Consider the following 71677-nt stretch of genomic DNA (forward strand, 5'->3'; position numbering starts at 1 on the left):
TTGATCGAACTAATTAAAATGAGTTGTTAGTGAGCTTTAGTTTACTCATAAAAGTATTTAGAATTTTTAGACTACTTTTATACTTTCAAATAAAATCAAGAGTTTAAACAAAAATCACAACACTAGCACGGACGCATGCGGACTGGATGGCTCGCTGCAGATTTTGGCTGGATCGACTTATCTAGGATTTGAGATAATATTTTCTCAATTCATCCAACAAACTAAATAAAAAAAAACTAAATGACCATCTCTTGAACGTGTTCATTCATCGAACCAAATACATCTTTAATCCTCGGTCCAGTAAAAATGGGAAGATTTCTGTTCTTTCCCATTGCCTGCCCTATGGTAGTAATAGCACGAGCATCGTGTAGCTGGACGGGTAGTTGAAATGATTAAATAGGGCACGCTTCCTAATCTTCAGGGCCTCAAATCAGGAACACAATTTTCAGGCAAAGAGAACCGAAGAAGTCGATGAGGTTTAGCTGCGGGAGTTCGATTTCTGATGGGATTCTTATTCGGTAGGTTTAGAGGGAGGCTGGTCTGGTAGACGCGGGATGAAGTGGCGAGGCGACAGAGAGGTCATAGGGGTGAGTAGAGATGGCTCGATAGAGCTGAATTAGCGCAACATCAAGTAGGCGGCGAGAGTGCTGCTGGAGATAGATGGAAGCGGGTAGGAGGCGAGGACGAGCACACGAGATGTCAAAGTGGTTGGTTCCACGGGCTGGAGGTGACTTCGACGCGAGACGCGAGTTAGAGGTTGAAGATTCATGGGAACTGTTGGATCTCCATCCGACGAGTAACATGTGTTGACTGAAAATGAGAGAAAAAACAGGTATATGAGCATCACCCCTTAAATAGGAGTACCACGACGTGATCAAGCGTCGGTTTGGCCGTACGCCCATGCGTGTACCAGTGAAAGCTGTCTATGCACGTTGCACAGAGCAGGGCTTCTCAGTTCTCTCCATGGCTGCTTCCATGCGGACATGTCGTAGCGGTACTCGTAGCAAGCTCGGACGCTGCGGCAGAGCGGGCCCAATCGCGCAGAGGCCCTTCAATTCTGGACGACCAACTTGGTCCAGACGTTCAGTCGGTCCGATTTTCCGGAGATGAAAATAAGGCAAGAGTAGCAATGCTCTGCTTGTGTTCTGCAGACTGGACAACTGATCAAAGCTTCACTTGCGCATCATCTGTAGCACTCGAGTGAACACATTTATGCTACTTCTCGTGAATTGATCAGGGTGATACCGCTTCTCGTCTAGGGAAAGAGGTTGCCACGACCACTGCAGGACATGTTGAATCAGATCGCTCTCGCCACTGTTTGTCGTGTACTCGTGTATGTGATTGTTCTTTAACCATGACCCTGACGTTAGGAGAAGCTATTACAGCAAGACAGTTCCTCACAAGGAACCGGACGGCGTACAAGTAGCAGATGCAAGGCATGACACCATTAGCAGCCGGTTCAGTTTGGCTGCCTACTCTTGTCATGTTGCTATGGAGATCTCTCCAGCACACCCTTGGGATCTGAAACGCGCGCGCACAAGAACCGCGAGACCACGCAAGAGCTGACATGCGCACGCATGGCTTTTCGCAACCAACGGGAAACTGCTTGGGAGTCAGTCGAGGCCATCATCTGAGCCGCCGACGGGTTTTCCAGTTCCGTATATCTGATGAAGAGGTAGGTGGTTTGTAGTGTCATTTAGGTAGACTAAACCAGTACCTGCAGCAGCAACCGGACAGATTTTGTTGGCGTGACCATCAATGAAGTTCAGTACACTTACTGGCAGTAGTGGCAGTGTTGCGTAACCCCGGTAAAAGAAAAAAAAAAGCATTTTTCTGCACCTGCAAGGAAAGGGTTCAAGGGTAAAAGCACTGGAGAGCAGATGTGTTGCCGTACACAACGAACTGCAACGATTGGATGATATTAATCACCTTGACTTTAAGAGGATGGAACAATATTAGACAGCATCTATCCGTTTGGGGACCTTGATAGTGCAAAACAGGGGTATCCAAAGTCGAGCGCATCTTCTATATTTAAACGCGATCGTATTTGAGCTTAGCTTTGCTATTCACGTCAGCCAGTTGCTTAGCCACCGTCCGATCTGAGCAGCAGCGATCGAAGACCGTCCGATATGAAACAGTTGTCTGCTTGGTCGCTCGCTTTCAGAAATGTTGTCCGCTTGGTTGCTCACGCATGTCATAAAAAATCATTTCTCGCTCGCAGTTCGCCGATAAATCCTTTGTTGCCTATGGACTCCACTTGCACGATTCCTGAGTTTCCGAGATCAGGTCCTTCCGATCCCAAATCCTCACCGTCGCCATCCAAATCATTCTCGCAATCCTCGCAATCACGGGATACTCACCATTCACCAGATCGTCACAGAGTCCAATTCGACAGGCTGTTGCATGGCTCCGGGAGAGCAAAGTGGTCGGAATCGATCCCCACGGTGAGCGCGCTGCTACTCCAGTTGTTGGCCTTCTATTTTGTGCACTCTTCATTTCGGCTTGAGCACTCTTCTCTGGTACCGAGCACTACCACCCTCCTCTGCCCCCATCTCAACCGAGGCTGCCGTACCCAAGCGCACCACCCAAACAGGCCACCACCGAGGGCCGAACTCGCCGCCACTGGCAAGCTCGTCTTCCTCCTCTCCATCTCCTTCCCCTTCTTCCCTCACCCAAGAACTCGAAATCCCTAACCATATCCAAGCCATACCTTAGCCATTCCTTGAATTACCTCCACGATACTATAGAATCGGCCTTCACCGCCTCATTTTGCCGGTCGTCAGAGCTCCTTCTGCCTCGGCTCGCCGCTGGCCCCTGCCACCCCCATCGTCTCTCTTCCTTCCTCTCCCTTCTCGATCTGTTCTGACCCACAAAACAACCATCTCCGTACCTTATCCCTACTCCCCCTCTTCCTGCTCTCTCTCTCTCTCTCTCTCTCTCTCTCTCTTCACCCTCTCTTATTCCTCCTCTCACCTGCCTAGTCCCTAAAGAAAGACAGAAAAGTTCTAGTGGACTCTCCAGAATTTGAGTAGTCCTTCAAAAATTGAACCGATTAGATGTCAATAATCCTCTCTTTCTATCTCTAAAAATTTCTACGTGACGCAGAAATGGTTTCTTAGCATGTGATTAGCAATTATGTTTTTCCCTCTCTTTTCTATCTCTTCATGTGTATGTAGATCTGGAATATCCGTTGGCTTACTTTTCTGTTAGAATGATAAATCTATGATCTGAAACATGTACGTGTGACTTTTTAGATGATTTGGTATCTTTTTTTGCCTCCCTAATTCTATTTTTGTACCCTTTCTTTCCAGTGTTTTAATATATTATCTTCTATATTTAAATGCGGTCGCATTTGAGCTCAGTTGTGCTATCCATGTCAACAGTTGCTTTGCCACCACCGGATACTCACCATTCACCAGATCGTCGTAGAGCCCAGTCCAATGGGCTGTTGCGTGGCTCCGGGAGAGCAAAGTGGTCGAAATCGATCCCCAAGGTGAGCGCGCCACTACTCTAGTTGTTAGCCTTCTATTTTGTGCGCTCTTCGTTTCGGCTTGAGCACTCTTCTCTGGTACCGAGCACTACCACCCTCCTCTGCCCCCATCTCAACTGAGGCTGCCATACCTAAGCGCGCCACCCAAATGGGCCACCACCGAGGGACGAACCCGCCGCCACCGGCAAGCTCGTCTTCCTCCTCCCCATCTCCTTCCCCTTCTTCCCTCACCCAAGAACTCCAAATTCCTAACCATATCCAAGCCATACCTTAGCCATTCCTTGAATTACCTCCATGATGGTGTAGAATCGACCTTCACCACCTCATTTTGCCAGTCGTCAGAGCTCCTTCTGCCTCGGCTCGCCGCCAACCGCTGCCACCACCATCGTCTCTCTCCCTTCTTGATATGTTCTGAGCCACAAAACAACCATCTCCGTACCTTATCCCTGCTCTCTCTCTCTCTCTCTCTCTCTCTCTCTCTCTCTCTCTCTCTCTCTCTCTCTCTCCACCCTCTCTTATTCCTCCTCTCACCTGCCTAGTCCCTAAAGCAAGACAGAAAAGTTCTGGCGGACGCTCCAAAATTTGAGTAGTCCTTCAAAAATTGAACCGATTAGATGTCAATAATCTTCTCTTTCCATCTCTAAAAATTTCTATGCAACGCAAAAATTGTTTCTTAGCATGTGATTAGCAATTATGTTTTTCCCTCTCTTTTCTATCTCTTCATGTGTATGTAGATCTGGAATATCTGTTGGATTACTTTTCCGTTAGAATGATAAATCTATGATCTGAAACATGTACGTGTGACTTTTTAGATGATTTGGTATCTTTTTTTCCTCCCTAATTCTATTTTTGTACCCTTTCTTTCCAGTGTTTTAATATATTATCTTCTATATTTAAACGCGGTCGCATTTGAGCTCAGTTGTGCTATCCATGTCAGCCAGTTGCTTAGTCACTGTCCGATCTGAGCAGCAGCGATTGAAGACCGTCCGATGTGAAACAGTCATCTGCTTGGTCGCTTGCTTCCAGAAATGTCGTCCGCTTGGTTTCTCGCGCATACCATAAAAAATCATTTCTCGCTCGCAGCTCGGCGATAAATCCTTCGTCGCCTATGGACTCCACTTGCGCGATTCCTGAGTTTCCGAGACCAGGTCCTTCCGATCCCAAATCCTCACCGCTGCCATCCAAATCATTCTCGCAATCCTCGCAATCACCAGATACTCACCATTCACTAGATCATCGTAGAGCCCAGTCCGACGGGCTGTTGCGTGGCTCCGGGAGAGCAAAGTGGTCGGAATCGATCCCCAAGGTGAGCGCACCGCTACCCCAGTTGTTGGCCTTCTATTTTGTGCACTCTTCGTTTCGGCTTGAGCACTCTTCTCTGGTACCGAGCACTACCACCCTCCTCTGCCCCCATCTCAATCGAGGCTGCCGTACCCAAGCGCACCACCCGAACGGTACCAAACAATCCGCACACATTTCATAAGCTTTGATGTATGCCTAGACATGTCAACATGGCTTCCAAGAAATCCCATTCAACTCAGTCATAGGCTTTGCTCATATCGAGCTTCAGAGCCAAATAACCATCATTCCCAGCCCTCTTATTCTGCAGAAAATGTGTCATCTCATATGCCGTGAGTACATTGTCCGTAATCAACCGTCCTGGGACAAAAGCACTCCAATTTGATGATATTATATTATTCAGAAAAACTTTGATCTGATTAGCTAACACCTTAGAGATGATCTTGTATAAAACATTGTGTAGACTAATGGGGCGCAGATCTTTTAGACGTTGAGGATCTTTTACCTTAGGAATAAGAATCACCGTTGTTTCATTCCATCCCTCTAGCATATCACCCCCCTCAGCACCATGAGCACCTCCACCTTCACTTTTACACCAATAGTGTCCAAAACGTCTTGAAAAAGACAGTCGGCATTCCATTCGGCCCGAGAGCTTTTAGATCACCAATTCCATTAAGGGCTTCAACAATTTCCTCCTCTGTAAATGCTGATGACAACGATTTGTTCATTGCCGGAGTAACACGAATTTGAACTTTGTCCATCACCTCATGTACACGTGACACACCTTGAGAAGTGAACAAATCACTATATTGTGTAGCAATATAGTCACACAGGCCACTCTCTTCTATCCAAGTCCCATCCTCATGTCGTAGGTGCTTAATTCTATTTATTTTCTTCCTATGGGAGGTGCATGCATGAAAGAAGCTTGTATTTCGATCACCTTATCGCAACCACTCGGCATGAGCCCTCTGTTTCCAATACAAGTCCCGTTGGTCCTCAAGCCACTCAAGCTTATACTAAATAACTTGCTCCTTGTGCACACTATCCTGAGAGATTGGCGCTCGTACACAATCTACAAGTTCTTTCTTCACCTTTTTTATTCTTTTCTCTAGATCACCAAGAATATTTTTGTTCCAATCTGATAGAACTCGAGATACATCCTTCAGTCCTGCCTTTACAGAATTAGAACCCAGTTGAAAAGATTTCATCCACGCTTACCGCACCAACTCCACACAGGCATCCTCCATGAGCCATCGAGCTTCAAATTTGAAACACATCGGGGTCAGCTCATTAGTAGCTCTGTTATCCATGCCGTCTAGATGGATAATAATGGGATGGTGGTCAGAGTGTCTGGACTCATCGTTTACAACTTCATGGAGAGGAAAGCGACTTCGCCAATCAAGATTCGCCACTGCCCTGTCCAACCTCTCCCGGATGTATCGATCTATCGTATGAATGTGATTACGTCAGGTAAAACCATCACCGTTGTACCCCAGATCATCCAAAACACAATCCTCCAATGCCTCCCAAAACCTGTCCATGCAAGCTTGGGGTTGAGCTGCCCCACCCTGCTTCTCATGACCGAACAAGATCTTGTTGAAGTCTCCCACACACATCCATGGACCCAAAACATGATGGTTTTTCAAAGTCCGAAGTGCCCTCCATGTGAGGTCCTTCTTATCCCACTGTGGCTCGCCATAGATGCACGTAAACTGCCAAGTACCACCATGCTGATCTCCCACGTCCACATCAATGTACAATCTCAAAATCTCTTTGAGACTTACATCAATGGCCAATCGCCAAAATGGCACCAAACCTCCACTTCTACCCACACATGGTTTCACACCATATTGGTAAGCCCTAACATCCATCTAAACTTCTCGATTCCCCGCTTGTCCATCTTAGTTTCAGGCAAGAAGAGAATATCTGGATCCACCCACTTCTAGAGATCCAAAAGCCCTCAAACTATCAAATGGTTGCCCAGACCCTGGTAGTTCCAAGCCACTATCTTCATTGGGACTTATAGTACTGTTCCGACAGCCTCGCAGGTGGCGTGAACTCTGATTCGATCCGGGTATTCAATACCGCCACTGAGATGCTCAGTTGACTCAACCTTGATACGAAGATGGCTTATTCCAAAATTCGTGCACAAGGGTAAGGAACATAGCCCGCCCGCTTCCATAGAACAATATCGCGGCAACATGGACCTAAGTGGGTTTATTTGATCCTGGGGAACCATCACAAGTACGGCAGGCCTATAGAACAAGAATGTCGTGTCATCCACTCAGTCTCTTTGACTAAATGGTTAAAGGACTTAACCGCTGACAGGACTTCTAGAACCAAGGCAAAGAACCTTCGTACTGTTGGACCTAAGCAAGTCAATAGGAAGAATCCTGAGGGACAGTTGAGCAACTCAAGCGAACCGCCCTACCTGACTTTGGATAAAGATAGACGGGAGAAGGCTGTGAAGGTGGCCTCGTTATCCACACATCTGGTCGGAGGACCGATCTGGGTTTTCAAGAGCGTAGAATTCCACTCTTTACCCTACCCTTGTCTTAATGAAAGAATGTTTACACCTTTGGCAGCAACAACATCCTCGCCACATCCGTCCGCCATCACAATATTCACACCCACCGAAACCCCATCCTTCACTACTTCCGCCACACCCCTACCTTTCTTCACAACTCTACCATCTGGAACCTCCTCTACAGAACCAGTATGTTTACGACTAGCCTCCTGCACAACCTTTGTACCATTAGTTACCACTCTCCTAGCCCGCTTCTTATATATGCCTCCAAACTTCTTCATCTCTGCTTTCTTTATGCCACTAGTACATGCTAGCTTCTCCATTCTCGACCCATCTCCAGTCACAGGAATAGTACCATGAAGGGACCCAACAACTTCATCCATGGTACCCTTCTCACTCGCATCTAGTACCCTCCCTCCTTGCAACCTCCCGACAACACTCCCACCGACCTCACCCTTCTTACTCCCATCATCAATACCCCAAAAACTGGATCCTTTTGACACCTGAGCTTCGCCCTTCCCGACCCTAGGAATGGTGTTTAGTCTTTCTTCTTTGCCTCTCCACCAATCCCACTACTACTCGAGTGTCATTTATCGCTCGAGTGACCCCTGGCATCACCCTCCCTCGTATACCTTTCGAGAAGCGTCATTTTGCTGGGAGGACACGAAGCCACTTGCCATATTGGCGATCAGATGAGCTCTTGTACCCAGTAGTACAATTCCTGTCAATATGACCAATGATGCCACACAAAAAACAGAATTCTGGAAAGAACTCGTACTCAAAAGGGCACCACCTCTTCTCTCTCCTCCTCAACCTCCTTCTCGGTCTCGAGGGTAACACATCGCAGAATCGGAAAACAAATATCTATGCGCACCTTTATCCTGAGATAGCACCCTGCAACAGACCCATTCTCTTCCACATCCACGTCTAGGAACCGCCCCACCTTGTTAGCAATGATCTCTGCCATCATCATCAAGCTATGGTTAGGGCATGTAGACCATGGCCCATCCTCCAAAGCCCTTCTGATCTCACAAGATTGATTGAAAGAGAAGAGGACAATATTATCTCCCCATCTCCTTGATCACCATCCCCTTGTCCGGACACCAAATCTTGCCAAGGGTTTGATGCAAAACATCAACAAAGACTGGTTTCTCCGCAAGAGCTTTGCCCACAGCATGCCAGTCCTCTCCTCTCCTCGATCCTCCTAAAGATTTCCCCAACTTGATCCCACTGCTCTTCGCCTCTGAAAGTTGCAACTTCTTCATCATGCCCTCCAACCCTCCTTCCTGCCCTCCCATCTCCTCGAGCACTTCACGATGCACTACACTTTCACACCCGAAAAAGGATTTGGGAAAGAACAGCATGTACGATCAGCAGGCACAGATCGTAACCTAGGAAGCAAACGTGGTGAAATTTGGTGGAAGAAAGCACTGAAAACCCTAGATCGGAACCAAAACCCTATTTCGAGTCGCTCAGGGAGCCCAGGCGCCGAAACAGCCGTTTTCCATTTTTTTTTTTTTAGTGTAATCAGTTTGTTGTAGTGAGCCTGTTTTGACTGCTCTTTGGGTCGACCAAGTCTTCCCTGAATTCGGTCTACCGTGAACAGACCGGTCCACGGGCACTAACATAGCCCACACTCCATAGTGGGCCGTTTGTGCTCTCCTTGTACAAATTCCTCGAACAGGGACGCCATCGCATGACTAGCCACGAGCCAACGAGTACACTGTCTACATAAGCTACCCACATCCACATTATCGGCATCAAACATTCTCAAAAACCTCGCCCAAGAAGCCATACCTACCAAAAGTTACTAGCTAAGCAGAACCATCCAAGCCACCATGAAGCTGCTCTCCTCTGCGTTCTTCCTCCTGCTCATCGTGCCTACGTGCAAGTCTTCCACACTGGAAGACACGTGCAGGTCCTTCGCCGCCAGACATCCATCCATCGGCTACGACTACTGCATCAGGACCTTCCAGGCCGACAAGGCGACCGCCGCGGCCACCGACGTGCGGAGCCTCGCCGTCATCGCGGCCAGGATCGCCGAGGCGAGGGCCAACGCCACGGCCGCGCGCATCGCCGCCCTGAGCGCGCTTGAGAAGGACGGCAGGAGGCGGGACCGGCTTAGCGTGTGCGCGGAGGTGTACTCGGACGCCGTGGACCAGCTCGGCCAGGCGGCGGACGACATCGCTCACGGTGCGGAGGGCGCCGATCAGGCCGCCCAGGACCCGGTCACGAAGCTCAGCGCGGCGCTGGACGCGCCCGGGACGTGCGAGGACGCGTTCGGCGAGGCCGACGACACGTCGCCGCTGGCCGCGGAGGACGCCGAGTTCAAGAAGCTGGCCAGCATCGCTCTCGCCGTCGCGGCGTCACTGACGCCGCCGCCATCCACGCAGAAGCCGAGGATTACTGATTAATTAGCACGCCTGTATTGTACGTGTTTAGCATGGACATGAAGGTACAATAAGTTTTTCCGACGGGTATAATTGCTAGCGATGTATTTTTAACTTTCTTGGGGGTTACGATGGAGTTTGATTGTTTAGTGCCTTGCATGCTTCGCGTGCATGCGATGTGGTGTAGTGGGTGAGTTGCTTGGAATATATCTCGCGCCCTTTTTGATCTTTTGAACGTGGGTTGTTAGCTGTGTGGGACGCTGGCCTTGAGTGGAAGAAAGGCATGCTGCGGGCAGTGGACAGTGGACAGATATTGCTCCAAATTCATGATCCGGATGGGGAAAACAATATATTATATTATTATTGTTTGAGAGGAATAAGGAGTCATGACGTTTGCTCTCGAAGTCACAAAATTACCATATTAATCGGAAAAAAATAATCTAGACCCCTCATTGTTATAAATATTTAACAATCTAGATTAAACTAAAGAGTCCATATCAAATACGATTAATAAATATCTAAATTCGGAAACCAAATAGTCCATATCAAATGCGATAAATAAATACCTAAATTTAAAATTAAAAATTATGAAAAATTAGCAATTCGATTTCCATACGGTTTAGGATGCAAAATTTCTAACTAAAGAGTCCAAATAAAATAAAATAAATAATAATTAAAATTGGGGTTAGAATAGAAAAAATAAGGATTCATATCAAATATAGTATTATAATAAAATAAAATTATTATAAAAATAAAATGCCTAAATAAAGAGTCTATATAAAATACAAATAATTAAGAGCTAAAATTCATAATAAAAAATAATAATAATTTATAATTCTTATCAAGATAATAAATTAAGAAGCATTGTATAGCTCAAGGTTGTCACATCAAGCAGCCAGTAGGTAAGTCACAACATGCAGGCAAAAGAAACCTATTTTGATTTTGGTTGTATTACCTACACTACTCATTATTATAAACATCTAATGGTCTAGATTAAAGCAAAGAGTCTATATCAAATACGATTAATAAATAGCTAAGTTCGGAATTAAAAAATATAGAAAATTAGCAGTTTAATTTCTATACAGATTGAAAAAAATACCTGAACAAAACGTCCATGTTCGTACTCTATCTATTTGGTTTAATATACGCTACCAACAAAGAGTTCAACAAGAGCTGAACCAACTCGATAACAAACACGCTTGCCGTCGGATCTGTCCATGAGAACATGCGCTAGCCCCCGGGGCCATCGTGTCTACTTCCGTGGTTGGTACGTTCACATCCAAGGACGTCGAGTTAGCGTCGTCAGGCTGTGGAGCCGCCGTGCTTGCTGCATTGGCAATCGAAGAGGACACGCTCGTCGCCGAGGTGGTCATGTCTACCACCAGGACCGTTGAGTCCGCCGCCGGGCTTCCGTGGTCGTCGAGTCTACTGCCATGAACGTGGCCGGAAAACCCAAGGAAGGCGGCGTCGTTGCAACGGTCGGAGATGGCGTCAACGACAACTCCCCGTCGTTGGCAGCAGCCAATGTCAGTATGGCCATCGGCGCGGAAACGGACGTCGCCATCGAGATGGTGGACTATGTGCTGGTCCAGAACAACCAACATCATCGCCATCCACGTGGCCACCGGTGTGTTGTTCCAAAAGGACATCAGTTGCAAAGGAAATTTTGTTTCACGTGTCACAAAGAAATCAAATCAAGAATATCAACAAACGCTGTATTTCAAGAGCTGACCTCCTGAACAGCATGAATTTGTTTAGCAACATCTTCTAGAAACGGGTAACAGTTTGCATTGAAAGCATCGCATATCTTTAGAACTTTGGCTTTGGCTCTCTCCCTAGAGTAGAATATAACAAATGCATTTGTTGTAACCTGCATTATCAAACAAAAGGTGACAGCTAAGTGCATGCACAACACAAATATATCGTTAAAATCAAGTATAATTTCTCTTCACCTCTGCCAGATTAATTTTGTTGCCGGAATCTCTGAATCGCACCTCCGCCAAAGTTCCTTGTCGGGATCACCCACAACGCTGCTAAAGTTTCGGATTGCCAAATCGTACCGCCAACACAATTTTTCATCTTCTTCACGTCAGGTTCAATATTGTTCCATGCCACCTCTTCTTCATGTACTTCATATAATAATCATGTAGTGTTAGTTTAGGGGCTAAAAAAGTATTCCTACAAGCATCGACACACTGTTTGTAAACGACGGGGTAGAGTATTGAAGAAATAGATTTCCACACCATTGCTTCCGGAATTTGTACATATATCTTTTTTTTACCTACATTGTTTTGACACCAGAACATGAAAACCTTTGTTGTTATGCTGATTGAAGTGAAGCAATAAATGAATGGTTAAGCATATATCTCATTATTGTTCTGTTATGCTCGGATCAGAGTCACTATCAATAGCTTATTCATGTACTATACATATGAGAACAACTATGCTGCAGAAAAAAATCAGAATAACTTAGAAATCCACAATAATTGCACCTTCCATTCAACACACTAATCAATACGAGCTAACTTAGAAATCCAAGAATAGTTTGTCAGACCATCAAACATGTTAACAACTAAATTCGATCAGACAAACTGGATTGCGGAAAGCCATACCTATCGACGGGAGTAGGCGAAGAAGGCGAGGTACATGGTGGCGTAGACAAGGAAGGCGACTAGCACCTTACGCAGCATGTTCGTTCCAACTAAAAAATATGCTACTCCTATTATCTTGGCATCACCTGACCGGTACATGTTGTTTTGCCTTTTGACCTCCTTTGATCAAAATAGAACACGAATGCACTTGGACCCAGCTGCAACAGACAAATCACTTCCATGTTGTTTCAAAATTTCATGAAGGAGTGAGAATGACAGAGCAAAAGGAACAATAAACCCAAGTACAATATACTAGGTTATCCTCAGGTCCGAGATTCAGGACCAAATTATGCAGCACTTGTAATTTCTTGCTCGACATTCTATCGAACAACGTATCGGCGTCTTCGATGTGCCAGCAGCCCAGCACTAGCTGTAAATGGTGACGAGGGAGTTTTCGACTAAGGGATCGTCCTGGAACAGCTCCACAGCTCGCCACGATAGCCCGTCGTCCGAGCCCACCGCTGTCCCTCCCCCAATGGAACGTGCTCCACGCCGACGCCCTCGCCCTCCTCCCACCCCTCCTCGTTGCCTCCGAGGGTCTCACCACTGATGTCTTTACGCTGACTCCCACCACCACCGTGGAGCCCAGGCAGCGACTCAGGGTCTCCGGGCCCTGGCTCCGTCTCTAGCTGCACAAGCGTAGCTCCAAATGCACCATCGTGGTTAGAGTGTGACACCACACAGGAGATGACATCAAGCTCATAGAGGTGGAGGAAGGGAGCCAAGGTAGCTCATTCAAGGAGGCAGGCGGCGGAGGTGTGGAGAGGACAGAGCAGCAGAGAGGAGTGACGCAGAAAGAAAGGAGAGAGATAAGTAACCACACTCGAGTCAAAACACCAAACCGAGCCAGGATGCATGTACTACTAATAAAATTGGTGATGGATCTTACTGTTTAGGATACAGTAATTCATATAGTCTATAAAAAATATAATTAGGATTGGAGAACTAAAAAAACAACAATATAAATTTTTATCTCATGTCATTTTTTTTTCCAAATATGATATTTATGATTACAAAGCTTCCCGAATTGATAATCAATCCATGCGCACATAAAAAAGAACAAATTTAACTATAATTGTGTTAGCTTTCACCTAAAACTATCAAATAACAATGTGTTGCTGTTACTACTACTGCTAATACTATACTACTACTACTACAATTTTTTAGAGCATAAAATATTTCGTTTTACCTTGATTTTATGCCTTTTGTGAAGTATACTCACTTAATATGCAAAACATACTTATATTTCTAGTGGAAGGGATTATGATGAAAAAAAATACCAGGTCTAGCCGCTCTATTTGCGCAGGCCTCCTTGCTGATCGACGACTTAGAATGTCCAGTGAAGATACGACCAAAAAAACATATATTATGTTTAAAGAGATCATCTAATTAATTTTCATCAAGGGTCCGCAAGAAGCGTCACCAAGTATTCACAAACAAAAAAGTATCAAGCTCAATGGTTCATAACTGTGGTTACCAAATACATATTGTCTGTCAATATTTTACTTGAAAACAAAAGTTTTTAACATATATAGCCATAACTGCACCATAAACGCCTAAGAAATGCTGAAGAGGATGTGCGCAATGTACAAGATGCATAATGTATCTTTAGTAAAATATACTTTGTTTTACCAATCTTAATGAACCTATGATGCCCATAGCTTGAACATTACTGAGTACTGAACTTTTATGTCTTATAAGCAGGAAAAACATTCTTCACAAGGATCGATGATGGGCTATCTTCCCTCACCTAGGTGCATTGCTCGGCTCAACAAGGACTACTTCAGCAATTCAATGAGTATGGTTTTATGCCTAAGCACTGAATCTGGTGTCTATCAATCTTTTATTGCATTAGCTTTCACTCTAAAACTATCAAATAACAATTTGTTATTATTTTGTTGTTATTACTACTACTCTAAGCGTAGTTACATTTCTAATCGAAAGGATTATAATAAGGTTATACTATATTAGGTCTAGTGGTGCTATTTGTGCAGGCCTCCTCGCTGGTTATCAATATTCAGTAGTATGCGTGCAAGGAACACTGGTACACTGCTTTGCATCAGAAGAATATTGATTGACGGATGCATCGTACTGCCTATATTACGCATCGTAGTGGCCATGCTATGGCAAACAATTTTGGGTCGATCAGTTCTGCTTCCGACTTCCGAGCCTATGAAAATTCTGAGTAGTAAATTCACCTCTCACTCTCTCAGGATTTGAAAGCGCATGACACAGGGCCCATAAGGCAACTGGGTTGCCCATACATGCTAAGGCCGACAAATTATGTCCTCTGCTCTGCCCATGTAAGTAGCAGGCCAACGATTTGAGCAGAAGCCATAAGCTGAGCGATGTGCACACAGGGCCTGCTTTTCCGCCGCCGTCCCAGCTCGAAAATATAACTAACAGTTCGGTTATGGTAGTTAACGATCGATTCGGTTCGCACTGTATTTAGGAATCAAGCAGTTATCGATCAAATTCAAATTTAAATTTTTTAAAAATTAAAAATTTAATAAAATCTGATCAATTTTTACTGAATTTCACTGAATTACTGCGGTTACTGATCCCAAACAATTTTCAGGTCTATTGAATCTGTGAACCCTATGATGTCCTCACCTCCGAGATCAAAACGCAGTCACGCTCATTGAGAAGAGGGCGAGGTCAGAGTTGGTGGACGTGAGATGGCGGCGTGACCAACGATGCAGGCAGGAGCTGAGAGCAAAACCAACGGAGAAAAATTTCAAAGATCTCAACCCTGGTAGGCACATCACAAAAGGAGGGCACGGTTGGTTCATCTCTAGTACTGCTAGTTTGGTCCCCTCCTGTTCGCGGAATCTCATTCCCCTACCCCATGATCTCCATGCGGAAACAATCCCACATTCTGTTCCTATTTGACGCTATTTTCTTGAGTATGACAGTGTGTTATCGTTGCAAGCTTAGTATGTTGCATCAGTAGGATATAAGTTTTATACTTTTAATCATTGAATTGATCTAAACTTAAAAAAAATAAAGATTTACTCCCACCTAATTAAATAAATATAAATTAATTAAGTGACGACTCAAAACTACCCATTAATACTTGTATCCCTATACAACACTACCAGAACAGTATTCTCATCATCGCGCAATTATTTCCGTCTCGGGTCAGCTCTGACGTGCTAACACAACTGTTAGGCCCGTGTCGGCCCTACACAAAGAAAGATAGCGATCCCAGATGGTTGACGGACGAAAACGAACCTGATCGCATCGGGAATGAGATGCTCTGACTGTATAGGGCAACTCAGCCGTGCGATATGAAACGAGAGGTCCCGATTGCAAGGTCAGAGCATCCGGTTCCCGTCGCAGAGCCCCCTTCCCGCTGTTCGTCCTACGACAACGACAGCAGACGGCAGCGTCACAAGGGTACAAAAAGAGCGGCGTTCGGGGTGTTCCACACAAAGGAATTGCCCCGCTTTTCCGCCCCTCCCATGATCGGCGCTCCCACGCTGACCACCGCCTCTCGCACTCCCCTCCTCTCGCGCGATCTCATCTCCTCACCTCACTCCTCGCCTCCTCCGCTAATGCACTCGCCCGGGATCGCGGGCGCAAACGGGATGGCCGGTGACGACGGCAGCAGCGGGGGCGGGGGCGGGGGCGGCGACGGCGGAGGCAACCGGGAGGAGGAGGTCCAGATACAGATCTCAGGTCAGTCCGCCGCTCATCTCTCTCTGAATTACGGGTGTCACTTTGTTTGGTTATCGTTGAGGATGTGATGAGAAGAGCGCGGAGTTTCGCAGATTGGGTTTACTTTCCGGTGTGGGTAGTCCAGGTAGGTGTTTTATTCGTTGGCGTGGGCTCAAGCGCGCGAGATGTTCGATGAATTGCCTGCTGGTGTACGGCGTCCTGTTGGTTCAATGGGTTTTGGTTCCTATAGGGGATTGGGGTTTGGACCTTGTCATTGCTGCATGTGCTCTGTGGGCTGTGGTGATGTGCGCCGCGTCACGTCCGTTTTCTGTTATTGGTCCCAAGGCAGTGAGCCAGTGAACCAATAAGTGAGCGTGTTTAATTGGCTGTGTGCCTGAGCTGGTTTAGTGTTAATTGGAACACCATGTACATGCAATGCATTCCACCAAGATGTGTAGGAAACTTAGTTTATGTACTATAAACAGCCCTGGTGTTATTCTCTTTCCTTTTTCTGGGGGAATAGCCGTGCTGTTTTTGTTTTTCGGCAACACTGTAAGCTGTAAGAAAGAAGTCATAGACAATTCTTTACAGGAAATTTACAGCACTATGGGATTAAGTCCCATTCGTCAGGAAAAGTGGAGTTTCACTTCGTTATGGGGATCAGGCATACATATTTCAAAGGGAAAAAACAAGTGTTTCATTTGGTGATGTTTTGTTAGTCTGAGTGCTTAACATTTGAAGTTTGAGATAACCTGTTGATAATACCTTCCATCTGCTAATTGCAGGATCATCCAAAGCTGCAACTTCATCTTCTAACGAAACAGGTCCTCAAACCTCTCCAACTAAGCATTGGCATTGGTGGTTGATGGTAGCTCTAAACATTTTCCTCCTCATTGCTGGTCAGACAGCATCGACACTCCTTGGTAGGTTCTACTACAATCAAGGCGGCAATAGCAAGTGGATGTCCACATTTGTCCAAACTGCTGGCTTTCCTGTGTTGTTCATTGCCCTCTATTTATTCCGTTCAAAATCACCTTCTACACAAACATCCACCAGTAGCCCTGAGATTCCTGTCACCAAAATTACCCTGATATATATTTCCTTGGGCCTCATCATTGCTGCAGACGACTTGATGTATTCCTATGGCCTATTGTATCTTCCTGTATCAACATATTCGCTCGTATGTGCTAGTCAGTTGGCCTTCAATGCTGTCTTCTCATATGTCCTCAATGCTCAAAAGTTCACCACATTGATTTTCAACTCTGTAATCCTCCTTACCTTTTCTGCTGCACTCCTTGGAGTTGACGAAGATTCTCAGGGTACTAATGGTTTCTCGCATGGGAAGTACATATTGGGTTTCTTGTTGACACTAGGAGCATCAGCCACATACTCCCTCATTCTCTCCCTGATGCAAGTTACATTTGAGAAGGTCATTAAGAGGGAGACTTTCTCAATTGTGTTGAACATGCAGATATATACATCACTAGTGGCAACAATAGCTTCTCTTATCGGGTTATTTGCAAGTGGTGAATGGAAAACTTTAGAGGGAGAGATGCATGCCTTCAGCTCAGGGAGGCTGTCCTATGTGATGACACTTACGTGGACTGCTATATGTTGGCAGATAGCTTCCGTCGGAGTGGTGGGGTTGATATTTGTGGTGTCATCACTCTTTTCAAATGTGATAAGCACACTAGCTCTACCCATCATTCCAGTTTTTGCTGTCATTTTCTTCCACGACAAGATGGATGGAGTGAAGATTATTGCTATGCTGATTGCCATCTGGGGATTTATTTCATATGGCTACCAGTTATATGTTGATGACAAGAAAGCTAGGAAGACTTCAGTCAGTGTGGAGGAGAATTCTTAAGTGCTTGTTACATTGTTCTCTGCAGCTCCTGCCAATTTAATGTATTAGTATTGAGCGAGGTACCAGTAGTTATTTAGTCCATCTAAAGATATCACGTTGCACATTTTTTTGGTATATACCTCTATTAGTTTTTTTCTATGTAAGGTTGTATTATCACGGAAAATAAAAGGATAAGAATTATTTTTCAGAGACATACCATTGTCCCGTAAATACTTGTTTGCCTTGAGTGTTCTGGTTGCAGTTATTGAACTACTGGGATATTGGTTTGGCGCAATTTAGTATTTCTAGGTGGTGGATGTATGTGATCAGTTAGAACTTTAGTAGTACCGCTTCGACTTATATTTATATTTAAGCTCTTGCCTTATGTAATTATATCATATTTTTGCTACTTTATCATCCAATCTAGTTCAGACTTCAGACTTATTGGATGGTTAAGCATGTAAATCAAGCCCTTGTGCTGCTTGATCTGGAGTTCTGGCCATATAAGAGCCCATTGAACAAATTCCTAGTCTATAGTCCTGTTTGGCATAACTTATTGTTGGTTTCTGCTTCTTAGAAGCTATAAGTTTAAACAAACTCGCTGACTTATTGTTGGTTTTTGAAAAGCTAAAAAGCTGATTTCTAATGAAATGAACTAAAAGCTGATAAACTAGTTGGGAGTGACTTTTCTGAAAAGCTGGTGTGCTGAGAACTTAATTTTTTTTCATAAAAACTAACAACTTTTGATATAAGCCATAAGCAGCTTTCAGCAAAAAATCATAAATTTCAGCTGTGCCAATCAGAGTCTACATTTGTTTCCTAGCCCTTAACATTGACTACTGCAAAGCACAGGCTGGAATATAAGGTGTTCATTCCTCAGCATGCACTAACAGAAGCCCATTTTCATGAATTTAGAATTTCGTGATTTTCTAATAAATTAGAATTCCACCTAGAAATTCATGTTATTCACATTATGTGCCATTGAACGCAGAGCATGGACAGCATTAGTCACTTCCAGACCAGCACGGTGATGATGCAGGACCAGGAATCCTTCTAAACATATCCAAATCAACGTTCTTTCAGGATAACAAAAATATGTAGTTAACGTTGTCAAGCTCTGATGCATGCATAATATAAGGAAAATGCATAATTGAAATTGCAGACCTTAAAATGATAATACCAGCAGGCAGTTTACTCGTATTTTGCTAACTGGAGGGTGTAGTAACTAGTAAGAGCTTTGGCAACATAACAGTTCTGCCTGAGAAAGGTGTTTCAGTGAGGTACAATCAGTGGTTTTTATATATATATAAGTTTAAAGTTACTGTTAATACTGACTCGGTCTTCAATGGTTGCTCGGCTACTGCTCTCTCAAGTTTCATGCAAATAAAATTTGACGCCTGTGTGGAAGCTTAATGGAGCTATTTTGGTTTCACCTTAATCTATTTGCATCCAACTTGGATTTTAGAGATCTCAAGGAGATATGATCTCAAACCCTTGATGGAACTGGGCAAACTAGGATTACTGTATTGTTATGGTAGATATACATGTTTTACTCATGATAATTCTGCAGCCTGCATGAGTAGGCTGATCATGCCTAAGCAATGGAGCTTGATCAGAAGGTACCATCTTCATGCGTATCCTTCCCGTGATGTCTGTAAGAACTGGAAAGCGTTTTTCAGAAGTTTGCTTTGAAGTACAAATCAATCAAAAAATATGTATTCAAATTAAATACGGGGACTTGATATTTCTGGATCCAAAGCAGTTAGGGGGTCTAGTCTTTCTATCTTAGGAAGTTAGTCTTACCTTATAGAAATGCAGCGGCACTGTACTTATTTGAATAAATGTACATGATGCTGTAGGCTGAGCACCAGTATTGAGGCGAAGAAGGTGAAACATGGTCGCTTATTCTCCAAGAATGACATGTCCCCCGCAACAATATTGTTCAGAATCGGTGAGGCAGAATCTTGGGTCGACCGGGTTGAGGAGGGATGCGGGTTGATGATTTCTAGAAATGTGGGTCGAAGGGGTAGCGTTCTTCGGGGTGGTAAATTTGGGACGCGGGTTGATGATTTCTAGAAATGTGGGTAGAAGGGGTAGCGTTCTTCGGGGTGGTAAATTTGGGACGCGGGTTGAACTATTTATACAGATATATATGTTATAATAGTAATAAGTTGGAATATGTGTAGTTTCAATGACACACTTAAATAATTAATATTAACCATTCTTTTAGAGGAATATTAATTTTTCTTTGAGATGTTTATAGAGGAATATTAGTCAAAGCTGATATATATATGTGTGTGTATGTATGTATGTATGATACAAGGCTCTGCTAGTCAGCTCACCATCTATTCCAATTTCCAAGTAGAGTCTAAAGCTCAAACAGCCCACTAGGCCACTACACTACCAGCTCCTCCGGTGCCCTAGTACCCAGAGGTCAAGGTTGTTTCCTCGCCTCAGCTTCCACTGGTAAAAGACTGCACATCAGTAGCAGTCATCTCGTCCCCGTGGCTTCCTCTCCTCCATCCCGAGCACCAGTCCCTCCCCTCTCGTCCACGGCAGCGTCCGATGAGGGAGACAGGTAAGGCTATGCTAGACCTTCACCTAGAGAATCGCCCAACGTCCAAGCCGAATTGCTGGAGTTGATGGACTGGGAGAAAGTGAGATCGTTACCTGCCGCAGTGGGGTGACGACTCTGTCCGATTTGAAATGTTGACTTCGTTCCATTTCGACCCTCGATTTGGGGCAATGTTCCGAGGTCGTAGAACGCTACTTCGACCCCAACCCTTATGACTAATCGTCTTTGAGAGTGATAGTGATGAGAAGGAATGCTTACAACAACGGTATGCAGTCTGATCTCCACGATCGGCTTTCTATTGCTACTTACTGCTCGTAATGAGCACAATTTTGCTGCCACTGAGGCGCTGTTCATGTTGATAAATATGTGATGAGATGGCTGGGTTGAATCTATTTGCGGTTGTCATGGATATATATAGACTCCTCCATTAACATCAGTATTATTTTGATGACAAACTTGTATTTCAGCTCAGCAGAGTAAAAAGTTTTTTTGCACAAGGCGCTCGGCAAACGTTGAAAAGAAACCTTTGTAGTCGTACAAAGTTGTTCAACTGCAGAGTATGCGGTACAGCGCGGATACGTATGAGCTTCAGGCTTCAGCTGGTCCGTTGTAGATTAAGGCTGTGTTTGTTTCTGCTTCTGAAACTGCTTCTGCTACTGGCAGAAGCCAGAAGTCAGAAGCCAGAACAAACGAGGTTCTGGAGAAGTGGCTTCTGGAGAAGCCAGAAGCCTGTTTCTGAGGAAAATGAACTAAAGCTGAGAAGCTCGCTGAGATGTGCTTCTCTGAGAAGCTATGTGCTGAGAAGCCAAAAATTTATTACAGAAGCCAACAACCTATTTCCAAAAGCAGCTTTTCAGAAAAGCCAAAAACACTGCTTTTCAAAGAAGCTCAAAAGCAGAAGCTCAAACAAACACGGCCTAAGTTTATGCCAGTTAAGAGTGGTTCATGATAGAGATGGTTAGATGGATCAGTCGGGTCGGTCTGTTATGGGTTTGATTAGACATGATTCGGTTAGGCACGGTTCCGATAGACCTGACTAGTGTAACAACATGTATGGTACCGGTTCGCGTGCGGCGCCTTCAGTCCACAGCATGGCTTGTCATGCATCGTGCCATGTCGGATTGATTCGAGCACCATTGCGATCCGGCGGCACGACCGATCCGGTGGGCACGACAAGCACGGTGGTACGGGTGGTCCGAAAAAATAAAAATAAAAAATAGCTACAAAATATAAAAAATAGATAAAAATGAGATAAAATATAGAAAATAGATAGAAATAGCTACAGAATTAAAAATATATATAAAAAATAAAAAATAGTCAGATCCAGACGTGCCAGATCGGGTGATGCCTATCCGTTCCGGCTCACGCTGGACCGTGCTCGTACCGGCCCTACTAGTCTGGCTGTGGCGTGCCGTATACTTAGCCCAGATACAGCTCATAACCTCGTGCTATGCTGGCTCAGCCTAGCTCAGACGGCACGATTCGAGCCGTACCGTGACTATAGATCTCGTACCGATTCAACAAATACGATCCATTTAGATATGTCTAGTTCCTGAGGACTAAAGTAGACTAGTTTCTTTGGTCCTGCAATTCGCTTACCTATACCTCACCCCTACGAACTGATAAATGCACTCATTACACTACACATTGACACGTAGTGCAGCTCAGTCAAACACTTCGACTGACCATCGTGCAGAACATGCTTCTGTCGTGGTATGAGCTGCGCGTCAGCTTGAAGCTGAAGTACACATGATTAACACGAAGCTACTCACAGTACCACGGATGGTCCTAACAGCACTTCATTTAAGGTCTTTGGTTCATTGTGAACGCAGTTAAGAGCCATCTGCTTCACCTTCCGCGTTCATACATCGACAACTACCTCATTCAAAGCCGAGACAAAAACGCTTGTGTTCAGAGTTAAGTTTCTAAGAATAATTTTAGTATACTGATTGATGAATATGTAAATAATGTTTGTGATGTGTGTGTATTTATAATAAACTCAAGAATACAGAGATTATTCAGATTCAGACCTCCCTCAGAATAATAGTCATACGTTATGTATATTTTATTATCGAAATTTGTGAACTGATTACATATAAGTTTTCATAACTCCTCTTTCTCTACAAATCGGGTCCTCATCTCTTTATATAATAGAGAAAAAGAGAACTTATAAGTGGGTTTTGCATAGCAGATCCATATCTGACCAGATATTCTAATCTTGGGTCATCATTATGAAGAACCAGTGAACTCAACATGCCCTGAGAGCCCTGCATACCCGTCCCATCCATGGGCCGCCGCCGCAACTTACTCTCTTGGTCGCCTGGCTTGTCCCATCGCCGTGCGCTACAAGTTCGTTGGCCAAGTCCTCCCGTCCTTGCGCTCTACGAGTCTACCTGCATAAATCATCAACTTGCCTGGTCGTTCTGCAGATCATTTCCCATTCGTCATGTGGCGCCGGTCTGCAACACCTCACTCCATATCAATTAATGCTATGGGACGGGGCATTGCTTATCTGAGCCGGTCATGACTTTGTTCGCTGGAGGAGGTACTTCGGGAAGGAAAATACTTGAGTAGATATCAATATATATATGATTAGACAGATTAGGTAAGGGCGTCCTGCGACCAGCAATGGCCGATTTTGGGACTGTATTATATTGCAAGAAGGCTGGTCATGCAAGCCTCGTGCTGGTCGTGTGAGCCAAGAGATGGTCGCGCGATGGGTCAGGGTTCAGAAAATATCCCCATCGATCGCCACATCCTTCGTAGGGCCCATTAGTCAGGATGCCTCCTTACTCAATATTCTGACAGTAACCCCTAAGCTTCCCCGTGACCGTGGTCTCACATCACGTGAGGAGGTTAAGTGTCCTAAAAAAGAAAGAAAGAGAAAGAAAGAACAAACATGTAATAGGATAATTATCCCGATCGAATGTAATCAACCTGCTTGTAACATATCTTTTCTATGAATGAAAATATTTTGGCCCTTTCTAATGGCCTCGTCGATGGCTGGAAGACCACCCGGGAGTCTTGTGGGTTTTGGACCATTTGGTTCGAACCATTTTTCGGAGTGTTCAGAGAGTTGTCCTTGCGCTGTCGTGGCGTGTAGGCTTTGACTATTCTGCCCTATTCATTAGTTAGGCTTTCAAAGTGCGGAACAACCCTTAGCATGATAAGTCCCTCGGTAGCGACCAACGTCTGACCCGAGTAGGGACTTGAGGACTTGTAGTCATTATTCCTAGTTTTTCGTACCTTTGATATTACGTGAGCAGCGATCCCACACCGTTCAAGAGCTCTCGGTCACCTGGTCGTTTTTAACTCCTAGCCGCCAGGTCCCGTAGTGGCCATCAAGCATTATCGCGTGCTGTGGTCAGAGAGCCAATCTGGCGGGGGTCCATTGTTGGCCGTGAAATCCTGCAAAACAGATAGTCTAGTCTTTTAAACTTTTTGAAAAACTTGCAAGTTATATTCCACACTCGCCTGAAAGGTTCTGCCTAATAGAGAAACAGACCCGTCTCCGAGCAACCCTACACATAGAACTTGCGCAACAGAGTGATATTCTAGGAGTTGTGTAGTTCACGGTCGTCCTCCATTACTAGCTTGACCGCACTAGGCCTGGTGATATCGACCACTCTATAGGGCCCTTCCGACTTGGAGGAAAGTTTATCACGACCAACCTTATTCTAAATTTGCTTAAGGACAAGGTCATCTACAACCAGTCTCTGCTCCCGCACCTTGTGGTTGTGATAGAGTCTAAGGCTTTGTTGATACCAGGCAACTCGAATTAGAGCACGTTCACGGAACTCTTCAATCATGTTTACATCATCCTCTCATCGCGCCACCTGGTCGTCATCCAAATAGTTGGCCACTCAGGACGATTGAAAGACGATCTCGGAGGAAAGCATTGCCTTAGCGCTAAAAATAAGGAAGAAAGGGGTTTCGATCATAGCCCTATTGGGAGTTGTTCGTAGTGACCAGAGTATTATGGGTAGTTCATCCACCCAGTGTTTTGAATAGCGTTTAAGCCGATCAAAGACCTAGATTTTGATCCCTAGTAGCATCATCCCATTGTCCCTTTTGACATGTCCGTTGCTCTATGGGTGTACCATCGACACATAGAAAATTTTGGTCCCGATCTCTTTGCAGTAGTGCTGAAAAACACTATTGGTGAACTGACTCTCGTTGTTCATAATTATGCGATTTGGACTACCAAACCACACTACTAGCGATTTGGATTGTTGCAGCGGTGATATTCCTAAGGGGCTTGGCCTCTATCCACTTGGTGAATTTGTTGATTACCATAAACAAGAATTCAAAACCACCCAGAGCTTTAGGGAACAGTCCCACGACATCGAGCCCTCAGACAGCGAAAGACCAAGAGAGTGATATAGTTTGCAGTGCTTGGGCTAGTAGGTTGGTATGTCGACCATGGTACTGATATGACTTGCACTATCTCACTAGCTCGCAAGTATCCTGGAGGGCATTGGGCCAATAAAATCCTTGCTGGAACGCTTTTTCAACCAGAGCACGGTACGAAACGTGGCTACCACATATGCCTCTGTGGATATTAGAGAGCATTGTGCTCTCCTCTTCCTAAATGATGCGTTTCAGTAAAAGACCATTGCTCCCCTAGCGGTAGAGGTGTCCCTCTACTAGGGAGTATCTATGGGCTTGCTGTGAGACCTTTTCTGCTGACGCATCATCATCAGGGATTGCTCAATTTTAAAGATAGTCCGAGATCTGATCCATTCAGGTTGTACCCAAATCGAGCAGAGTGACCACATGATGGCCACCCAAGGTCAACAAGACCGAAGGAGGCATTGCCTCCAAAGGTGTTGCCTCTAGTGCTTTATTTTCAAGCGGAGCATTCCCTTCACCTTGGCCTGAGACCATGATGGATGGTCATGTGAGTTTTTCTTCAAAGATTCTGACTAGGACATATTCGCGAGAAGAAGCTAGACGGGCCAGCTTATCGGCTAGGAACTTGTCTTTGCGAGGGCCGTGTATGACTTCAAAACAAAAAAAAACATCGCTCCAGTCTTCTCACTTTGGCGAGATATGCCACCACTGTCAGATCAGAGCACTAAAACTCCTTTTGTACTTTCTTAACAACCCGTAGCGAGTCTCCTATCGCTAACAAGCATTTAATCCCAAGTGCGGAGGCTACTCGCATTCCAGACAAGAGGCCCTTGTATTCTGTAATATTGTTAGTAACTGAAAAATATAATTGAACTACGTACCTGTGGTGGTCGTTGGCTGGTGAGGTCAGGACCACTCCATCCCCTACTCCCTTCAGCGTGAACGATCTATCGAAGTGCATGGTCTAGTGCTTGTCGAAGTGCATGGTCCAATGCTTGTCCACCTCTAGTTGTTGTACCTACTCGGACTCACAGGACGACCAATCAGCCATAAAATCGACAAGTGTCTGGGACTTGATAGCCGTTCAGGGGATGAACTAGAGATCAAACTCCTTGAACTCCATTGCCCACTTTTTCTATTCTTCCTACCGCATCCATATTATGGAGAATTTCTCTATTCATAAGCGAGGAGATTACCCTAATTTGGGGGCCTGAAAGTAGTGTCTGAACTTGTGAAAGGCCATCAGAATGACGTATAACAGCTTCTGAGCCTGTGGGTGCTGAGCCTTCACGTTGTGTAGGACTTCACTGACGTTGTATACTGGTCCCTATCTAGATCGTTCTGGTCGGGTCGGAGTTGTCAAGAAATAATGCCTTGAGCCGCTCGTCCTGGCTAGCGGCGATGTGAACCTTCACGGGGTGGTGACTAGGTGTAGCATTCTCCGGCTGCAACCAGGGAGCTAGCTCTACCATGTCGAGGATCCTCTTGTTGCAGTGCAGGGCCATCTTGGTGTTGCCAAAGATGGTGATGGCCTCGGTCGAACTAGGAATCTTGATTGCCTGATGTACGTAATGGGCGATGACCATGAATTGTGCCATCGCTGGCCACCTTAGGACCGTGTTATAAGCGATCCCGAAGTCCGCCACATCAAATAGGACTTTTTCGATCTTGAAGTTATTTGGCGAGCCGAAAGTGACGAGCAGCTCAACTCGCCCCAAGGGCTTAGCCGAAGAGGCCGGGGTAATCCCGAAGATGGGGGAAACAGTTTTAATGCGCTCATTGGGATTTGCAGGGCGTCTAGCGCGTCATTGAAGTGGAGGTTGATGAAGCTCCCTCCATCGATCAGCACCTGACCCAATCGGATGTTTAGAATGGTGGGTTCGACTATAATAGGGTAGCGACTAGGTTGCTTGATACTCGTGGGGTGGTCGACCTGACCGAAGGTAAGGGGCACCTTTGACCACTTCAAACACGGACTTGGGCCCAGTGTGATCGCCCACACTTCCTGGACCACTAACTTATATTACCTGTTCAAGGAATATATCACGATGCCCCTGAAGATGTGGTGGACCATGTGATCAGCCTACTGGTACCCTAGTGCCGACTGGTCAGGGTTGACTCCATCCTCACCATACTCTTGTGCCTGGATTTACTCTCTGCAAGCTCCTTGTCAATGATGCCCCACACAACCTTACACTCGGTCAGGTCGTGGGCATCTGTGTGGTGGATCGGTGAAAGTGCATCTAGCCCCTATGTGTGGTTTTGGTAATTAATGACAATACATATGGACTAACAATGTTGTTGAGATTGTTAGTAGGTTGTTCAATAGGTGAAGCCTAGGTGAAGAGACATGCATGAACTCTAGGTGAATGGGAAGATTGAAAGTACATCGAGATGAACGAGCTCTAGGTGATGCTCGGATGTGATGTATGGAGGAGAAATATGCATCTAAATAAAGGAGCTCTTGGTGATGCTCATAAGAAGAAGAAGCTCAATAAGATTAGTAATAAGCTTGAAGGCTAAGTTACTTGTGGAGATCAAGTAACTAAAGGTATGACTTGTCAATAGAGTTTTATGGACTAACCCGTGTGCTATGTGTTTAAAAATGAGTGGGGTTAGGTTCTATATGAAGATTGACAATATGCATGAAGGCTAATAAGTTACTTGTGGAGATCAAGTAACTTAAGGTATAAATGTTGTCATTTAGGTTTTATGGACTAACCCATGTGCTTTGTGCTTGAGAGTGAGTGGGGGTTAGGATCTATAAGAAGGCATAAGTTGAATTGAAATCACATATGCCAAGAGTGAAGAACAAAAGTGGACTCCATATATGAAAAAGTGAATTCCTTGAAGATGTCGAACACAAAGTGGTTTTCTATGGCAAAACGGTGAAGGGCAAGCAAGACTCGGCTGCGATGGATCATCCGTGGTGAAGGGCAAGCAAATAGCTTGGCGCCGAAGGACCAAGGCGGTGGTGAAGAGCGAGTGAAGGCTTTGCGCCGATGGACCGTGCGAGGCTATGGGAAGCTATGGATGATTCACATAAATCATATGAAGAATCAAGAAGAGATGGAGTGAAGATTTTATGGAAGTTAGCAACCCTCAAGGTTTGAAAGAAAAGAAGCGGTACTTGAAAGTTTTCAAATGCTCAAAGTGGTTCAAACGAGTTTTATCTTTGAATTTGAGTATAGGTACGCCGCACTATTAAGAGGGATGCAACGTGAGCTAATTGTCGTGTCTCAGTGCTCAAGAGTTCCCAACCAAACCCAAAGTGAGAGTTTGTTGTTAAGTGTCCGGAGCGGAAAGTGCGGAAGTGTCCAAAATGGGTTTTGGAGTGTTTCTAATTTGATCCTATGTGTTTTAGGTCATGAATTCAGTTGGGATGTGTAGCCCTCTGAATAAGCTTTCCATAGAGTCCAAAATCGTCGAAATCGGACTCTAGAATCAAAAGTTATCGCCGTTTTTCGGAGGTCAGCTGTGCTGTGGCTGGAGACTCCGGTGTAGGCCGGATACTCCGGTACCTGGAAAGGCCGGAGACTCCGGTGAAGTCCGGATACTCCGGTGAAGTCCGGATACTCCGGTACCTGGAGTGGCCGGAGACTCCGGGAAGTCTCCGGGGCTGTTTTCTGGGTTAAGTGCCGACCGGAGACTCCGGTGTAGGCCGGATACTCCGGTAAAAATCCAAAAAAGAGCGTAACGGCTAGTTCTGACACATTCTGTGACCGTTCTGACGCCGTATTTGGATTTAGGGCCGGATACTCCGGTGTTCACCGGATACTCCGGTCAGTTCTGACAAAAACAGTAACGGCTAGTTGTTTGGAGTGGGCTATTTATACCCCACTCACCCCATCCTTTGGGGCTGCTGCAAGGGCACGAAAAGAACATCCTCTAGAGCCAAAAGAACTCCCTCCCACTCCAATCTAGTGTGTGATTTGAGAAGAAAAGAGAGTTGGGTTGTGAGATTGGAAGATTGAGTGCATGTGAGCTAAAATCCAATCTTGAGCACTTGAGTTCTTGACAAGAAGTTCTCGAAGCGTTTGTTACTCTTGGAGGTGAAGCCTCCTAGCCGGCTAGGTGTCGCCGGTGAGCTCCCGTGCTTGTGGTGAGCCGCGGAAAGTTTGTGAAGGTCGATCTCGCCTCCGGAAGGAAAGATATCAAGTTAGTGGAAACCAAGCTCAAGTGTGACCGAGCTTGGAGAGGAAAGCGGTTGAAAGAGACCCGGCTCGTTGGAGCTTCCTCAACGGAGACTTAGGATTCACGGTGGTGAATCCGAACTTCGGGAAACAATTCTTTGCGTCTCCTCTCTTGTTTCCTTACTTTTATGTTCTTACTTAAATCTTTATGCATATTGCTCGATCTACTTGTTTGTGTGTATTTGAGTGTAGGTTCTTCGTGAATCTACTTGGAATCATCTCCGGGAACACACGATATCACTTAGTTTGAGCTAGAACTCTCTACTCATTTATTTCATTCAGTTTCAGGCTCAGTTTTGTACAGAACCCGGAGAATCCGGCCTTTACCGGAGTTTCCGGACCTGTACACACCGGAGTATCCGGACTACACCGGAGTCTCCGGTGAACAGTAATTTCAGGCATATAAACAGTGTTTTCAGCCTTTTTCAATTTAAGTTTTATTGGATATCTCTTGCTAGAATTGAGTAATTTTTGTCACCTTAGGATTGTAATTTCCACACTTCTTTAGGGTGATTGTGCACTAGTTGAGCCTAGCATATTTAGGTTTTTCTCTTGTGAAAAACTCGTTAGTTTATATTCCGCTGCAAGTTTAGGCCAACGGTAGAAAGGGTTGAATTTTTTTGTAAAAACGCCTATTCACCCCCTCTCTAGGCGACATCATTGTCCTTTCAATTGGGTAGTAGCCACAACCCTTCTTCCCCTCCCTCTTCTAGAAGTGCCGGTGAAGTTGGCCGGTCTGCTCGACCGCCATAACATCGGACGGTCTCTCCTTGCGTTTGTTCTTCTTTTTCTCTTTCCAACCGACCCCTTTCGAAGAGGCAGGTTGGTCAGAGGTCAGTCACGACGTGGCATCAATCTAACAGTCTCGGGCCTTGACGACCTATGCGCACTCTTCTGCGAGCTCAAAGAGCTTGTTAGTGCTTCGAATTTCCTTGTAGGCCAGCTTCTCGACCATCTTTTGGTCTCCGACCCCTCTCTTGAATGCCATGATCACGGATTCACCCATGATCATTGGAATGGTGTTTCAGCGCTCAGTGAAGTGGCAGATGAAGTCTCGCAATGACTCACCTTGTCATTGCCTGACTTGGTACAGGTCGTCCTTGACCCCAGGCCAGGCATAGATCCTTTAGAAGTTGATGATAAACTAGTCGCACAGATCCTCACAGAAGCGAACCAACTCGCGTGGGAGGTTCATAAGCTAGGACCAGGCTAAACTGGTCACGGCGGCCAGAAAGTAGTTGGCCATGACCTTCTCGTGGCTTCCCGCGGTCTGCACCATAGTGGTGTAGATCTGTATGAACTCCTCGGGGTTAGTCGAGGTATCATACTTTTCGGCTAGGACTGATTGAAACTTATCCGACCAACGCACCTCTCACAACCGAGCTAATATGGAGTTGCACCTTGTTCTGTAACAGAGAGTCTCTCGCTGATGGGCGACAGAGCGTGCTCGGGGAGAGAGATGACGACCACACAGTCCTAAGGATGGGATAAGGAATCTGATGCCTCCTTGCGTGGGGGAGGCGAGTGGTAGGGCTGCTCGCCCTTTTCCTGCTCTCGCCAGGCGCAGTCCTCCTGCTCTCACATGGCCACCTGGCTTTGGATCACGCCGCCGCACCTACCTCCCCCGGTCGCTCAGCCCGTCCCATCACCGTGCGCTGCAAGTTCATCTATCAAGCTATCACATCCCTGCGCTCTGCGAGTCTAGCTGTAAAAATCATCCACTTATCTGGTTGTTCTACAGATCATGTCCTATCCATTGCGTGGTGTAAGTTGGTCCACAACACCCCACTTTATAGCAATTAATGCTACAGGACGAGGCACTGTCCATCTGTGCTGACAATAACTTTGTTTGCTGGAGGAGCTACTCTGAGAAGAAAAATACTTAAGTTTTTTTAGAAAATGGATAAAAACATCCGGCTTTTTGCATCCAAAGATGCATACAGCCAACAAATTATTACAACTCCTAACAAGAGTAGCCCACATCACACAAAAAAAAACATCAAGAAACTTGCAATCTGTAACTACAAGACCATCCATGATTGGCGAAGAGCTCCAATGCCACCACCTCCAACATATGACAGACCGACAGAAAATCTTCCCTCAAATCCTCCCTGTGAAGTAGTCTCCAGAACCTTAGCCAGTAAGTGCCTCTGAAAAGTACCTGCATGAATGACATTATTGATTTTTTATGAAACACTATATCATTACGACAGAGCCAAATAGCCCAGAACATAGCCGATATCCCCACTAAGATTCTTCTCTTTTTCTCTGCTCCTATCTCCCGTAACCAAGTACCGATCAAATGTGACATGTTCCCCGGTTTCTTAATCCCTAAGGCTATTCTGATTATATACCAGATAGTCTTAGCTAAAGAACATTAAAAAAAGAGGTGCTGGATAGATTCATCATGATTACAAAAGGCACACTTGAGACTGCCCTTCCAGTTTCTTTTGGCCAGGTTATCTTTGGTCAAAATCACCCCATGACCTATGTACCAAATGAAAATTTTTATTTTTAACGGGAGCTTTAGTTGCTACAGCCTCTTGTTTGGAATACTAATGGGTTGGTTTAGCATTTGTTTGTACATCGACTGGACAGTAAATTGTCCTTTTCCATTCAAATCCCAATTAAAAGTGTCTCTATCATTAGAGAGACGAATATGAACGAGTTGCAACGTCAATTGTTGCCATTCAATCAACTTGTTTCCTATTATCGGTCTACGAAAGGATAAATTAAGAGGTATGCTTCTCATTACTTCTGCTACTGTGGCATATTTATGTCTCACAACCTGATACAACAGGGGATAAAGATGGCTTAGTGGGCTTTTACCCAGCCAAATATCGTTCCAAAATCGAGTTTGCTTTCCATTCTGTACATGAAAAGAACCCCAATTGAGGAATTCATTCTTAATTTTCATAAGGCCAGCCCAGAATTGTGAATCTCCTGGCTGTCATTGACTTGCGTGAGCGTTTTGGAACCAAGATACTTATTCCTGAGCATTTGTTGCCAAACCCCATCCTCATTAAGCAGCTTGAAAAATACTTAAGTAGACATCAATACATACGATTAAACGTAGGCGTCCTGTGACCAGCAAGAGCTGATCACGGGACCATATTATATTATGAGAATGCTGGTCGTGCGAGCTTACGGCTGATCACACGATAGGTTAGAGTTCAGAAAATATCCCCACCAAACCTCACATCTCTTGTGGAACACGTTAACCAGAATATCTTCTTACTTAATACTCCGACAGCTTCTATCCTCGAGCGAGAAACGTTCCCCTCAGACAGACGTGGATCCAAAAGAGAGTGGTGCATGGTCGTCAACTTCAGCCATCCTCCCCACAGACAGCACAACTTCCCTGATCAACTGTTCATCGAGCCCGAGATCTGAACAGAAGTTCGTTGTGACAAAACATTCTGCTATCCTTGGCCGCAAAGAAACAACAGCGCAGAAAGAGCAGCTGCAGCCCCCACCGAGGCTCGAGTCTGAGACCCCGACAAGAGTCACCACCGCAACGAGGCCAGCGCACCGACGCGGCGCCAGTCGCCACCTGCCCCGATCCCACCACTTCGGAAAGGGGGAGCTGGAAAGAAAGGCAAAAGGCGGAACGGGAGGAGGAGAAGAAGATTGCATGCTACGGCTCTGCAGCCCGCAGCCACGACACACGCGCGGCGGTCGGTCAACCACACCGCACTAGCTCCCCCGATCCGACCCTTACCGAGTGGCCGAGCGCCGGAGCCCTCGCCATCATCATCATCGCGCCTCTACCCACCAGGCCACCACTGGTGTCTAGTGCCTCGTGGGGGCGCGCATTCGAATAGAACAGTTCACGCCCATCATCCGTCACGGCTCGGCGACCCCGCGAAAACTACCGGCATTAAGCGTGACCCCAAAGGGAAACGGAAGGTTGGGGAGTGGCAAGCTGCCAACCTCCCGGCCGGGCCGACGCAGGATGCGCGCCATGATTGCGGGCTACTCCGTGGAGTTTCTGGTCGAGCGGTTAGAATCACTGGTCGACCTTCTGGTCTTATGGCCCCGCTTGGATAAACGTTTCTCAGCAATCAACTTGAGAAGCCAGCGAAGCTGGGTTTGGGTTTGGATGCTTGAGTCTCTCTGTGGAATATGAGCCCAGCCAAACAATCTGATCTGAGCTTCGATTTAACGTACATAAATGAACTTCACAAGGTACACGCGTACGGTGTACCTCTGTATGGCTGCGCTATCCCTTCTTGGCTCACGAGTGGACTTTGTCGGGGGACAAATTATTCAGGTTGACTTCACTACTTATAGTAAATGACTTTACTGCTAACTTTAAAGTAGTTTTTAGTTTTTACTATCGGTTTTAAAATGGTTAATGGGTAACAAACAGTAATAGTCAAAGATTATTATTGTCAGTTCAGAGACCGACAATGAATGAGTTATAATTGTTGGCTAAATACTTTAGCCGACAGTAATAGTCGACCCCGATTCAACGTTTTTGTAACTGAAAAAAGCAAAAAAATAATTTTTTTCGTGACCGACCGGTCACTGCTCACCCGCCCTCAACCAGTCACTGCTCATTGACTTTTTTTATCGTGTGAGTTCTAGGACTCGAACTCACGCCCTCACCTAAGAAGCTCTGTGCGTGTGACCCCTCTAAACATCTCACCTTTCATTCGTTCTTAAGTACAATAGCAAAATTAATTCTTCTGATCTCTTCTGATCAGACATTTGAACGACTATTTAGATATCTAAATGATCTTAAATGAAAAAGTTATCAACTATAAAGTTATAGATCTCGTCGAGTTCTACAATGTTCATATAAAATTTGTCTCTATTCGACTACGTATGAAAAAGTTATGAATTTTTTAAGATAAGCTGTCATCATCGACCACAACTGAAACATTGTTAAGATTATTTGGGTATTTAAATGATCTCAAATTTAAAAAAAAATCAACTATAAAGTTGTAGATCTCGTCAAGAGCTCCAATTTTCATATAAGGTTTTTTCTAACCAACTTTGTATAAAAAAGTTATGAATTTGTTAAGATAAGCTATCATTTATTATCACTGCCGACTTATCACACAAGCCGACGGCTATTATCACTGTCGGTTCATAACCCGAGCCAACAATGATACGTATTATCACTGACGGTTCGTGGTTAGAACCGACAATGATAGTTTACATATCACTACCAGTCGGTGCCTTCATCCGATAACGAAGCATCACTGCTGACTCAAGCCTTCAGCCGACAGTGATGTCTTTTATCACTGTCGGTTCATAAAGTCATATTAGCTTATTCTTTCCGTATAACTTTTGAATCGATAGTGCCTATCATTGTCAGCCTATTAGATACGGTAGTAATAGACTAGCATATATAATCGGTTTTGTAATAGTACTTTGCTATTTTACCTGACGGGACAGATTGATTTTACAGCTGCCTAGCAGCACACAAATCCTCAACCGCTGCATGAATTGGAGTCAGGACACCATGAGGACATCTATACTGGTTATGTCTAGCCGATATCTCTTATTTATTTCAACATATTTTTCAAAAAATTTCGTTCATAATTCTTCGTACCTTATAATACTTAAAGTTATCATAATTCTTCGTTCATAATTCTTCGTACCTTATAATTCTTCGTACCTTATCATATTTGTAATCAGACGGAGTAGCAGTTTTCACTCCAGCAAGTGTAGTATTCTTAGATCTCAGCGTCTTATGGGAAAACGTGAAAACAAGTTGAAAACGAGGAACGGGACGCGAATCAGCAAAACTCTGCAGAGTGCTGACAGCAACGGCATTTCCAACAATTAAGCAATCATGTGTTGGAAACGGTAGATAGGTTTCTCTATCTTTGGCCATATGTCTAGGATAACATATCTGGCATTTCAAACCCATAGAGATAGAAAAATACAAATCACCCTAAAAAGTCTAACCTTTTCCTCTAATAAACTACACTTAACAGGTCAGGTTAACAAGAGCGAGACACATATCCCAATAATGAAAAAAAAAATGCAAAATTAGATAACAAATGTCACTGTATTTAAAAAATAAACAATATATTAGTGTATTCGGTACCTCAAATACCAAAAACTCCTGTATCCGAAACCTGAGATGCCAAATACGACACTGTTCACCGTATTCAGCACCTTAGATGCCGAAAACTAATGTATTCAACACCCGAATACAGGCCGACCACGCTTCGTCCTTCACGTCACGTATTATCGTGTGTCATTTCAGGACTGAATAGAATACAGTAGCACAACTTTGTTTCATTAGGACACAAACGAATAAATAAAGAAATAAACTTGATGAGTGAATGTGTATCATTTCGTATCATCTTTCTGCATAGAGTGTAATACCTACTGATGATAATAGGGCTGAATAGAGTGCAATAGCACAATTTAGTTTTATCAGGGCACGAGCGGATAAATAAAGAAGGAAACTGGATGAGTAAGTTCAAAGTAATTTTATCGACATTTTATTATTTATTTAATATATTTGTGTAAGTAACTGTTTAGGGAAGTAACGTTAGGAGGATACAAAATCTAATTTATCGAACAATAATAGTTGTGAAATACGATTATCATATAACCAGGTATAGACGTTATATACGCTGATAAATATTACATGCGATATGGTGTTTTTCGTCGCTGTGCGAATGAACCCTGACAACAAATGTTGGAATGTACGGTACGCCTAAAGACTAACTTAATAGTGTGCCGCTGCTAAACCAAACATGCCTTAGGAAATGAAAATAGACCGAGTTAAAATAGATGCTCTCTACTGAGTGCACCTAGGATATTTATCCTTTCGCAAGGCATCGAGGCTCTCCGCTTTAGCGCAATAGGTCCTCTCCCGCTTCCTTTCCCTCTCTGCTTCACGTGCCTCAGTCGCGGTGTACTCTTTGGCTGCCTTCCTCGTACGCTTCTCCTCCTGACGCTTGAACCATAGTTCCTCCTGCGATTACTCGCACTCACAGCGTTTGTACGCTTCCCTCCTCCACCGCTTGCTCATGTCGACCCACCGCTTCTGGTGCGTATTTTGCTTCATGTCTAGCCAATCTATGAAGTCACAGATAGGTGGAGGAGATTGGACAAATAAAACAAGAGGGTAGATTAGTAAGACAGTGCATGAAGTCGTACGAAAAGTGCGACATTAGTGATATATGTCGCTATACAGGTGGGTACTCATATGGTCCACATCGAGGCTTGTCGTACTGGTAGTTGGCACACATAAAGAAGCGTAGGCCATAGGTGTAGAAGGTGTCCTGGGACTCGCAAAGCCTACAAGGGTTGCCACAGAAGCATATCGTCGGTTAGACCTCCTAAGGGATGAAAATCTCCTAATATTTCTTGGGTGAGCTTGGTGGAGTTAAAGAAGACATTGCAATTGAGAGAGCTAAGGAATGAGTAGTCTATTTATGGATGAGGGTGGATTATTTATGATGGTTGGGGGCTGGTGCATGGACTGAGGGCATGAGCTTGGCTAGGGGTAGGAGCATAGGATTCTCTGTGGAAGCTGAAAAAGTTATGGCATTGATACTTGGCATAGATTCCCTGTGAAAGCTATTTCTTGGTGTGGTCATTTTATTCTGCAAAAGTTCTGCAATGTGTTATTGTTGCCTCTATATAGAGGTATAGAATCCTATGAAAACATTCGTTGTGAAAGCTGTTGAATTTGAGTGGGTGTACAAGTAACATCTATCCCTTTGATCTTAATTCAAAGTCAAAGCCTGCTTTGAGCATTCATCCTAAAGCAAGCATAGCCCGAGATTGAACGGTTCATACAATAATCACATTGTTGATTTTAGAGATGCAATTAATGTTAGTCCCTGAGGTGCTGGTGATACATTGACGTGTCTAAAGCCTGAGTTTATAAATACCTTTCATATGTTGAAAAGAATTATGCTTGGATAGTACATTAGTATAATAAATTTACCATCACATTAATTTAATAAATAGTTCATAAATAGTTCATAAATAAAATCAATAGTCATATCTGCCATTTGTATAGTTCATAATGCATTGATGTTGAATACCTAGATCATCTCAAGATACAGAGGAAAGTGGTGACGCAAATTAGCGGAAGAATGCCAGTTGTTCCAATCAATGCTATGAGGGTAAGATGTTTGTTGTCTTCGAGATGGTAATGAGAAGTTGTAAGGATTGGTACCAACAAATCCATCATTATTTTTAGGGTAATCAATGTCCTCCAGACATGGAGGCCTCAGAGAGAGGGGTTGTTGTGGCATGAAATTGTCATCATCGTCGTCATCTTAAGCTATCATGGAAGTAGCACATCCTATTTCCTTGTCAGATCTATGTCATCTCGATGTGGTGCGTGAACATACTTTTGCAGTGATCATTGAACATTCTCCTGTATTGCTGTTGGAACATCAAGGCATTAAGGGCATGAAATCATCATCCTTGTCGTCCTCATCACTTTCTGGATGAGTAGTAGAGGACGCCCCTGTACCCCTTAGGTTCACTGACCGTTGTTGTTTTCTACGCGAACCAAGCATGACACCCCCACCAAAAGAGCATATGCATCACCAACAAGTTTGTGATGTCTTTGTTGATCAATTGTGTGTCTTCCGGGAACGCCTAATGCAAAAGAGGAGCATTCGAATCAATGAAAAAAAAGATAAGTAGGGTGAGCACATAGGAAATTACGAACCTGAATGTGGGATGCATACTGGTGTGCAACATCACTATCATTTTTTGCCTCCTAGAGAAACCTAGAACAGAAGGATGATCGGCCAGTTCGCACACTTTGATATACGTTCGACGCTGCTCGTGCAAGAGGGTCCTATGGTCCTCAATGGTTATATGTTGGAGCAGAGCGGTTAATGCAGAATAGAAGGGTCTTGCATGCAATTTGGCCACAGCTTGGATTAGATTACTCTCCTTGAAGGAATCATCTTTCCCTTCACGCACAACCTGCAATGAGGCATTAAGTGCTATATGGATAAGTATTACATAAATTATGTGCCAGAATTATTTGACAAGTATTACATAAATTTAAAATAATTAAATTAACAATATAGTAAATAATATATAATATAAATGACTACGATAATAAAGTCAAAAATACATGTGTCATGAAGAAGTACAAGTGCACCGAACAACTGCACTAGCGACTCAACGATGACGATGTCACACGTAATCCCCAGGAGTGTACGCGTCTGGTGGGTGTGTGGCCCTCATCCCAGCGGCCTGCGCTGGCCCCTGTCTCATGTTCTATTGCTCATCATCATCATCATCCTGCCTTGTGGGACCCTCATCGAGCGTGTATGCCGCACCGCTAACTCTACCCTGCATGTACCATGAAGAAGTATCCTCATGCGACAGTGTGGACGCTCCTAGAACGTACTCCGACGGAGTCCGGTGTGCTAAAGGATCGCCCTGCTAGTACCACTGTGAACCCCTAGATGTATCAGGATATTCGGGGTAATGTGTGCTAAAGAGCTCGGTGATGCTAGCGGCCTGCATTACAGCAATCCAGTCAAAATCATGCATGCCACTCTAGGCAGGCGTCTGTTACGTGCAGTCAATGACGTCCTCGTGATGAGTCGATGTTGTAGGCTGAGGTGTCAGCGTAGTTTGAGGAGGTTGTGTCAATTGTGTGGCCTGTGAACCTAGTGTACACTGCTCGGGCGTAGGAGCATGTGTTCACTTCTCGCGATGCTCCAAAGCAAAAGGTGCATCTCGCGATTATGCCCAACAGGTTCATCATGGGCATTGGACGAGCGTCTGCTGTGGGAGCCTTGTGACGAGTCTATGGCTGGTAGGCTATACCCCCTCCAACGTAGGGCATAACCACCTAGACCACGTATAACGGATAGGAAGCGGGACCCTCTCATCCTCATGTAGTCTCGAAGAGGGTTTTGATCCCTCCGTGTTGATGACCTACTTACTTCCCCACAAGCTTGCTTCGCATTCATATGCATCTTGTGCGTCTTTTCTATCTGTATAAGATGAGGGTCATGTTAGTAATACATAGGTTTAACAAATAAAAATCGTTATAAGTACCACAGCAATTACCACAACATGAAGAAGGCAGGCATGATCCTCGGGGAAGGGTTTGGGGCACGATTCTACAAGTTCGCTGAGTAAGGTGACACGCGTGCATGGACGGTACCACGAAAGGTACTGCTAGTACTCCCACATGCCTCCGCCCCCCCTCTGCGCTCCTCCTATACATGACAGAAACAATTATAATTTATTAACATAGATCACCAAAGGTACTAATGCTACCTATAATAACACACTTACTCGTGCGCCCGACCAGTGTCTCGTGAGGGAGGTAATGGCACCACCTATTAATACCTGAACTACCCTTTGTACATGCTCAGAAGAATATGTTTCCACATTGTTCATGAAAAAAAGAAGTATTTGATCATCTATAAGTTTGAGTCATGCCAACAATATGAAGCGATGAGCTCTCTAGTCATAATTTCAGCCACTCGTGCCATACACCATGGATCTCACTCCACGAGATTGACGCTAAGGACGTCCAAACCATTGATCACCCAGGAGTAGCAACCATGGTCTTGCTATTGACTCCATCTCAGCTAGGCATGCATCCACCGATACCTTATCGTAGGCCTCATGTCATCTGCAATGCTATCAGAGATAGGGACTGGATAGTAGCTTTTGAGCACCCAAGGCTAACAAATCAGGAGGTACTCCCAGCTCCATAGAAGTAAGAGGTGTAGGCAGCCTATAACTAATATCTTCTTATTTGATCGCTGGGTTGCATCACACAATCATCTGTACGTGGCAGCCAGCACAACAGTTCCCCAACTGTAAGATATCGGCTCATAAGGATATGACGTGAGCTGACTCACTAACCATACAATATAGGGAACGACATAATTGCCTGTCATATTGCAGAACATGATGTCTCCCAGCAGGATGTATAAGTACACCTTATAGTACTGTAAAACTGTAGCCTCGTCTGCATCCGGTGGGTATGGACCGAACTGTGGCAGCCCATGAATTCAGGACATGGAGAGACCAACATCCTTATTTTCATATTGCACACAAAACCTATAAGATGAAGAGGGTCAACGAAGTTTGAATAGCACTACAATATTTGAAGTGCATTACATAACAAATAATTACATACCCTCAACGTAACCCTTCCAATGCTCATTTGCTGGTAGCGAAACTACTAATGGGACGCCTCTGATTGGTAGCCTGGTCGGCATGGCCACGTCCCTCAATGTTATGGTCATCTCACCAAAAGGAAAGTGGAACATCTGCGTCTCAGGATGTCATCGGTCGACGAGACCTGTGAGCAGTGGCTCCTCAATTGGCAGGAGAGATGTCCTGCCACCACCCTCTATGGGAGCTTCGGTCATCATAAGAGTGAAATGTAGTAGTCCTACCCATGCGAGTGGAATCGAGGGTCTAACTCCTTAATAATGTTGACACTCCGGGCTCGCAACAGAAGCAACTGCAAAAGGTATCCAATGCATGTACTGAGTTAGTAGCAAATTATCATGGCAATTAAAAAGCACATATAATCGTGGTACCTTCTGCCCTGTAAAAATCATTCGTCCCCTATGGTTCTCGTCGTACCGCTGCTGAAGAAGCTCGAAAAGACTACCATGAGCCATGACAATAATTTCAAGCTATATGATTTAATAAGTAGGTGAATAAAAAATTAGAATATATTAAAAGCTTCATAGTTTAATAAGTATGGAATAACAAATTATAATATATTACAAGTTTCATGGTTCAATAGATAGGTGAATAACAAGCTTCATGGTTCAATAAAAAAAATATCGTATATGATGCCAGTACCAAATGATATATTACAAGATAGGTAGTACAACTAATAGATGAATAACAATTTAGAATACAAAATATGACTACGACTTCAAATAAGAAACTAAAATGCAACAACTTTAATACACTACAGTTCGATAGTGGCCTGATAGTTTACTGTCGGATACGACATATCCTCCTATCATGACTAGGTTATTTGCAAAGTTTGCACTTGTGTAGAGGTACACACTTAGGCTCCTCGATCGCTTTGTAGCTGCTTCCAATGTTGAATGACCACATCTTTGGAAGGCATGTGCTTTTTAATGCATCGATCGTGAAGTACGGTGCTAAGTACTGTGATTCATCATTGTCGCCCATGTCCCTGCAAATGGCTAAGACATGCGAGCACGGGATATGATGCAGTTTTGGTTTATTGCATGTGCACTTCACCTTGTGAGGCCTAAGTTGACATTATTGCACGGTGTCCCCTGCGCTATACACTGAAGCATACCTACGACGGTAAATGACCTTGAATTCATTGTTGGCCAAGTCGTAGATGCTCGTCCAATAAAAGTGTTCCTTATTCCTTCTTCTGGATATGATTTCCTCCATCTTAGCTGCGAACCGCGTGCTGCAATTCATAGTAGCATTACCACGGTCTCGAAAGTAGTCCGTCGTTCTATAGAATGTGAGCTTAATGATGGCACACAACGGGAGGCCCCGTACTCCCTTTAGAACCTTGTTGGACGCCTTCGCTATGTTTGTTGTTATGATGGTGTACCTAACATGTGATACAATAATTTTAGAAGGCTTATTTGCATAAAAATGGTACAATATGATCATTTGAATTCTATGTGCTAACTTGGCACTGTAAGTGTCATAGATTAGGGTCCAACGCTCCGTCGGCTTTCCCACTATCCACTAGCTAAACGTAGCACGTAAACAGATAACGATAGTTTGTCCCTTAGCTATTTGCATTCGCAGATGGTCCTCCTGTGTTTATTGATCTACCATCATCTTGCGAGTGGTCTCATTTAACTCTCTCTATTTCTTGTTGAACTTCGTCTACTGGTTCTGCAGACACAACCCTTTGAATATCTTTACAAGAGACTTGCTGTGGTACCTTGTGTATAGATTTGCTCCCAAGTGTTGCATGCACCATCTTCTCTCCACATCAGGCCATGCAATGAAGCTGTTTGTGCTATCATGCAGCATGTCCAACACATACAGAAGGCACTTGTTGCAGTCTGAGATGATGCAAGCTTGTTCTTTATTTCTCATGACACGTGTCCTCACCAAAGTGAGGAACCACAACTAGCTTTTATTGCTCTCACTCAAAACCATTGCAAAGGCGAGAGGAATGATCTGATTATTTGCATCTGCCGTTATTGCTGTCATAAGGGTACCATCGTACTTGCTGCTCAGAAATGTGGCATCCACACACACAACCGGCCTGCAATGTCTAAAAGCTCTAATGCATTGTGCAAAGGACAAAAATAACCTAATGAGATATCATTCAGTGGTGTTGTATGACCCATCCTCTAGTTTAATCGGCTCATCCGCCATGGCCCACTGAGTCCCTAGATTCGTCATGGTAATTTTTTGTAGTAGTTTCAGAGCATAGTTGTAAGACTCCTCGAAGCTTCCAAACAGTATCTTCAACTCATTCTGCTTCGCTCGCCATGCGGTGTGGTAATTGATCAGCATATACGTCTTAGTCTGCACCTCCTCTATAATAAATTTTGACGATAAACAAATATCCGTGCCAACAAGAGTGATGATGAGTTGGGCTATGAATCTTGCATCAACGACGTGACTCACATTCCTAATAGCCTCTTCGCTGCATGTATGTGAGGTGTGTCTACTGATCATAAAATAGTTCTCATATTTTGGCATATGTGCTCATACGAAGTAAGGACAATTCAGGTGCTTGATACATCTGACCTCATACTCCGTAGGGTTAGACCGGGCACACTTATAGTCTTCTCTTGTCATTATAGTATAGTTGCTAATAAAGTGGATGACCTCCCTTCTGTTACAAAATTGTTATCTGACCTGAATGTCGCTATTCTAGTATCCCCAATTAGATAAGGTATTATACTCTACGGTGGCATAATCCTAGGTGTCAGGTCATCGTTGTCAGCAACTTCTTCATCTCCGTTACCACCGGCTTCATCATCCATGCATTCTGCATCTACTTTAGAAGGGTCCACTCTAACTCCCTCTCTAACGCAACTGCCCTCCCTAACATGCCTTCCATCCTCTTCATGCATCACCTGCTGGCCTGATCCTTCCACGGTAGTCACTGCATCACCTTGTACTAGTCGTGGCACTATGTTTACATACACCCCCTATATCAAAGTTATCCTACAATACCTTGCGTGAGTACAAAGTACATGCGCTGTTCCTTCTCATCTCGAACAACATATGGACAATGACCGAACTGTTTGGAACAAGCCGTGACCGCACACCCTCTAGGACAACAGTATGAGATTGCTAGTTCACATGCAAAAGGCTCATAATTTATGATTTCAAGCCATTCAGGTCATTAGGTACCTCAACTGAACTATCTATGCGCTGACAGTTTTGAATTGTTACGAGCCTACTATGCAAAACTGTGAGACGTTCTCTGCAATAAATATGAAAAATCATACCGTATCTGCTAAACAAAGGTAAATTTAATAAAATAATTACTTAGATGTATATACAATACACAACTAATTACATCCCTCGGTAAATAATAAATAAATTAACAATGCAAATTAAATAGTACTATACTTAACAATGCTAAATATTTAAGTAATTAACAATGCTAATTAAATCGTCAATATTGAATTCAAATGAAATAATTAATATTTAATATTGAATTAAAATATAATTAAACTAACATGAAAGTTATATTGATCAAATATTCAATCTCATTATAAATTGACTTCAAAACTATTTTGAAAGCTAGTTTTACTAGATTTTTTTACACCACATTTACTCTTCCAGAAGTCAGAAGCATCAGCATGCCGCTCTCAACCCGAGTGATCATCTCCTTTTTACGATAAATACCACTATGTGTATAGTTCCTAGAAAAATTTTAGTGCTCAAATTTGACAATGCACTATTAACCTATTCATAGATTTCTTTATGCTGAGTGAGCTGAAGAGAGAAAGGGATTAGTCTACGGTGAGTAGAAAATACTAAAAATATTTCTCTATTTCACTTCATAGCTACTTTTTTCTTAACTAAGAGCAGGAGTTCTTGTGCGCATCACTATTTTAATAGATTAAACTAAAATACTAATTAAACAGGCACACATCACTATTAATTAAAAAATCAATTTAATAATTTTTTGGTGCATTATGATTTTTATCAAATCTTTCTGTCCAATCCAAGTTTTTTTAATCTTTCTAAAATTTATTTTTTATCCTTTACCTTTTTTACTTCTTTTTCCCTCTTTCCTCTCATGACACCGATACCTTACTTACACCTATAGAGAGCATGCATACACTAGGCCACCGCCCTACGTCACCACTAACACAAAGTGCCACCACTAGACCATCATGTTATTAAATTAATTAAATAATCTAATTACACTAACTAATCAAATTCACGCTAATTGCTATTATACAAAATCATGCTAATTACTATTATACAAATTCACGCTAATTACTATTACACTGACTAAGCAAGTAATCAAATTCATATAATCAAACTAAGCAAATAATTATAAAAATATAATAAAACAGATTAAACAATCTACTTACTCTAATTATTATTATTGCTATAAGTATTCATTAAATACATAATTTAAGGATCTACTGTAACTCGCGCTACTGCTCCTCCTCATCTCGGGTTGATTCTCCTCTCCTTGTGTGGCTGCTACTCCTCACCTCACGCTGCTTCTTCTCTCCACGCGCTACGCTGATGCTTCTCCTCTCCACTCCTCCCTTGCTCATGCTGATCATCTCCTCTCTGGTCGTACTGTGGCTCCTTACCGCTCTCATTTTATAGCGAAATACGGTAGCGCGTGGGTTAAAAAAACCGACAAAAGCGAAATGACGTGACATGACTCGATCGGGGGCACCGAAAGTAGCGATACGACACGATGTGAACAGGGCTAGCCTGTATTCGGCACCTCATATACCGAATATAGCACTGTTCAGATGTATTCAGCACCTGATACAATGAGTTTTCGGCCCCCGAAAACGGTAAATTAGCGACACGACACGACGTGAACAGGACTGGCCTGTATTTGGCACCTCATGTGCCCAATATAATACTGTTCACCTGTATTTGGCACCTGATACAGTGAGTTTTCGGTGCCAAATATAGGAGTTGTCGGTATCTCAATTATCGGAATCGATTTTTCAAATTTTTAATAAATACGCTGATATATTATCTATTTTAATAAATATAATAATATATGTTATCTATTTTTAGATTTTTGTGCTGAGAACATGCCAAAACCGACAGTATCTTATGTTGAGTGCAGTGGTAGCTTGTACCTGTGAGCTGTGATAATGCTAATGTTTAGTGCCAGTACTTTGATACGGTGACGGCACCAGAAGATAAGGGATTCATCCAAAGAGCATGCAAACACGGCACAACGCACCACTAATGTGTATGTTCACGCATCATAATCATCGAGTGTTACACTAATACCCACACGAACACAACAACATCATCATTACATGTTTCACATCGTGGACAGCCTGAAAGTCACTAAAATACCCAAATGAGAGGAGAATCTTCTCCAAATCCTCCAAACAGCTGTCAAGCTTGGTGTATTTCAAGGAAATTATGCGTACTCCTGAAGAGGACGTGGTACCGGTGACCATGTTTTATTTCTTGGGTCTATCTAGCTGTCAGTTGCAGATTTCCTGTCCCTAATTCTGTCAAATTTTGGAACATAGGATAGAGATCCAATGGCCCTGCCCCTTCCTATTTAATTCAGGTGTTCATCTCTCCATACTAGATTGGGAACACAATGTCGTCAATCCATTCCCGTCGGCGCTCCCACCCTATGCACCACATCCTCATCGTTTTGCCGCCGCCATCACCGTCCCTAGCACCAGTGCAGCTTCTCAACACCCCTTCTGTCATTCTTTGTCTCCAGTGAGACATCCCCGTCCTATCCTTCTCTATCTCTGATGGCTCTACATATAGCGTAATCCCTCGCTAACCACTCCAACAAAATGTTGTCTCCGCCACCCGCCCCTCCCAACTAATGGTACTCCACCACTGTGGCAGATGGTGCCCCCGCTACCTTGTCCCGTCCGGCACTCGCCACCACCGTTAAGCCAGCCAACATCCCCGTGCTTCCCTCTAAGCCCACACAAACTCTAACCTCGTTGGAGAAGATGACAAGCCCATTAGAGAAGTTGAAGCGCAAATCTTCAAGCAAATCACATGGTACGAAATTTAACAGAATTCCTCCCAATAATCATGCATGCGACAGATTTCTTCTTCTTCGCCTTGTGTCACCGTGCAAAAAATCGAATGAACCTGTAGCCAATGACTCCGCTCCAATACTACTAACATAGGGGTTGGGATCATTTATTGGTATGGTTCGGTATACCAGCAAAAGAGTAATGAAGGGACTGGGGTCTGGGGAGCCATCCGCCATAACTATGCTGCCTGCCTCCATCCATGTGAAACCTCTGACCAAATGGAATTGAATCGGGATATTGAATTGATGCAATTCTTGTAGTCTCTGTACAAACACTTTCTCTCTCCTTCCCTCCATCTCCACCTCTCTCTATCTCTAGTATTTAATTCCATGCATATGACCTGTACTATAGACTAGGATTAGAGTAGTGCGGTTTTGCAAATCAAGATTAGACAGCTAGCTGTACAAACATGGATAATACAGGATACAAGCAGCTCGTTACAATGCCACAAAATGGTTGGGCTGACAAGCAGTAGCAACCTAAGCAGTATATGTCAACGGAGTGGTTTGGAGTATGCCAATCTTACAGACTCTTCTTCATAGATGGACGAAATGCAAAAAGGGGGGGAAAAGCTAAAAAATGAAGTAGTAATCGAGGTTTAGGTGGTGATAATCATCGGAAGAAAAGAACAAAATGGTGGAAATGAAAAGTAAAAGGTCACTGGAAGCGGCTGCCGTCGGCGAGCTTCCTGGACCGGCAGCGAGTAATGGAGGCGGCGGAGGAGAGGCTGTGGAGCTGCGATGGCCGGAGCTCGCAGGAGAATGTGCACTGGTCCGGCGGTTGGACGGCGCGGTGGCGGCGCCCCGGGCTGGGCCGCACGAGCGGGCTGAGGCAGACGGCGAAGCCCGACGACATGCTGTTAGTCTGGCGGCGCCGGCACGGGGTCCTCCGCATCGGGGAAGGGGATGGCCGCCAAGGGGGATCCGCGGGCGAGCTGCTCTCCTCGCCGCTGCCGCCGTGGCTGTTCCTCTCCGGCGAGAGCCCCCGGTTGCTGACCACGCGGCACGAGCGCCTCGGCGGGGCGGACGGCGGCGAGGCGGGGGCTGCCGGGGCCTGCTTCTTACGGCGGCGCGGCATGATCCCGGCGAACCAAGAGTGCTTCTTGCGCTCCTTGGCGCCTCCCTGATGCTTGTCCTCCGATCTGTGGTGGTGGTGGCCGAAGAGCGTGGCGAGCAACGAGAACTTGCCGGCGCGCCGCTTCTCGTACTCGTAGCCTATGTCGCCCTCCTCGAGCGCGCCGCCGCCGCCGTATGCGGGCCCCACCTGTGGCGTGCGGAAGAAGAGCAGGCTCGGGTGGTGCCTGAGCGCGCCGCGCCCGCCTGACGAGTCCGACTTCCTGCGGGACACGTACGGCGACACCGACCTCGGGAACGCCACGGGCTCGGGTACCGGAGGGGCCTGCGGCGGTGGGGGCGAGGACGCGCCGTTCCGGGCCGCGGCAACCGCGAGCAGGCGGTCGCGGAGGCACGTGGCGCAGACGCCGCCGCCGGCCTGGTGCGGGTGCTTCTTGCACCTCATGCCCATCTCACCTCACCTAGCATCATCTCCCCACGCACGTCGCCGGCGCCGCGTCCCTGCGCACGGCCATGAGGATTGGATGGATTGACGAAGGGGGGGAGGAGGAGGAGGAGGAGACGACGAGGCGGACGCTGCTGCGAAGCGAAATTTCCAACGGCCGCACACGCACCTGCCACCCTTTTCGTCTGGTGCCCTTATGGATCGGGATTGCTTAAATTTGGGTGGGTTTTGTTTAAGCGATCGAGATTGGCTTGGCTGGCTACGCGGCAGCTGCAGGCGTGCGCGCGCGTGCGTTTGGGCGGATGCGATGGTAGGGAGGGAGAATCTTTTCGTTCCGGGCGCTGTGGTTCCGGTTTAAATAAGGTTCGGAGAGGAGGAGAAAATTGAGGATAGATTTTCGTATTATCTGATATTTATATTTAGTTAAAGTAAATATGATAAAAAAAATTATATCGGATTGATAGATTGATACGACTCTGAATATATACAGAGTGGATACAAATATGGATATCTGAATCCGTATTTTAAAACAGATATGGATAATATCCGAATATGTAAATGTTTTTATGAAATATAAATTTGAGTAACATAATGTTCAATTCTTTTATCTTGTTCTCCTACTTAATTATTTCAATCCTATCTATTATTTTAATGTTTTGTATTATATCACATATATTGTAACGATAAATCTAGTTCTTTTCATCTCCCATCTAAAGGTCTAAAGTCATCTAAGGTCATAGTAATATATTAAAAATAGATTTTTGATTTAAGATAGATGATCAATTCACTAAAAATATAGTTTCTTATATTGAATTGATATGATGCTTGTGTCAAATAAATTTATTATTTCATAATTTGTTTTTTAAAGCTATAATACGTATTTAGATGTGAATTTGTACTTGAGAATAATTATATTTATATTTGTATTTATATTAAAATATGGATATTAATGTGAGACGTGGATTATTCGATTCGTTGTTACCTAGTGGTGGCGCCAATGAAATCAAGCGGACAGGACGGGGGCGATAGATGAGATGCCTGTGTAGGCTGCAGGTAGCAGGGGTGAGGAGTTGATGGTAGATTTGGCGTTGGCGCGGCTTGGATTGGGTCAATTCCCATCTGCTCCGACTCGGATGGCCCCGCTGCCGTTTTGCTTGCACTTGGCCCGGCTGCCGGTGGATGCCGCCGTGGAGAGACTCGTGCTGTACTGTAGCCTGCAGGAGTAGCAAAGCAAATATGATAAAAAGGTGTGTTTACGCTTTCGTATGCACGTAAGTAGGTTTACGAAACCTAAGATGACTGCTACATAGGTTTACTATGCCTGCAAATGCGTTATACTGGGAAAGAAGTAGTGGCGGTTTTCCAGCCAGGAGAGAGCCCTCCCAGAGGTGCTGGACGATAGCAGCCCAGACCTCTCCATAGGATCGTCCTCTCCATGTAGGTCGCCGGTGTACATCCCTCTCCAGTCGACCAAAGAATGGGTCATGAAGATGAAGCATGATCAAAACTGCCAGAAGCTCAGCAATGACCACAGTGCGAAACTTCTCCTCCTGAAGCCTGCTGATTTTGGCATGACCCAGATGCTGAACTGCCGCATGGACCCTATGCTTCATGAGGTTACTACTAACAATTTGGTTGTAGGTCTCCCAAGCTCTCAAGTCTCTGTCATCGAGCATCCAATACTAGCAGCTGCCTTGGACCTCCCGCTTCCCTTCAGTGCCCAGCCGGTGGTGGCGGATGGCAGCCGGGTTCGAGACTCCCAACAGGAAATGGAGACCACAGCTCAGACCCCAGTCAGCATGACAGAGACACCAATTGCAGAGCATTTTGACAGACCTCTCACAAAAGAGGCGATGGCAGCAATTATGGCGCTGGTGGAGAATGAAGGACACAAGAAGAGGAAGAAGACTCAGAAGGTTACACCGCTGGACAACAGTACTGTGTCCGCTGTTGATGGGTAATGCCTAGATGGAAGACTCTATGGGGGAAGGGTGGCTACACCACCAACCAGTACCAGTGTTTTCAGCTTCTATGTATCTTCAGGTCTTGGTCAGTTCGTGTCCGAAGGTTATTCTCAGAGCTACGATGCTTTGTATGTGGCCAATGAGCCGAGCATCGCCCCAGAGTCGTGTAGTTCACCAAGGTCTAGCCCTTTTCTGTTACCAGTGTTGGAGAGGTTGTGTTTCCTGGGTGGTGCCATGTGCCCTCCCTAATGGACCCTCTTCTCTTAGTTTCTGTCATCCTGCAGATGCCCAACCGCAGCTGCCCAGCCTTTGTTTCAGGACTCCACTCCGGATTGTGTCCCAGGCTGCCCCCTGTTCAACCTTCGGTTCAAGCTAATGAAGCTGTGTTTGGTCGTTCAGTATCTTTTTTATGGCGCAAAGTGATTGCAAAATCCTGTGTTGGAATGTGCGGGGTTTGAATGATCCCGCGAGGTGAGCGTGTGTCAAAAACTTGGTTCAGTCGGCTGGTGCGACAATTGTGTGCTTACAGGAAACGAAAATTCAAGATTGGAACCAACGGCTAATCCTAGACACGCTCGGCCAACCTTTCGCACAAAATTTTGTTGCGCTCCCAGCTATCGGTACCTGTGGAGGCATTGCTTTGGCATGCTCTGATAGATTTTTCAGCCTCACACATTTGCAAACGACTGCACACTCCATTTCAGCTGCAATAACTATGCTCAACGAGAACTGTGCATGGTCCTTGACCGGGGTATATGGTCCGCAATCGGATGCTGATAAAATCGCTTTCCTTCAGGAAATCGCTGATCTGAAGAACCACGTGACAAAGGAGTGGCTTATCATTTGCGATTTTAACATGATTTGCAAAGCGGAGGACAAAAACAATAATAGATTAAATCGGCAAATGATGAATGCGTTCAAGAGAACCATTGATGAATTGCAGATCAAGGAAATAAAGCTTCGAGGTCGGCGCTTCACTTGGTCAAATGAACAAATCGACCCCACGATGACGAGGATAGACCGTTTCTTCTGCTCCACTGACTGGGATTTGCTATTCCCTAATGCCGACTTACAAGCCTTGGCATCCATGATGTCAGACCATTCCCCCCTCTTTCTCCAGGGTCAAATTCTACATCCCAATTATAGGGGATTTCGATTTGAATCATTTTGGCTGTCAATGCCAAGCTTCACTGAGACGGTTCAGAATGCGTGGTCCAGGACGGTAAATACACAGGATGCGATCCTGCGCTTCCACGTTAAACTCACTCGGACAGCATCGGAAATCAAACTCTGGAAGAAGCGAACTATTGGAGACGTCAAACTCCGCCTTGCCATTGCTTAGGAGGTCATCCTTAGGATTGACGAAGCTCAGGAAAAAAGAACACTGACGCAGGAAGAGCACGAATTCAGAAAAATTCTTAAAGTTAAAGCCCTCGGCTTGACGGCTATCCAAAAAACTCGAGCAAGACAGCATTCCAGATTAACTTGGATACGTAAAGGTGACACAAACACAAAGTTTTTCCAGATTAAAGCAAACGCGAGGAAAAAGAAACACTTCATTCAATCGCTTCAAACGGAGACAGGAGTGGTGGTTTCCCAAGATCAAAAGGAATTAGAGATTCACAGACATTTTATTCAACACTTGGGTACTAACAAGCCAAGGGACCTTACGTTAAACTGGGAAAATCTTGGCTATCATCCAAAAGACCTTTCGGAATTGGAAGAACCGTTTGATGAGGACGAAATCCTTGCGACTATAAAGAGCATGCCAGACGAGAAATCACCAGGCCCAGATGGGTTCATAGGCCTTTTCTACAAGGCATGTTGGAACATAATTAAAGTGGACCTTATTGCCGCGATCAAGGATTTCTACAACCACAGAACCAGAAGATTAGCTCTAACCAACAATGCCAACATCCTCTTGTTGCCAAAGAAAACCGCGGCTGCATGTGTCGGGGACTATAGACCAATAAGCTTGATCAATAGCTTCATGAAGCTCATCACCAAGATAATGGCTAATAGGTTGGCTCCGAGGTTAAATGAGCTAGTTTCCATGAGCCAAAGTGCTTTCATAAAACGGAGATGCATTCATGACAACTTCATTTATGTGCAAAATGTGATCAAAGAGCTACACAAAAATAATCAACCGGCTTTGTTTATTAAACTAGACATCTCAAAAGCTTTTGATTCCGTACATTGGGCATATCTATTGGAGGTCATGCAAGTATTGGGGTTTGGCACTAAATGGAGAGATTGGGTCGCTTCGCTTTTGGCCACCTCATCATCCAGAGTCCTCCTCAATGGCACACCGGGCAAGGAATTCTATCATGCTAGAGGATTGCGTCAAGGGGATCCTCTTTTATCCGATGCTCTTCATTTTGGCAATTGATCCCTTGCAACGCATGATTGAGATAGCGGCACAGAATAACATTTTGCAACCAATTCTCCCGTGCTCGGCACATTGGCGATGCTCCTTATATGCAGACGACGCGGCGGTTTTCACAAAACCGAGCAGGACTAACCTTGTAGCTTTTTACAGCATATTGCAAGCTTTTGGCAAAAGCTCCGGTTTGATCACTAACCTTACAAAGACAGAAATCTTTCCAATAAAATGTGAAGAGTTACCTTTGGACCAAATCCTCCTTGACTTTTCAGGCAAGATAGCAGACTTCCCGGGGAGGTACCTAGGCCTACCTTTGCACACTCGACAACTAAGAAGGGTGGATGTGCAACCACTATTTGATAAGATCGGGGCGCGGCTCCTAGGTTGGAAAGGCAAATACTTCTCAAGAGCGGGAAGAGAAACCTTGGTTAAAACAGTTCTATCGTCACAATTAACATATCATCTGACGGTATTCCCCCTGCGAAATTGGTTATCCAAGAGGATTGACAAGATTCGAAGATCCTTTCTCTGGCGGGGTGATGAACCAGAAAATGTTAACGGGGGACACTGCCTGATTAACTGGGCCACTGTCTGCCGTCCTAAGTCCATGGGAGGACTTGGTATTTCGGATTTGCAAAGGTTCGCTAGAGCTCTCCATCTACGTTGGATGTGGCTCAGATGGAAAAATGAGGACATGCCATGGACGGAGATGAACGTGCCGTGTGACAAAATCGACAGAGATCTATTTCACGCCTCAACGAGAGTTACGGTGGGGAACGGCGAAAAAACCTCCTTTTGGTATTCTAGTTGGCTAGGGGGCAAGTCCCCGAAAAATATTGCTCCGGCATTATTTGAAATTGCGAGGAGAAAGAATATTACAGTGCAAAAAGCTTTATCAAACCAACACTGGATTGCGAACCTGGGTCACCTCATAACTCAGGAACAACTTCATCAGTTTGTGATCCTGTGGGAGAGCCTTCACAACATCACTCTTGATCACGAGGTCCAGGACAAGATAGTTTGGAGGTGGACAAATGATGGAGAATACAGCACACAAAGTGCCTACGCAATCCAGTTTGAAGGAAGTCGTAGGAAACCTGCTCTAATGCGTATTTGGAAGGCACAAACGGAACCCAAATGTAAGTTTTTCGCTTGGCTCCTGCTACATCAGAAAATCCTAACGGCAAACAATCTTGCGAAAAGGGGCTGGCCCAATGATCCAATTTGCAAATTATGCCAAGCTGAAAACGAAACACCACAACACTTAGGCAAAGACTGCTCATTTACAAAAGAGGTGTGGATGGTGGTCACCAGTTGGTTCAACCTTCAGAACCTTTCAGACATGCGAGAGCAGCAAAATTTTAAAAGATGGTGGTTGCTAACGCGTAGGAAGGTGGCTCGCAACCAACGACGTTCTTTTGACGGCTTCGTCATATTCTTTTGGTGGAATATCTGGAAAGAAAGAAACCGGAGAACTTTCGAAAATAAAATCCTCCCGGTCTCTGAAGTGGTGTTCCGGATAAAAGAGGATATAGACCAATACCGCCTAGCTTTTGTGTTTTCCTCTTAAACTACCGGTTATCGCCCCCTGCCTTTTTTTCCTGGGTTTTCGTTCGGAGTCTATGCTTCAGGCGTGCACCCCTAGCTGTTGTTGGGGCGCCGTCTATTTGTGTTTATAATCCCCCATTTCATTTTCCTTCTAATATAATTGCGGCATCCCTCTTGCCGTCCATTTCGAAAAAAAAGAAGTAGTGGCGGTTTTAGCACACTTTATTACATGACAAAATAACGAGCAACAAGTTAGCCAAAAAAATGGATTAGTCCCCTATTACGCCTTGCTGCTTTCCATGCTCCCATGAATCCAGAAATAGTAATATCATTAGGATCAACCTGACCGAACATCTTAACTACGTACGAGTACCTATTACAAAGTGCCATCACCTGTTATTTACATCTGGAATGTTACTGGGATCATTAAGAACTCATTAGGGGTCACATGCCCAAGTTGTGTTCGGATGTTCCTCGGATGAGACGCCCACGTGTGTATTTTTAATACCATGTAATATTTCTAAGCGTTTTCGTCACTGTGATACTAAGTGCGGTATTCTCTAGTCTGTGCACCACAGAATTGTCGTTCGCCGAACTACATTGACCAATTGACCATGGTGGCTGGAATCTCCGGCTCCAAAACCATTCTATGTGCATTAAATTCGATGAGATAGATGTCTTGCACGAATCACACTCACCCGAAAGCTCGTCATGTTCTCGAGCTCCAGAAGCTGTTCCGTTTACAGAGCCCTATCCGTGCGCAGTTGCTCACACAGAGCAACAGGTCGCCTCTAAAGGTTACGGAAAAGAGCCACCCTCGCATGCAGTACTCTCGCCTCACACTTCAGCAACTGCAGAGAAACTTCCATTTTTCTGTGCCTCGCGATACGTAACCTCCATTTTATTCGTCTCCAAGTTTTGAACAAAATATATTATGTTTTGTCGCGGTACAGCAGCTAGCGCTAGCTCTCACTCAGGTCTCGGCCCAATCGATGCGAGCGAGCGCCACCCGGTTTCGTCGTTCAGCCGATCGACAGTCTCCGTACGTGAAAGATGGAAGACGCGAAACCAGCTGCTACGGCACTTCATTCGTCTAGAAAACCGGGGTTGCTGGTCGGTAGATGGAGAAAGGGCGGCGCGAGCGCGCGACTTTGGCGTGTTGCCGCGGCAGGGAGGCGTGTTGCCCACAGAAAAGCGCGGCCGGCGGTCGTCTCGCGTCCGGGTTCCTCGTGCTCCCGCCTCGCCGTGAGAAGGGAGCACGGCACGCAAGCGCGCGCGCGCCAGCTCTCAAGAAGCTTCGCCGTGCCACGGTGCCAGACTGACGAGGGAAACGTAGCGCTGCTGATTTCGTCAAGAGCGTGGAAAGATCAAAGCGGTGACTGTTCTTCGTTATCGTATGGCGGTAGAAGTTTAACAATGCACGCTGTCGCATCTATTTACGGAAGTGGACGTTGCCGGGCCGGGGCGGCCTGGTTGTGTATTCGATATGTCAATTCGGCGAGCTTACTTGGGCGAGGAATCAACCGGATATCTGACGCCTCAGTTCGCATTTCGCAAGACGTATTCATTGCTGGGAGAATATATCTCGAGTTGCTCAGTTCAAATTGTGAATGAAGCCGAAAGGTGAAGTGTCGTCGTCACAGCATTTGATTAGATTTACTCGCGTTAGGTTCCTTCTGCTTTCGGAAAAATAAATATATAATCGTGTCAGTTGAATCGAGCTAGTGATGGGCATCAGGATATGGATTTCGGCAACGCAGCTGCGGAGTGCAATGCGTCACCTGCGTACATAATTATCACGAGTTGATTAACGATTGACCAGGTATCTTCATGGCCATGTCACTTGCTGAAACATCAGGCAGCAACATTACTTTTTGAAAGGTCGAGCCAGCGACGACGTTATCTTCTTCTGCTCAAAACGTGACGATTCAGCCGAGCAGTTATAGTTTAATCCTAGGGGAACCATTCTGATTTGCCCGTTGCCACTCAGTTCTGAAAGCTACGGCTCTTACTGTTCCCGTTCGCAAGGGGTTGACATTTATTTGAGAGCTACGGACGCTTGGGCCAACCCGCCCGTCACGGCCCTGTAACCGAGCGCGGCGCGGCGTGGATCCACCTCCCCGCGCCCCGTTCGGAGGTCGTAACAGCGCAACATGTACTGATGCCATTTAAACCTCACCGGTACGGCAGGGGAACGCAGCTGCGCGCGCTAGGAGACTGAGTGCCGTGGTGTAGTTGGATCACGGGACGCGGATATGGCTCGCGAACTTCACAGCTGCGGGAGCAGAGATAGCTAAATGGTTACTCAGGTCAGCTCGGTACGGATCCGGCTCGGTATAGTTCGGCTATGACCCGACTCAAATAGTTCAGTTACTGTAACAAGTCATACAGTATCGGTCTCTGGTATGGCCCGTCGGTTATCGTGGCGTGCCGGGCCAGCTCGGATACGATTACGGCCAAACGACACGGTCGGCCCGACGGGCACGATAGGCATGGGCGGCTCAATGGCACACGGGCGGTCTGTCAGTATAGCCGGTACGATAAAATAAAAAAATAGCTACAAAATTAAAATATATATAGAAAACAGATAAAAATATAGAAAATAGATTAAAAATAGTTGCAAAATTAAAAAGTATATAGAAAACAGTTGGACCCATACGTGTCGGGCCGAATCGTGCCTAGCCTTGTTGTGCCCGTGCCGGTCTGGACTGGGTTGTACCCGTGCTGGCCCGACTCAGCCGGACCGTGCCATGCCGGCACGTCGTGTTGCGTGCTCGGTCCAGGCATGGCCCATGACCTCCGTCTCGGCTCGGACTATGCTGTGTCTGTACTGTGCTTACAGTGTCGTGCTTCGGACTGGCCCAGTAGGTACGGTCTATTTAGACATCTTTATGCGAGAGGCACGGGGGCTAGAAAATTGCACTTTTACATTTTACATTTGTGGCTTTGATGTTTTGACATCGTCAATATTAGCTTCCCTAAAATAATACTGAAAAATGGAGCCCTTTAATTCTATAGCATTCTACCAATTTTAATTCATTCTATTTTATTTTATTTTTTTTGCACGAAAAGACAATTATACCGTTGGCGCAACAATAAGGACCGTTAGGACTTCAAACTTTGAAGTAGATTATTGCAGAGCCGTCTGAGCTGTTGTATTTTTCACCCATGTTGTACTTGTACATGCTGCTTGAGTAGCTTAATCGTCACATACTCACATTTGTATAATGTATATAATGTATGGAGCAATGAATGTTTGTAGCATCAGAACATCAATAACTTCACATTTGCTAGTGACTAGTAGTTACGAGATTTTGGCCAAATTGGAACCAGCCATGGCATCGGTAAATGCCAAAGCTTGGCAATTCATATTTGAGTACCAATAGCCAAGCTGTGTGTTGCTTACATGAATTCTTGAACAGAATCTAAGGGAAAGAACATGAATATATGAGAACAGTCGAGCAATACGTGAACAGTCGAGCAAACTATAGACATGCTGGTACACAAAATGGCACTCTAAAAAAATCATTTAATCGGCCAATCAATCATTGTCGTTATAGAGTCAAAGTCAACTAATTGTTTGCTGAAAGCCGGTGTTTGCTAAAAGACCAGTCCTGTTGTTGAGCCAAGGGCATACTTATCCTTTCGCACACCAAAATCAGGGAAAATAAAATAGAATGGATTAAAATATGTAGTATGTCATAGAATCAAAGTGCTCTATCTTTTAGGTGTCATTTTGGCGAAGCTAATGTTGACCATGCCAAAACATCTAAGCTACGCATTTCGAATGTCAAAAGTATAATTTTCTCTAAGGGGCAAGGCAACACCTTCCCACAAGCGGGCACATGGTTGAGTGGAATGGGAAGCACACAATGAAACAGACACTCAGACACCCATCTCCACGCCGAAAATGGAGGTGTGCAGCGAGGCAGCCAATTTGGTTTGGCCGGGTGGTGTATACCGTCGGCTTGCCCCAACCTGGAGGGCTCGTGGGGATGAGGTGTTGTTGGACTGCATCGTGCTGGGCTCTCGGCAGAAGCGCGCCTGTTACAAATGAGGAATCTTTGTTTCAAGTAGGGAGGGTTTGGCGAATACGGTGGTAAGGCTCGAGCGTTGAGCCGAACCCACCCGGGCTTCAAGTCCGGTGGCGCGTGGGGTTCCGATTTATTTCGGATTTCTCTAGCTTCTTCGGCATGACGCTACAGAAGAGATTACGATGTGCTCGTCGTCTATGGGATTCTCGATGGGTCCTGTGATTTTTGGATGGACGCTTTCTTCAAACTGTGTGTAGTTGTAGGGCTAGCATGTGCGTGCGTTAGGTGTGTGTGGAGTGGGTGCGTGTGGGGGGGTGAGTGCGCGCGTTCATGTTCAGATACTACAGCTGTATTCAGTGGTGAAGAGTCAAAAAAAAATAAGGAGGGTTTGTGAGAATTTTTATTTTTTTAAATTTGAATATCGTCCTTCAAACAGGTGACATATTTAAAAAAAATAAAAGTATAGTGTTCCAATGCTTTCATAATTTAAAGTACTGTCGAAGTAGTCAAAAAAAAATCGGACAACAAACTGTACTGTAGAGGATGCTATCATCCAACACTGCAAAAAATTCAGATAAAATATGACATGTCAGATAAGAAAAAAAAAAAGATAAATTCCAAGGATGCTAAATTTTGTCCTTTTATTTCTCATTATACAAGTAAATGTTTGGTTTGAATTTTTTTTTGGTATGCTAGATTATAGATCCCTCTTACACCATATTTTTTTAAAAAAATTATGACTATTTTGATAGTACCTCATGCCTCTAAAGTCCATCCTCCTGACTCTTTTAATCTCTCCTTGCGGCGGCGGCATTCCTCCTTTTGCCTTTGAAGCTCCTCACCTCACCGCTTGCGTTCCTATTCTCGTCGTTGACATTCCTCTTATCGCATCCGACGTGCTTCCTACCTGTAGCGTGCTTCCTCTATCCTAAGGACGTACTCCCTTTTGGTTTTAGACTCTCTGATCCATTCCTGTTGTATGGCGGCCTCACTATATCGTTCATTGCTTAAAGCGATAAGGCTGTTGTTGATAAACGTGGTATAAGGAATGTAGTTCAGAATATAGAATTGAAAGATGTGGAAGAGTGAGAAATTGGAACATACCATGAAATCGGGGTCTATTTCAGGACACTTGAAGAACCTCCTGCCAAAGGTCTCCACATCTAAGTATGTCGTCATCCAGGCTCGATGACCACACGAGCACAACGAACGCTCATGCTAGTGTGGGTACTCCGAGGGGGTTGGTCCTCAAGGAATCATTACACCCTGGTAAGATGTAACAACCCAATTTAATAGTGCATAAATTAATTAAAAACCCGATAGCAGAGGTTCATCAACATAGCTAAGATCACGTAGGGGTAACGGATCAATCATAGTAACAGCAGCGGCTGCGAAACGAATGACGCCCGCTACACCCGTTTCGACCGAGGTGGCGCCTGGGGTTCTAGGTGTAGAGTGACAGACTGACCGCTCTCCGACACAGGACCCCTCGTGCAATGTGCTATCAAGCTCAGTAGAAACTAGGTGGCAATTGACAGTACCCAGCGGGGCCAGAGCTGAGGCGGTCATGGCCAGAGCCCATGGCGGGAGGTTGTGACCCTCGCCCATCCAGTCCCTCACAAATAGGCTGAAAATGGGGTCAGTAACCATTGGTAACCACCGTACTCAGAGGGGAAGGCGGCTCAGCTGGGCCAGAGGTATCAACGATCACACGTCGATCCACAATAATGGGCTAAGCTAGTGTCAACATCCCCAATTCCTCCTCCATTCCTGTAGGTTCAATGATCAGCAGATCCAAGCAAGGTGGAATCAAATCTAGGTCCACAGCCCATGCCGTGAGCCGGAACAAAGAAAGATTGGAACGGTCAGCTGTATCCGGGTGAAGGGACAGCGCTTGTCAGTATGCCCCCAGGAGTTGTTTTGCCATAACTAGATCCCAGGAATGAGTGTCACAAACCTATCTCAATAAAGCACATAATCATACACGAACATCCAAATCCCCACCAAGTTCATCTAGTTCATGATCAATCCCAGTTAGAGTACGGAGCAGGGGATAGAAGCGGAGGTAAATGGAGACTCGAGTTGGAAGAAGGAAGTCTAGACCGGGTATAGAGAGAGAATTCGGGAGAGAGAACAGTAGAGGGAGGAATCGAGGAGAAGAACCTGGTAGGGAAGAGGAGAACCGGAGGTAGGAAAAGACAAGTCTGTATTCTGTTCTCTGATGTCCATCCCATGTGGCTCTGCTTCTCTTTTATGTCTTGATCCTCTCCAGCACACAGGGCTAAAGGCCAGGCCAGTAGTCCAACCCACAGCCACGTCCGTCGACCCAATGTCCGTGACATTCTACCCCCCAGACTAGCCTTGCCCTCAAGCCGAAACTATTAGCAAAGAACGCTTTGAACCACCAGGATCCCATGGCAGAAGAGGAGAGCCGAAACTATTAGCCGATGCACAGGGAGGTCCATGCGGATGCTGACGGGGTCATGGCGCGGCGCATCCCGCTCAGCGACGAACTCCGTGCCCGCGAAGAGCAACGTGGTGTCGTTGATTTCGTGGTCGGGGTTGCCGTCGAAGTCCATGGCTTCCACCAGGCGTAACTCCAACGCGCTCAACCCAAGGGTAGCGCATGTCGGTGTAGGCGTACGGCGTGGCAACTGCTCCATGACTCCAATGGCCGCCTCATCATCGGGTGGCGAAGCCGAGGCCGTTTCATCAACTGGTGAAGTCGCAGTCTCGCGTTCCTCCTCCGATTCAGGGAGTGATTCATGCTGGAGCGTGGAGGGAGCGACGTGAGAGCAAGTGGTAGTGATGGACGCCGGCTTGAGAGCGGTGGGTGTTGGCTGCGAGATAATTGTCAACGCTAAGGTGGTCGCCGACGCCGGTATGGAAGCAGGTATGGAAGTTGACATCGGGGTCACTGATGACGCAGGAGTGGCAGGCATGGATGTGTTGGGAGAGGTCAGACAGGACAATGGAGGGAAGTGGGGTTTTAACCGGAGTCTGTCTTATGATCTTATCCAATAGACTCGTTCGCTGCCTAGTTGCAAAGGCCAGGAGGGGGAACGGAAAATTCCAAGCTTATCTTCATTTGCGTTGAGATTCGGTGATGAATAAGTGTTAGGTAAAAGAAATAGACCCGAGATAGCCGGTATGTCCATACCCTCTCATGGAGTTACCTTTCCTGCCAGGAGACTTTTGGTTTTCCCAGGCCAGAAGGTCGCTGGAGCACCTCAACATCTCACTCTCATCGGAAATTCGGAACTAGCTACGATTGGCAACATCTCACTCCATAATGATTTGGTGATTTGGAGTTAGTTGGTCGCAGTTGCAAAATATTCTAGCACTTCGATGGATCAAAACAGCCGAGGCTTACGTAAGCTGGTCTACCGCTGCTATAGTTGTTGCGAAACTATTTTGAAAACGTAAAATGCTTGCAGACCAAACAGGCCATGGTTTCTCGGCGTAAATTTGGTTTACCGTATTCAGGCGTAGATCATGCTTACATAAAATTCTCGTGCCTTGCAACCTGACGGATCAGGACAATTGGGGCTTTACAAGAACAGACGAACTCATGGCAGCTGCTAAATCTGTTGCGGAACATACCGTGAAAGCATAAAGAATTGATATTTCAGCAAAGCGGACCCCTCCCAAGCTGGATGCATAGGTCAAATCAGTCATCTTGCAGATCCCGAGCTGAAGACTGAATACAGGGAGCCTCCAAATCGTGTTTGAGCAAGATAATAAACCATTAGTTGATCTCGGCGCTGCTAGCGGTGACGGAACAGCGACTTGCCAAATCATTATGGAGACGCTAACATTAATCTCTAGAACTGCAGCAGTCCGCAGTTGTCCCCTACCCCTCGCCTCAAACAACAAACTGAAGGCTATTGACAGGCATAACATATAAGCCAGCGTATTCAAACAACAAACTGAAGGCTATTGCTACTTTGATTTTTTTACATACAACACGTACCTGTGGGTCACACTCCTTCCCATGGACGAAGCCCTTGAATCCAAAAAAATGCCTCCAGGATCACAATCAAACAAGAAACTGTGTGTTCCTCAAGTAAAACAGGAACACCAATCCTGACGAGATATTGATCCCAAGCATTGATTTCTTAACCAGATAGTGCTTCCCATAAACTGTAATTGACTCTGATCATTCTTTTGAAGCTATATTGGCACCCCATCCTAAATTCCTGATACCGGGATGCAACCAACTTGACATCTGAGATGTTTCCAGTGCCAAAGGTAGCCAAACAACCCTCACACAGCGAATGATCAAAATATGAAAAACAGCAACGAATGGGTGATGCTGAGGGCCTCTTTCCCCTTCTCTGTTGGTACCTGCTAAACAAAAATTCCATGTGATCGAGTTACAAAATCTCCCCTCAAACATAAATGAGGGAGACACATCTCTACATCCTAGAATTCTAAACTACCAATATACATACATGTATGGAAATTACCCAATGCCTCCATTAGTGCAAACCCATCATCCAAGCTTGTCAGATCAACCTGACCTCACCAAGCCAACAGCTTTGCCCTAGCCAACCTTGATCAAGCTTGCAACACATCTATGCATGGCTGAGCAACTCAATCTGTATCCTCCTCCCAGAGACAATCTTCTCTTGATAGGAGCACCCGGAACAACTTGTTCATTCATTTTCATCCAATGTCTGTCAAATCTGAAAGAGGTTCTAACTCAATACCAGGAAGGAAATCAGGGTCATCCTGGTATGGGAGGAACTCAAGGAGGTCAGCCTCTTGAGAGAGATCCTCAGAGTAGGTGAATTCAGAATCACTGATACCAAAGTCAGATAGGGACTCGCTAATGTGAAACTCAGCTGTACTTTGCAATAGTTGACCAGGCGCCCGGAGAAAATTCTTCATGCCAATTGGCCCTTCCTGATGTGGTTCAGTAATCTTCTGGATTTTAGATTTGGGAAGTCTTCCAGATTCTGATGCTGCTTTGTGCTTTCCTGTGGACTTTGGACCAGATTTGTGCCGAGCAGCATCATATATGTGGAAAGCTGATGATGCCCAATGAGAACCTTCACCTTCGAAACAAGCTTCTGATGCTATCCTGCATAGAAGAACGTAAATGATGCACTAATATTAGTTCGTGTACCAGAGGTTGCCTAAATATTAGGAAGATTCAAGGGATTCAAAGTATAAATATTTTATAATAATCCAGAAGAAGGGTAATAATGGTGACCACCATCATAACAGCAAAGCATGAAGGCTTGTATAAGCACTGACCTGAGTCGGTTCTCTGCTTGTCTACAAGAAAGTGCAGACAGTAATGATTGTTCCACTGGTTCCACAGCCTGTTTAAGTGGTTCTGGTTCTAGTATGGACACATTTACTATAGACGGGAAGTCTTCCTCATAACCATGTCGATCTGTCAGGAAATCCAACTCTAACTCCAAATAGTTCCGACGGTATTCCTGGTTTCTCGTTGGTGGTGCAATCACCATTTGTGTACATTGAACATGAGCATCTGTAAGGGCTGTCCTAATTAGATTGAAGCTTGGTCTAAAGTTTGTCATGGACCAGTTCTCACCACCAGGCTTCTTAGCAGGAGAAACCATATGGAGTGCACTAGAGTAAGTACTCATAACACACTGGGAATCACGGCAACATTTTGATCTCCAAACAGATGAAAGTACGGCCATAAAGTGTTTCTGGAGAAGTAATTCATTGTTAGGAAGTCCACTGGTCACATTCACCAACATCTGAGTTTGATCCTGAAAGAGAAGACATAATAAATCATCAATTTGCACAAACAAATAAGTTTGATGTGAGCAGTTCATCGTGGCTAAAACAACAATAGCCTTTGTCCCAAGCAAGTTGGGGTAGGCTAGAAATGAAACCCACAAGATCCAACTAAAAAGATAATGTGAAAAAAATAATGATAATAAATGTACTAGTAATAGTAAAAAAAAGTAATAACGGTACAAAGAGACTGATGCATAAGTTGTAGTACTAGCACGTAGATTGCTAACGTCCATGCGCTTCTATCCGTGAATAGTTCTTTAGAGATATTCCATTCCTTCAAGTCTCTCTTTATAGACTACTCACATGTTAGGTCTGATCGACCCTTGCCTCTCCACATTATCAGCACGCCTCAATATCCCGTTATTCACAGGTGACTCTAGAGACCTCCGTTGGATATATCCAAACCATTTCAACCGATGTTGAACAAGTTTTTCTTCAATCGGCGCTATCCCTACCCTATCACGTATATCGCTATTTCAGATCGGATCCTTTCTTGTATGGTCACAAATTCATCACAACATACGCATCTATATTAAACTTAATTGTTGGACGTGTTGCCCTTTAGTTGGTCAACATTTAGCGTCATACAACATCACGGGTCAAATCGTCGTCCTGTAGAACTTACCTTTCAGCTTTTGTAGCACCCTCTTGTCACAGAGGATGCTAGAAGCTTGGCGCATTCCATCCATCCGGCTTGGATTCTATGACTAATATCTTCATCAATATCACCATCCTTTTGTAGCATTGATACCAAATATCGAAAGGTACCATTCTTGGGAATCATCGCGGCTAAAAGCACGCTAAAAATGCACTTTAGCAGGCTAACACCTGGATCGAGCAAGGCACACGTAAACACATGCCTCTGCCTATTTACTTGGATTCGAGCTAAGAAGGCTAGATAATTGGCCATATAAACAATTCAAACCCCATAAATAGCACAGTTGTTGGTGCTTAACAGTTACCATTACTAGTAATCATAGATCCTACGCCATATTTTACTTACAAATTGGCCAGTTTAGGAGCTAGAGCAGAAAACTTCAATTTACTTCAACTGAGGGTTTCTCGATAATCTGTACGGTCTCTGGGATGTTCACTTGCATGATTTCAGAATTATTGTAACAAAACAGAATAAAGATAATCCTAGTAAAAATGTGCACATTAAAAAGATTTTTCATGATGAAAATTAGTCCAATACCATGGTTTCACAAATTTGTCCAATATCCAGGAAGAACAAAATTCCAACTCACCTCAGATATTCGCAGTATAGCCTTTCCAGTTCCAGAAGGAACCTTTTCATTGTTTGAATTATCTGTTGCCGACATGGCATGTTTGCAGAATAGTTCTCGGTATCTCTCACAGCAATGCACAGGATGATGATATCTTCCCTTATAAAATGCCCCGCCTGGTAAGGAATGAAGAAAATCACTGGACAGCTCCCAAAGAGGACCATACTCATGTACAGTTGCACAAAGAACTGCATCTTCCTCAGATGTCCATGAGTCTGGAGCACAATCTCGAGACCATAGTCCCTTCTTTTTCAGTCTCTCGGGCTTGATTAAAATGATACGTTTTACTGGCATGCAAGGGACGGAAATTCTGCCATCACTCTTAATTCTAGTTGCTGATTTTGGGTCAGAATCATTGAGCTCCTCCTTCAACTTAAGCTGCTTGCCTGCAAGCAAGTGCTTAGGTGACAAGGCTTCCGAGATACAATTTGATTTAGGGGCTTTCTTGAGCTTCTTCAAACTTCTGCTGTCGCTGTTTTGCTCCTCGGTCGCAGACATTATCTTCTTACGCTTGTTAGAATAATGGTGTAGCGATTCATCACTTATAACCTCAGGTGAGGGTGCATTGTCATCAATGCTCATTGTATCTACAGACGTTTCCTCCAGTATGACCTCTGACTCAGATGACAAACGCCCCTTTTTCAGGGACTTAAACTTTCCTGTCTTCTTTTTGTTCTTTTTTGACTTTCTGTGGTGAATGCTGAAAAGTGATAATGAAATGAAATAGTTAAAAGTGTATCTAAGGGCAGCTAAAGCCTAAACAAAAAGACAACAGCCAAAACAACATCAACTGGAAATAAAAGGTGGATATATAACATGCTAATTCTGCAAGTTGATGCAAAATAAGTTTAGTGCAACAGAGGAACCATAGACTTGATGTACAAAACAGCACAAAAGTCTGTACTTCTATATATTCAGAACTAGAACTGCGCATGTTTTAGAAGCACAAATTCCCATTCACTACCTCATATTATCATTCTTTTCCTCTAACTCTTTTTCCGCTTCACGAGCTTGTCTTTCCTGTTCTTCCAACAACTGCAGGTATTTACACCATGTCAGACTATCTGGCTGTGTCAAGAAACATACATAAGAATACAGGTCATAAATAACCTGCTTTTGAGTCAGAGCCTCAACATGTTGGCGATAGGCAGTAGTAGCAAAATCAACATCCCATGCTGCAATCAAGATGATGTCAATATACTAAAACATAATGGAAGGATATATACATTGAGGAGAACACTAGCTCCAGCTAAAATGCAGAAAATGCTAGTGTGACACTAAACAAATTATTCCAAGTAGCAAAGAGTAAGTTAGCATTGACATAAAATTACTTACATTCATAAGAAAGTGGTTCCTGGTCTTCATCAATTTCTGCTTCTAAATCCTCTTTGAGTTTTTCAATACGATCAAGCTCCCATTCTTCTTCTTCAATATTTACCTGATGATTTACAGCAGCTTTGTCGATTACTGGATCCCAGAGTTGCATAAAACGCATTGCGTATCTATCAATAGGCCGGAGCTGATTTTCGAAAGACGAACTTGCTTGTCCAGCTGCAGCAGCTGCTGCAGCCATCTGTTTCACATCAGCGAGCATGTCGATATCTTCGTCACCACCAGCCAATGTAAGAGCCTTTTCTTCATCTAATTGATTGATAGGCAAAGCGATATTCTTATCCTTATCGACATCAGAAGAGTTGTATTTATGTTCCTCGTTAAAATGTTCGTCGGGTTTTACATCCTCCTCATTTACAAACTCATCATCCTCTAGTCTTCCAGCAACCTCCTCACTGAACTCTTGATTGTCGACAGCTTCTTCCTGCTCCAGCTTCTTGAGAGCCATATAGTCAGCTTCATCCTCTGCTTGTCTAATAGCTGCTTCAACATCTGCATTTGACAGTGCCAGACTCACATCATTTGAAGATCCAGCAGCCATAGAGCAGTCCTTCTGCTGTTCTTCTATATGAAAAGACGTATGCCCAGAAAAGAATTCCATGGGATCAAGTTTCTTGAAGAATTCTGTATTGTAGCTACCGCGCTGTATCACTAGATCATCAAGAGCTCGTTTCTGATTTGCTTTCTTGAGAATATTCTCCTCTATAGTGCTTTCACTAATGAGTCTATATATGTGAACTTCACGAGTTTGACCAATCCTATGACATCTGTCTTGCGCTTGTTGGTCCATTGCAGGGTTCCAGTCACTGTCATAGAAGATGACAGTGTCCGCACCTACTAGGTTGATTCCCACACCACCACTACGGGTTGACAAAATGAAAAGGAAAAACTTTGGATTAGTATTGAACCTCTGCATTAGAGTCTGCCTCTCTTCTGGCGGGGTAGAACCATCTAACCGTAAATATGTATATCCATATAAATTTATGAACTCTTCCAAGACGTCAAGCATCTTAGTCATCTGAGTAAATATCAAGGCTCTGTGCCCTTCTGGCTTCAAACGCCTCAGCAGAATAGCAAGTTTCTGCAACTTCCCACAATCAAACTGGATCAAACGCCTGTCAGGAAAGTAGACTTGACGACGAACAATCGCAGGTCGTATAGGAGAGAGAATGGGAGAAAACTCATTCATGCATGTTTCTCTATATGCCGGTTCAACAAAAACAGGAGACTTCCCTTTGCTGCACCAGCAAACAGGGGTAGGAGCTCGTGCAGCAGGAATAGCAAATGTAAATGATTCAACGATATCAAGCATTTTCTGAAAGCGTTCCACAGATGGAAGAACAAGATCTGCAAGGTTTGATGAAAAATCCATGTGGCAGAAAGGGTTGTTCCTCTTCTCAAGAACATCCAATACAGGATGCTTTACAGTCAAAACCTTTCTCATGTTTGTGCCATAGACAGGCCTCTTTTGGCACCGCACCCTATTCCACCATGCAATGGAAGCTGCCCTTTCTCTGGATTCTTTTATTCTCTCCTCCCGTAGAGCTTTCTGAATATCTTCAAAAATATTTGTTACATTACTTGCCTGATGATCCTTATTAGAGCAAAAAATCTCCGGACCAGAGCACACGGAAGTGATGCTTGGAGAAAAAGCCTCAACGACCTCGTCAACTTCCCAGGAAGTCATGCTATATTCATTTTGAGTAAACACAAAATTCATATGAGATAAGTCAACCTGAGAAAATAGACTCTTATCAAGGAGCATGCAAACAGAATAGCTGAGCTGCATGTTAATCCCTGCCATGTCAAACGAGCTTATTATTGGGCGACCTTCAAAAAGATCTGGATGGTTACAAACCTTTCTAAGTTGCATAATGATACTAATCATCCCAAAATAATTCCCACCTGCAAGTGTTGCTTGTGTCTCTGAGCTAGCAATAAAATCTTCGTATAAGTTTCTTTGTCTTCTAGAGAGTCGGCAATATATGATATGCTCGTGCTTCTTTGGCAACTGTTTCTCAACATCCCGTTTCAGTCGACGCAGTATAAATGGACGAAGGACATTGTGCAATCGATCTATAATTTCTTTGTTAACTTTATCTTGGCCGTCCACCATTCCTGAAATAGGATTGCAGAACCAATCCTTGAACTCTTGGTGAGACTGAAATACATGAGGCATCAAAAAGTGCATGAGAGACCAAAGTTCCATCAGGTCGTTTTGCAAAGGAGTTCCAGTCAAAAGAATCCGTCGCTTTGAATTAAAATTAAGCAAAGTCTGCCATCTCTGTGATTTCCAGTTCTTTATCAGATGAGCCTCATCAAGAATTAGATACTTCCATTTTTTTCGCTTAAATACTTTAGAGTCCTGAACAACAAGCCTATATGTTGTGATGCATACATGGAAGTAATTTGCTTTCATCCAGCCCTGACGTTTCTGCTTTCTCTCCTTTGCACTTCCAAAATAAGTCAGTATTTTAAAAGCAGGACACCACTTGAGAAATTCAGTCTCCCAATTTAGCATAACACTGGTCGGCACAACGATAAGATGTGGACCCCATATCCCCTTATCACATGCAAGGTGTGCCAGCAAGGAGATAGTCATGATTGTCTTCCCTAAGCCCATCTCATCTGCTAGAATTCCATTAAGCCTCTTCTCATACATAGCAACCAACCAATCCAACCCTATATGCTGGTATTCACGAAGAGAATGCTTAAGAAGGAAGGGGAACTTTGTGCGCACTTTTGTTGTCAAGAAGGTGTTACCAGTTGGTTGTGCTGACCTTGCAGCAGCCGCAGCATCAGCAATTACACCATCACTCTTATCTCCATTGACTGTCTTAACATCAGTGAGCTTATTCTCTTCCAAAAAAAATTCTTGCACACAAGGCTCTGATGCTGTTTCTGATTCTAGAGCATTAGTACTCACATTATGCTCAGATTCCAGCGCATCCATGGATTGGTGATCCTCATATGTATCACTGTTCACATTCAGAATGTTTGCGGATTGATCATCCACAGACATGTCAGTATTGACCTCTTCAACAATACTGGGTGAATTCTCCAACTCTGTTGTACCATGATCTGCATAGCCATCCTAAATATAAAAAGAAGGTATTACAAATGGATCACAGTAAATTGTTTCAAGAAAGCAAACAGAAAATAAAACAATACCTTTTGGTACCTCGCAAGAAGTTCTTCTAGTGGGATCTCGCTCTCCTTCTGCAGTAACTTAATCTGCATTACAAGGAAATGAGACACCAATCCACAGTTAGCAGAAGTTTTGCAGGAAATATGTGACTGTGAAACTAGATATCGTTATACCATGGGATAATCCTATTCCAACCTCTAACCCTTAATCACAACATGGACTTATAACTACATACAATTTATACTGGGGCAATGCTGACCCCTCTACATAGACTATTATTGTCCCACTTTGGACTTTATGTATGGTTTTATTAATGAAAAATCTCTTGTCTGCGATCTCTTGGTTTGAATATACACATCACATCCTTCACTGTTAGTGGTATAGCCTCTCGTTCAATTGGCCAGTACAGTTCACCAGTCAAATCACAAACCCTTAAGAGTTAGGGTTTATGGGTAGACGCCAGTTTGCCAGACTCAGTGTGTGTGAGAGGGAGAGAGAGAACTTGCTGGTTTAGACAAAACAAAAAGGTATGAAAGGCCACTAGCTTTACAGTATCTAAGGATATTTTTCCTAAACAGTCCCCAATAGTCAAATCTCTAATACACTCACTGATTAATCCACAAGATAAAATCAGATCCACTCTCAAGCTTATGACAGGCACTTTTGTAATGTTTTGTTAAATAAAGCCACTATTTTCATGTGGTATTCATCCTACAACAAGCTTGTGTGACCAAAAGTTTCTTTGAACATGTTAATCCAATGCAAAACAAGTTTGTGTGACCCAAGGTGTTAGCAGGCAGACAAAAAGAGATTTTCACTAATTTAATCTCACGATATACCCAGAAAGCCATCTAGGAACAAAATTAATCAGGGAAACTTCTGAAAAGGAAATAATTAACCTTACATAGCTGCACAAGATAACAATGCTAATGAATCAACTTTTTAAGAGCTGCTGTGCAGTCAAGTTTACACTTGTCGCAATCAAAACAGAACTAGAGCATTTCAGCATGATCATGCAAGCAATTGAACAATTATTGATGTGTGAAATCACCTCTTCCAGATGATCAGGGTCTTCTTTCTTTGCCAACTCTTCCTCTTCAGATAAAGTTGCTTCGTCATCCTATCAAAAAGATAATCAAATATGCAGAATCAAGAGGAAGAGGGAGGACTTAATGTACATGACAAATCAACAAATGGGCGACTGTAGTTTTCCAATTTTCAAGTATAAACTTAAACTCCCATCCAAATAGTAGAATGTAAATTGCAAAACTATACGTGAAACAAGAAACTGATGAGGAAACAAGATGACTATGGCGATGCTACCTTTCCCTCATCAGCAACAACATAATCTTCATCCTCCTGAAAAAAAAGAATATCTAAGTTATTATTTGTTGATAATTTAATATATTAACCAAACCACCACACAATACACAAATAGTACAAAAAAGCAACAGTCTTTTTGGCCTAGGTTTATTAAAACAACAGACCATTTGATCTAGCATTACATGGCATCAAGAACCCAAAACTGAATATGCCAAACCCTAAGCACAATCACTGGAAACATATTTGAGCATTTAAGTAAACATTGACATTGATGAATTGATTTCTTCAAAAATATTATAAACTCCCTAATATCGCCAATTACTCTCCTCCATTTCACAACGTATAAGTGCATAAACATATATATATATATATATATATATATTCTATTGAGAATTGCAGCTTAATAATGTGCCCATTCAGGAATCAAGAAGGTGATTATTGCATTTCTTTTCCGCTCTTTCCCATGCTTTGTTAAAGCTGTCAAAGGAAGTTGAATAGCTGAAGTATTTCATGAAATAAGGGTGTTGTTTACTCGATTCGATACCTCCTTGATCTTGGTCTATGTAAAAAGTGTAGTTGTGCTGATACTATCAAAAGAAGGGGGTATTCCACGGAAAGCTACTGTTAACATCCTTCCTGCACCCATGACCACTCAGGGAACTAGGTCTCAAAACAACAATTTGTTCCTGTTTTCCCATCAGAACTATTACTGGAGAGTTCTCCATCAGGCAGTGATTGGGAGAAAAATAAACAACATTACAATAAAGGGGGAAAAACTATACAACAACACAGATGATAAGAACATGCCTGCTCATCGACAGACGAGATATTTCCATTACTTTTTCCCTGCAAGTACGAAAGTTTGGCGGCACCATTAGAGAACATTTTATGAATATGGTTTCATCCCCCAATAAGAAAAAGAATAACCCCAACACAAGGCACACAAAAAGGACACAGAAAGCAAGTGTACATGATTCTTCTTCACAAACTCAGCATAAGAATGACCATCGTCCACTTCCTCAGAAGAATTGCCTTCGTCACTTGAAGAGTGAGCAGATTCATGATCACAGCCATTAGCCTGGTTTGAATAATCTGAAAGGCAAAAACAAATA

The 71677-nt window shown here is 44.4% G+C and overlaps 4 protein-coding genes and 1 long non-coding RNA gene across 11 annotated transcripts in view; 2 read left to right on the plus strand and 3 right to left on the minus strand.

Moving 5' to 3' along the window:
• Window positions 1–9093: 9093 nt before the first annotated feature.
• On the plus strand, window positions 9094–9881 carry LOC133917670 (pectinesterase inhibitor 12-like). The gene has a single exon (XM_062361546.1). It carries the CDS (start codon window positions 9155–9157, stop codon window positions 9728–9730), a length of 576 nt encoding a protein of 191 aa, XP_062217530.1. The 5' UTR covers window positions 9094–9154; the 3' UTR covers window positions 9731–9881.
• Window positions 9882–11336: 1455 nt separating this feature from the next.
• LOC133917671 (uncharacterized) lies at window positions 11337–11939 on the minus strand. Its single transcript, XR_009909708.1, has 2 exons — window positions 11659–11939; window positions 11337–11576 (listed from the first exon to the last, which is right to left on the minus strand). It is a non-coding gene; the product is annotated as an uncharacterized LOC133917671 (long non-coding RNA).
• A 3813-nt stretch (window positions 11940–15752) lies between these two features.
• LOC133919540 (probable purine permease 11) lies at window positions 15753–18077 on the plus strand. 2 transcript variants are annotated; one of them, XM_062363959.1, is made up of 3 exons: window positions 15926–16038; window positions 16803–16841; window positions 16922–18077. In XM_062363959.1, the coding sequence occupies exon 3, from the start codon at window positions 16979–16981 to the stop codon at window positions 17882–17884; it is 906 nt and encodes a 301-aa protein (XP_062219943.1). In that variant the 5' UTR covers window positions 15926–16038; window positions 16803–16841; window positions 16922–16978; the 3' UTR covers window positions 17885–18077. The 2 variants fall into 2 exon arrangements, with proteins under 2 accessions (XP_062219942.1, XP_062219943.1); XM_062363958.1 differs by having other exon boundaries at window positions 15753–16038; window positions 16803–18077.
• A 28482-nt stretch (window positions 18078–46559) lies between these two features.
• LOC133919542 (uncharacterized) lies at window positions 46560–48038 on the minus strand. Its single transcript, XM_062363960.1, has one exon. It carries the CDS (start codon window positions 47710–47712, stop codon window positions 46846–46848), a length of 867 nt encoding a protein of 288 aa, XP_062219944.1. The 5' UTR covers window positions 47713–48038; the 3' UTR covers window positions 46560–46845.
• Window positions 48039–61066: 13028 nt separating this feature from the next.
• Window positions 61067–71677, minus strand: part of LOC133919543 (protein PHOTOPERIOD-INDEPENDENT EARLY FLOWERING 1-like) — a 15006-nt gene continuing 4395 nt past the window's right edge. For 3 of the 6 annotated variants that reach the window (XM_062363965.1, XM_062363961.1, XM_062363967.1), the window contains exons 11-22: window positions 71536–71657; window positions 71373–71411; window positions 70566–70601; window positions 70294–70362; window positions 69266–69328; window positions 66038–69188; window positions 65813–65877; window positions 65667–65737; window positions 64664–65402; window positions 62898–63385; window positions 62090–62721; window positions 61067–61982 (exon numbers count right to left, since the gene is read on the minus strand). In XM_062363965.1, coding sequence (XP_062219949.1) covers window positions 62304–62721; window positions 62898–63385; window positions 64664–65402; window positions 65667–65737; window positions 65813–65877; window positions 66038–69188; window positions 69266–69328; window positions 70294–70362; window positions 70566–70601; window positions 71373–71411; window positions 71536–71657 — 5261 coding nt within the window. In that variant the 3' untranslated portion in view covers window positions 61067–61982; window positions 62090–62303. Of the gene's footprint in view, window positions 61986–62089; window positions 62722–62897; window positions 63386–64663; window positions 65403–65666; window positions 65738–65812; window positions 65878–66037; window positions 69189–69265; window positions 69329–70293; window positions 70363–70565; window positions 70602–71372; window positions 71412–71535; window positions 71658–71677 lie in introns of all 6 variants that reach the window. The other 3 variants (XM_062363963.1, XM_062363964.1, XM_062363966.1) reach the window with 3 other exon arrangements.

Source organism: Phragmites australis, chromosome 5 (assembly GCF_958298935.1).
Source record: "Phragmites australis chromosome 5, lpPhrAust1.1, whole genome shotgun sequence".
Classification (NCBI taxonomy): domain Eukaryota; kingdom Viridiplantae; phylum Streptophyta; class Magnoliopsida; order Poales; family Poaceae; genus Phragmites; species Phragmites australis.

Excerpts from the sequence above, each read along its gene's own strand:
- LOC133919540 (XM_062363958.1), top strand. The coding sequence starts at position 15,822 with ATGATCGGCGCTCCCACGCTGACCACCGCCTCTCGCACTCCCCTCCTC. Across the intron at positions 16,039-16,802 it reads GGTCCAGATACAGATCTCAG|GATCATCCAAAGCTGCAACT; the intron begins GTCAGTCCGCCG and ends TGCTAATTGCAG.
- LOC133919542 (XM_062363960.1), bottom strand. The coding sequence starts at position 47,712 with ATGGGCATGAGGTGCAAGAAGCACCCGCACCAGGCCGGCGGCGGCGTC.
- LOC133917670 (XM_062361546.1), top strand. The coding sequence starts at position 9,155 with ATGAAGCTGCTCTCCTCTGCGTTCTTCCTCCTGCTCATCGTGCCTACG.